Source organism: Eleutherodactylus coqui, chromosome 6, assembly GCF_035609145.1.
Source record: "Eleutherodactylus coqui strain aEleCoq1 chromosome 6, aEleCoq1.hap1, whole genome shotgun sequence".
NCBI classification, from domain to species: domain Eukaryota; kingdom Metazoa; phylum Chordata; class Amphibia; order Anura; family Eleutherodactylidae; genus Eleutherodactylus; species Eleutherodactylus coqui.
This window is the reverse complement of record NC_089842.1, coordinates 221,959,032-222,031,120: the sequence shown is the minus strand read 5'-3', so window position 1 is coordinate 222,031,120 and position 72,089 is coordinate 221,959,032. Positions and strand designations below refer to the sequence as shown.

Sequence of the window (72,089 nt, the reverse complement as noted above, 5' to 3'; positions counted from 1 at the left end):
CTCCCCCTAGCAATATAGGAAGGGGGTGACTGAGCAGAGAGTTCCTGGAGAGACTCCTCATCCTAGGCCGGGTCCTGGGCTCTGCCGCCTCGTCTAGCTGGAGGATGGGCCCTGCGCACACGCGGCGCAGTCTGTCCCTCTTCTTCACTTGTCACCGGTGCTCCACTCAACACCCCGGCTACCTGCTACTGTAACCAACCGGGGGGGATTGTTCCGCCGCAGCATCGTCTGCATCTCCTCCACACGCGGCATCCCAGTAAGCACTCCGACACTCGCACACCGCTCCAGCTGTCACCACACACTCCGCGCCTATGCTCTCTTTACTATATTCCTCCCTGCACACTCTGGCTGTCAGAAATCTCTTTACTCCTAACTCTCCACATTATGCTCTTCTCTGTCTTTTTCAAAGATGGCGCTCCCACTTTTAACCCCTTCTATCCTCTCACCCCATCAGGTCTCTGCCAATTACATTTGAACGACCTTCTACCCATTCCCACTATCTAATTACATTACCTACATGTAAATTAACCCCCTCTTGCCTTCTTCTGCTCACTGAAGACCTTGTCATGCAGGGCCTCCCCTTATGGGTCCTTCTGGAAGACCCCCCGCTACGGCCCTGTGCTTTAGGGAGGTGTGAGGTTCATGTCACCTCATGTCTAGAGGTCTCCAGGGGTCACAGAGGGGGACACAGTATGAGGTGGAGGTGATGTTCTGGCTGCCCGCTATATAATAGAAGTACATGGCATAGACTCAGGGTTTTTAAGGAGGTGTGAGGTTTGTGTTGCCTCATGTATAGAGGTTTTTGGGGGGTACAGGGAGGACACAGTATGAGGTGAAGTAATGTTCTGGCTTCCCACTTTATGATAGAAGTACATGGAATCTTATGCTCTATTTTAATATCCAAATATATACCTGAAATGAAAACACGTAGACGCCAGCCTGGAGCTGAAAGGCCGCGGAATTTATTTTAAACGGGGTTACCTTATAAATATTAATAACTCGAAAACCCAACATAATATAACACGTAGGCTGAGTCCTACCTACTCAAGTCTACACCAATAACCAATCTGTAATCCATTCCCACCAGGCCATGACAGAGCTATGGCATGGCTCCCGCCAACACAGCCGCAGCCCATTCAATCATCTACTGCAATCCCATATTAAAAATGACCAAAGCAATGTCTGAAAAATGTACCCGATCCAGTTCTGTACAGCCAACCCAAACCCTTCCAGCTCAGCGTGCCGAAACCGAAAAACCCTGAGCGACAATAACCATTTTCCTAGCACTTTGCTCAATCTTTTCCATCTTTTATTCAAAAATAAAACTTTGGAAACACCCAAACCAACTGGGGTACAAATTCAGAAAATACTCAAATCATGTCAGGAAAAATGGCTTTAACCCTCTACAATTCCCTTCTGATTTCGCACAACAGTTCAATCGTTTTAATTTTGCTAATGTCATTCCCCCCCCAAATGAAACCCAAGGATTAGAGATGAGCGAGCGTACTCGTTTTGAGTAATTACTCAATCGAGCACTGCGATTTTCGAGTACTTCCGTACTCGGGTGAAAAGATTCGGGGGACGGCGTGGCGGAACAGGGGGGAGCCCTCTCTCTCTCCCTCTCCCCCCCCCATTCCCCGCTGCAACCCCCCGCTCCCCCACGGCGCCCCCTGAATCTTTTCGCCCGAGTACGGAAGTACTTGAAAATCGCGGCGCTCGGGCGAAAAAGGGGCGTGGCCGAGTACGTTCACTCATCTCTACCAAGGATGCTTGGCTCAGGAAGACTCAGCAAGAACCACTTCATCCCTCTGACTCTGTACCAAAAGCCTCAAAAACTGATACATCCAGCCCCAAATCATCCGAGTATCAATGATCCACTGCTCTTTGCTGAGCCCAGTGAATTAAAGAAGTGTCCAATGATCCACAAAACCCTTTGTTGATGACCTAAAAGAAGACAAAAATCACACAGCAATGTTATTTGCGCCAATTCCAGCACCGGGGATAGGTTACCATTAACATTACACAAAAAAGTCTGGCTCCAAACCCCTTTTTTTAACGTATCTGTTTTAGTGCGCCTCAGGAAAATGTTATGCTATTCTCATGCACAGACACATCGGAGAATAAGAGGTGAGCAAATCGCTCTGAACTGAGCCAAACACGGTCAACGCTCCAAAATACACTAATGAAAAGGCAGACAACATAACCCGAGCAACGAACCGCACACTGACACCAGCCTGTTCAAGAAGCCAAACGTGATAGCAGACCCTTCAGCCTTGGGAAAAGCAACCGCTTTGTATTCTTGGAACCATAGTCTAATTTGCTGAAAAGAATTCATCGGTGACACCCCTAGCCATTTCTGAAAATAATATCCCTGCCATTAATTTCATGATAGACTAGTAAGGCAAAACTGCTTGAACCCTAGAAACTAAAAGAAATCACCACATTCCCATCCTCTGAATGCTTATCCATTTGGAGCTTACCCCGTGGTTCAGCCGGCCAGGGACCACTCCAGAATACCCCTAATCTTGCTTACAAGAAAAAGAAAAGAACAAATAAACCGTAAATAATTTTAATTGGTATGCCAAAAAACTAAATCTGCTTGTGAAGCGGAACTACCATTAACCCCTTCATAACGCGGCCCCTTTTTCTTTTTCCTTTTTCGTTTTTTATTCCCCCTTAAAAAAAAAATCGTAACTCCTTTATTTATCCATCGCCGTTGCTGTAGGAGGACTTGTTTTTTTGCGAGACGAGTTGTATTTTTCAATGGTGCTATTTACTGTACCGTATTATGTACTGAGGAACTTGTAAAGAATTCTAAGTGGAGTAAAATGGAAAAAAAAAACGACATTCCGCCATCTTCGGTGTGTCTTGTTTCTACGGCACACAAACTGCAACAAAAGTGACATTATAACTTTATTCTATGGGTCGGTACGATTACTACGATACCAAACTTGTATAGTTTTGTTTTTTGTTTGTTTTTTTTACTGTACTACAATTTTTTTTTTTCAAAGACATTTAATTTTTGTCAATTATTTTCTGCGGTCATCTTGTGCGCGCAATAACTTTTTTATTTTTCCATCGACGTGGCTGATCAAGGGCTCATTTTTTCCGGGATGCCCTGTAGTTTCCGTTAGTACCAATTCGGAATACATACGCCTTTTTGATTGCTTTTTATTGCGTTTTTTCTGGGAGACTGGGTGACTGAAAAAGTGCATTTCTGGCTGTCCTAATTTTTTTTTCGGACGACGTTCACTGTGCGGGGCAAATAATGCGCTACTTTGATAGATCGGACTTTTACGGACGTGGCGATACCAAATATGTTTTTTAATTATAGATATTGTAAAAAGGGGGTGATTTAAACTTGTATTACTTTTTTTCTTTTTTTACAATTCATAAAACTTTATTGATCTTTTTTTACTTTTCATTTAAGCCCCCCGGGGGACTACAACATGCGATGCTTTGATCGCTCCTGCATTCTGACAGGTAGCCTATCAAGCCACCCCACGGGGATGGCTTGATAGGCAGTCTGCTAAGGCAGCGCTGAGGCCTTTCAGAAGGCCCCCAGCTGCCATGACACCTGCACGGCTCCCCTGATCTCACCATGGGGGGGGGGGGCGTACGGGACCCCCAAACATCGTTCAGGGAATTTAAATGCCGCTGTCAGAATTGACTGGCATTTAAAGGGTTATTAGCCGCAATCGGCCGATTGCAACTCTAGCCCGTGGGTGTCAGCTGTAATAAACAGCTGACCCCCATGCTGTATCAAGAGAGTTCGCCCCGCGACCTCTCTTCATACATACCCCGACGCTCCAGGACGTACCCTTACGTCCTTGGGCGTGAAGGGGTTAAACTCTAGCAAAACTGCATCAATGTGAGCAGAACATTCTTCTTAATTGACTAGTAATTATTAGGACATTATAGTAGCAGTGTTTCTGTTGGCACATCACACTCACAGTAGCTTGATTACCACAAAAGACAAACACAGCTTGGCTCCTCCCACAGCAGTGACATCAGCACAGCTCCATCAGCCCACCGGATCTCTGTGGTGGTGGTAGGTCAATGTGTTCTGACAGGACTGCTGAGTTGTGTAAGAAATTATAGTACCAGTGTTTCTGGTGGCACAATGCACCACACAGTTGTGCTACATGGTACATGCATTATGATCCCCACACATCACACACACAGCAGCTTGATTCCCAAACATCACACACACAGCTTGGCTCCTCCCACAGCAGTGACATCACCACAGGTCATTTAGCCCAGTGCTCCCCAACTCCAGTCCTCAGGGACCGCCAACAGGTCATGTTTTCAGGATTTCCTCAGTGTTACACAGGTGATGTCATTATTTTCAGTGCCTCAGACATTGCCACAGGTGTTCTTACCATAGGATATCCTGAAAACATGACCTGTTGGTGGTCCCTGAGGACTGGAGTTGGGGACCCCTGATTTAGCCCACTTGATCTCTGTGGTGGAGATAAGTCAATGTGTTCTGTCAGGACCGCTGAGTTGTGTCTTCTGAGATAATAACGGCTTAGTTGTATTCTCATTTTGTTATTTTTGCCCTCCCCTTCCAAGAGCCCTAACTGTGGTTGTTCTTCTGTCGGTCAAACTCTGTGTTTTATATATGTTTTAAGACCTTCAATGAGTCACCAGGGGGCGGAGTGATGACTTTACCAGGGCTGGAGCATAAGAATCACTCACACACATACAGACAAGTGGTCGTTAGTAGTTTGACAGTCAACATGCTTATTAAGAGAGTGAAGACCTCTTGTGACTCTAATATCTTCTGGAAAGAAAAAGAAAAAAAAATAAAATTACCGATCCGGATCACACAAGAAGATACAACTATCAATTATAATACCCAAGAATGCTAATCCGGTGCATTGAAAAATGTTTCCCATGACCCAGGGGGATACCAAAAGAATTCCATTGTTGAACAAAAACCTTTTCACTGCCTTACAATTAGCTTCATCAGGAGGACCAACAAATAAAAAGTCATCCAAATAATGCATTACTCCCCTTTTTTCTATAAAATCCTCTTCTAACTACCCACTGAGAAAAAACCATGGATGAAGGAAGCCATGTCCATCGCCATCCTTGAACTGCAAACCAAAGAATTGAAGACAAACTGACAGGCAACTCAGGTTCAACCTCAACCTTCAGAGAACATTGCCTTGGGTACGATACATGATAAATCACTGAAAGGAGATGGACTCCTTCTTTGGTATCGCCCCTAAGGCCTCATGTCCACGGGAAAAATCAGGCCCGCTGCGAATTCTCCATGCAGAATCCCGCAGCGGGTCCCTCCTTTCCCGGGGACATGAGGCTGAAAAGATTAAACTCACCTGCTCCGGACGATGCGGTTCTTCCCTTCTTCGCGGCCGGATCTTCTTTCTTCGGCCTGGTGGATGTTCTCGGCACGCCGCCTGCGTGCCGCGTGCATGCGCCGGGCACGTCCGCTGGGCCGAAGAAAGAAGATCCGGCTGCGAAGAAGGGAAGAACCGCATCGTCCGGAGCAGGTGAATTTTAATTCTGGTACGGGTCTCCCGCGGATCCGGGCGGCTTCCATAGGCTTCAATAGAAGCCTGCGGGAGCCGTCCCCGTGGGATACCTGCACGAAAATGGAGCATGTCGGGTTTTTTTCCCGCACGCGAATCCGCGCCTGAAGGGAAAAATGACAACCCCCCCCCCCCCCCCCCCCCGCTGTCATTCATAGTCTGGGGAGCCATAGGATCGCCATTGGGTTTCTACCTGATTGCGTTCAGGCTCAATAATCGCAATTTAAAGAAGACTTGGAAACAAATAAGAGAGTGAAGTGGTTTAGGGATGCTAATGATGCCACTGGTCATGTGTTTAATTGGCACCCTGCTCGACCATCTGATCAGGAATCACGTTCTAATAAACCGACGGAGGAAGAGGAAACAACGGACCCGATACAGGAGTGGCTTTACATCTGATGGCTCCAACTCAAATTCAGTTGATGACCTATCTAGGGACTCATCCATTAACAGTTCTTTTTAGGTAAAACATATATGATGGGAAGAGATATGAGAGACCCCTCAGGAGGAGAGGCGGGACCAAGCACAACAAGACCCGTAAGAGATGGCAGCAGTATGAGAACCAGATCAGGAAATCGGCACCCTCCTCCGAAATTCAGAAGAGGACTACATCTAACGAGGACTTGGTGGTAAACATATCATCTAAAATATTGACTGCTTCTGAAGTATCGGTGTTATCCAGGGGACTTTCTTTTTGTCCGCAAACTAATATTAATTGGTTTCAGGTTGATTTGGAGAGATTTTTTTAGGCAATTGCGCCTTAACCCCTTGAGTGGCGGGTTTCCTACCACCCTGTCGTGCCCACCAGGGCAGGTTTTTTAAAATGGTCTAATCATTGAATTTCAACTAATTTTGCAGTTGCGTCTCAAGAGCCATAACTTTTTCATTTTTCCATTGACATGGCCATATAAGGGCTTGTTTTTTGCGGGACAAGTTGTGATTTGTTTAAACGGGGGGAGGAAAAAAAGAAATGGGGGGAAAAAGAAAAAAAGGGGCCATGTCATTAAGGGGTTAAATAATGTATTCACTTCCTTTTCTGGGTCATTACGACTCACGGATACCACATGTGTGATTGTATTTTTGATTTTTACAAAGTAAAGAAAGACAACTGTTTTTATTATTTTTTTTTTATAATTTTTTAACTTTTTTTTTTTTTTTATTCTAATTTTTTGTCTCTTTAGGGGACTTCCACAGGGACCCATCAGGACCCCCTGATCACATTCCGGGGGTCCAATGGTGACAGCCCTTTACATGCGGCAGTGACAGCCCTTTACATGCTGCAGTCACATAGACTGCCGCATGTAAAGGGTTAACACAGCAGAGATCGGAGGTTTTCTCTGATCTCTGCTGTAAGAGCAGGTTCCTAGCTGTCCTCTGACAGCCAAGCACCAAGCTCTCCCTGCCACAGAGACCATCGGCATGCTTCTGACAAGCCGATGGTCTCTATGGCAACCTGTAAACAAAGCAGGAGATTGCCGGCACATCTGCAATATCTTCTGCTGGTTTTTCAAAGTCCTGCACTGGTTCTCTGTGGGTCTGTGCAGGCAGAGCACGATGTGACAGCTTGTGGCATTGTGCTCTGCAGCTCCCATAGTGATACATAGCCCGGAAATGTTCCGGGCTATGTTGCTATGAGCAGTGGAGCTCGTCCCGGAAAATTTCCGGGCGTGCCACTCAAGGGGTTAAGTCCTATTTTTCTACACAGGTGTCTACTGATGCTGCTGTTGCGCAGTCCAACCCCCGTGGGGACTTTTTCCTGGTGGGTGTTGGACTGCGCAACAGGAGCAATTTTCAACCCCCGAATACCAACTCTGCTATTGACACCTATGTCAAATTGGTTAAAGATGAGGTCAACCAATTAAAACGTCATGTAGTGAATAATGTGGGCAGAAAGGGAATCAACTTGTCTAGGAATGGTAGATCTACTTTGAAGGCACTAGCAGAAGATCATAGTATTGTTATAAAACCAGCCGACAAAGGCGGAGCAATAGGGATGATGGATATGGATAAATATCGTACAGAAGTTAGTGACACTGAGGTATATGAGCCACTCACTAAATATCCCACTGACACTTACCATACTGAACGGAGAATTATGGTCAATGATGCGCTTATTGATGGCATTATTGATAATGGCTTGGCGTGATATTTAATGATTGATTTTCCCAGAATTCCTACCATGTATATGCTCCCAAAGATACATAAAGATTAGAGATGAGCGAGCACGCTCGGATACAGCAGTTACTCGAGCGAGCATCGCTCTTCTCAAGTAACTGCTTACTGGTCCGAGCGTGCTCAGGGGGGCGGGGTGAGTGGCGGGCAGCGGGGGGTGGAGATAGCGTCTTTTCTGATCTGTTATTATATGGACTGAATAGGTCTCATATTTTTATGTGGATTTTATGTTTGATATGTTGATTTGTTATTTTGCAGGTGACTTTCTAAGGAGATCATTACCACATCTGGATGCCGTCTCTGCTGGATATACCTTGGAATTTTTTTTTGACACTAGTTGCTATGGGGTGTATATGACTTTTTATGTTGATTAATAAAATTGGTTTTTGTGTATTTTTACATGTCTCCTTTGCAATGGAATAGGTGTTGACTAGAGATGAGCGAGCCTACTCGGCCACGCCCCTTTTTCGCCCGAGCGCCGCGATTTTCGAGTACTTCCGTACTCGGGCAAAAAGATTCAGGGGGCGCCGTGGGTGAGTCGGGGGTTGCAGCGGGGAGTGGGGGGGGAGAGGGAGAGAGAGAGGGCTCCCCCCTGTTCCCCGCTGCTACCCCCCGCTCCGCCACGCCTCCCCCGGCGCCCCCCGAATCTTTTCACCTGGAAGTACTCGAAAATGGCGGTGCTCGATCGAGTAATTACTCGAAACGAGTAGGTTCGCTTATCTCTAGTGTTGACTTAATTATGCAGATATCAGTGATTTAATAAAATGGACTATGTTTTCTCTCGGGGTGACAGTTAATATTAGCTATGCATAGATATCAAATTTGGTTGGTTATGGGTTAATTTTATGCATTTGGGTGTTGACGTGTTATTGCATTACCAGTACTTAGTGTGGCAGATTGGATTTGGATGTATTATGGTCAATCTAGTGATCTAATTTATGTATTTACTGTCACATTGGACATTCTGTACTTTATGCGTCATTCACTCTATGTATACAGTTGATATTACTTATCAGTCGTCTATGTGATGCTCTTATGTTCTCTTTATGGTATGACATATTATACCTTTATAAGGGGGATCAATGTTTGATGCCATGGTTGTTTTGATTCCATATTGCATGAATTCATACATGCATTTTGTTTTGATGGCAATATAGCGGGTTTACCATGATGGCATAAGAGTAATATACACGCGTGCTTGTCTTTGGCATATGTCACTCACGTGATCTGGCTTCTGCCGATCATGGGGTTTAGTGTCACTTATATTATCAATTTGGATGGTTGATGACCTTATTAGTAGACGGGTGTCTTCCATTCAGCTTTATGGTGAGTCCACATACATGCGCACCAACAGACCCCATGCAGCGCTCAGCGGTACCACCAACAGACCCCATGCAGCGCTCAGCGGTACCACCAACAGACCCCATGCAGCGCTCAGCGGTACCACCAACAGACCCCATGCAGCGCTCAGCGGTACCACCAACAGACCCCATGCAGCGCTCAGCGGTACCACCAACAGACCCCATGCAGCGCTCAGCGGTACCACCAACAGACCCCATGCAGCGCTCAGCGGTACCACCAACAGACCCCATGCAGCGCTCAGCGGTACCACCAACAGACCCCATGCAGCGCTCAGCGGTACCACCAACAGACCCCATGCAGCGCTCAGGGGTACCACCAACAGACTCCATGCAGCGCTCAGCGGTGAAACCAACAGACTCCATGCAGCGCTCAGCGGTAAAACCAACAGACTCCATGCAGCGCTCAGCGGTACCACCAACCGACTCCATGCAGCGCTCAGCGGTAAAACCAAAAGACTCCATGCAGCACTCAGCAGTACCATCAACAGACTCTATGCAGCACTCAGTGGTACCACCAGAGTGCCCTCAGAAGTGCCACCAACACTCAAGCAATGAGAGTTTGTTGGTGGTACCGCTGAGCGCTGCATGGGGTCTGTTGGTGGTACCACTGAGCGCTGCATGAGGTCTGTTGGTGGTACCGCTGAGCGCTGCATGGAGTCTGTTGTTGGTACCGCTGAACGCTGCATGGGGTCTGTTGGTTTTACCGCTAAGTGCTGCATGGGGTCTGTTGGTGGTACCGCTGAGCATTGCATGGAGTCTGTTGGTGGTATAGAGAGGAGCTAGGCCACGACAAAAAAAAAAAAAAAAAAAATTTGATATCTGATATGCTGCGTCCCGGGAATCCGTGCCACAGCTCCTGCTAATGCCAGCTTTGCCACAACGAATTGTCCGCCCCATGTGCACGAGATTTTTGACAAATCTCGTCCACATGGCTGGCTAATCCCGGGATTAGCAGGCGGATTTGCCGCAGGAAAATTCCGCAGGAAAATTCCACGGCAAATCCACCCTGTGTGAACCCAGCCTTACTAGTATACAGGATAACTCCTTCTATACACCAGTGCCAGTAACCAGGGGTACCACCTGGTTACCGGGGGCTCACCATCTTGTAGAGCTTCACCTGTACCCTGCACCTGCAGCAGCACAGGACTTGGTGTTGGCATCTGGTGGGCACTGTTCCCGCTGCCACATCTCAGTCGCCTCTGACCAGATGAAGGTAAAAGGTGTCTCTCTCCTTCCACGTTCGCTTCGCTGGCGGTTTTCTACTGGCGAATCCTCCTCAAATACAAGTGTTCAAAAGATGTCCTCTGCCAGTTGGGCGCTCCTCCTGGCCTGCGCTTCTGACAGGTCCGAAAGCTGAAGCGCAGGGGATTCCAGACATCTGTGAAGCTATTCCTCACCGTCCGCTTCATCCGCTCCGATGATCAGCTGCTGCAGAAGGTCCTCCATCTTCACAGAGAGTCTGGGGCTGTGACAGGAATTGTGCGAGGAAAACTAGTGAGGAAGATCCAGCAGCCACACTAGTAGATGTCCACCAACTGGAGGAGGTGGTGCCAGTGCAAAGCCACACAGCAGGAACCATGACCCTTCGGTTCCCACTAGAGTCCATAATAGAGCAAGGAAGTGGCAGCATCAATGGTGGAGTGCAAGTAAAAGAGTCTCCTTCTTCTTCATGATATAGAGGAGTTGTGGAAAAACTCCCACCAATCAGCTCTTCTTGCTAGGTCCCCAGCTGCACAGAAGGAACCCTCAGGCTTCTTCCCGCCATTTTCTTCAGACCAATCACCATCAATCCTAGGGCTCGAACATTTCCCCGGCAACCTGCAGCACCTTCCAGCCCGCTCACATCTATTAACCCCTTCCCTTCTCATGACATAAGGGTATGTCATGGCAGGGTGGTACTTCCCGCAACATGACGTACTCTTACGTCATGGGGATAGCACGAGATTATAAACGATCTCGCGCTATCCGGCAGCGGGAGCCGGCTGTCACTGATAGCTGGCCTCCCGCTGCAACAGCGGGGGTGCATCGGAGATGCGACCCCCGCTGTTATCCCCTTCCCTGCCGCAATCTATGTAGATCGCGGCAGGAAAAGGGTTCACAAAGGGAGCGCGCTCCCTCTGTGACGTCAGCCGGCTCTCGCAATGTAATCGCAGAGAGCCCGGCTGGTTGCCATGGTAACAGGACGCCACCTATAGGCATCCTGTATTACCACTGCCTATGATCGCTGTAATAGGCAATAAGGCGTTGCGGGAGAGAAGTCCTGCAATGCCTTATTATAGCGATCATCGGTGCTACAGTATAAGTCCCCCAGTGGGACACAAATGGTATAAAAAAAAATATCAAAATAATGTACAAAAAATAAAAAAGGAAAAAAAATGTAAAAGACACCTTTTTAATGCTTTTTCTCAAATTAACATAAAAAAATAAATCAAGAAATCCCACATAATTGGTATCATCGTGTCTGTAAAGGCACATACAATAAGTTGAACATGCTTTTTATCCTGCATGGCAAAAAGTGTAAAAAAAAAACGACAAAAAACTGAGGCAAAATGCTAATTGCCTCCCAAAAAACACAATGAGGGTGCATTCAGACAACCGTATATCGGCCGGGTTTTCACGGCCAGCCGATATACGGCATCTCTCTCTGCAGGGGGAGGAGGCTGGAAGAGCCAGGAGCAGTGCTCTGAGCTCTCGCCCCCTCTCTGCCTCCTCTCCACCCCCTGCACTATTTTCAATGAGGAGAGGTGGGATGAGGGCGGAGCTCATCCCAGGACTTAGTCCCACCCCCGTTCCACCTCCTCTCATTGCAAATAGTGCAGAGGGGTGGAGGGGGTGGAGAGGAGGCAGAGAGGAGGCGGGGGCTCAGAGCACTGCTCCCGGCTCTTCCAGCCTCCTCCCCCTGCAGAGAGAGACGTTATATATTGGTTGGGCGTGAAAACCCAGCCGATATACGGTCGTCTGAATGCACCCTAAAAGTGATCAAAAAAGCCGTATGCACCCCAAAATGGTACAAATAAAAACTACAGCTCTCATAGAGTTCTGTCCATGGAAAAATAAAAAAGTTATAGGACTTTGAATGCAGTGATTTAGAAAAAAAGGGTTTTTATTGCAGAAAAGAATTTTGTTATCATTGTAATCGTACCGGCCCGCAGAAAAAAAATGGATTGTGTCATTTATGCTGCAGAATTACCACTTTAAAACAAAAAAAATCTATGGCAGAATTGATGCGTTTTCTCTCCCTGCGATCATAAAAAAAACTAAATAAAGTTTTACAATGTAGTCTATGTACCCAAAATGGCACCAATAAAAACTACAGTTCACCACGCAAAAAACAAGCCCTTATACGGCCGCATCGACAGAGAAATAAAAAAGTTATGGCTTTTGAAAAATAGAGATTAAAATCCGCCAAAAATCGTTTGGTCCAAAATTGGCCATGTCCTTAAGGGGTTAAATACCTCCCTTATAAGCCAATACTCTAATAATTAACGCCCAAAAGACCTTTTAAAACCACGATTCCATGAGGCCTGTCCCTAATTGGCCTTCGGCCGTACATGGGATAGACTCGGGGTCTTTAGGGCGGTGTGAGGTTTGTGTTACCCCATGTATAGAGGTCTCCCGGGGGCACAGAGCGGGGCACAGTATGAGGTGGAGGGGAGGGGTTTTCTGATGATCTATAATTCGGTTATAAACATCCAGTCAGTGGGGTCTGGCTGCTGCTCCGCTTTTTGAAGGGTCTGCGGCCTCCTACTCCTTCCGTGTTGTTACATGACCTTTCTGCAGCTGAGTCTCAGTCACATGACAGTCCTTAAACTATAACCCGCACGTTCCGCTCCGCCATGTACGGCCCTCGGCTAAGTTACACTAATGGGGGAGACTGTAGGTAGCCCTCCACCGCTCTTACTGACTGATGACCTGCACTTATATTTAAAGTCCTAGAAACTCCTTTTTTGGTTACAGCTGCATCATTTATATTACACATCTGTGTCTGACCTATAGACGTACCACACATCAGTATGTCACCTATAGATGCATCATATGTCAGTGTCTAACGTATAGACGTACCACACATCAGTATGTCACCTATAGATATATCATACATCAGTGTCTGACCTATAGATATACCAAGCATCAATTTGTCACTCATAGATTTATCACACATCAGTATGTCACCTATAGATGCATCACACGTCAGTGTCTGACCTATAGATGTATCACACATCCGGTTGTCACCTATAGATATATCATACATCGGTGTCTGACCTATAGGCGTACCAAACATCAATTTATCACTTACAGATTAATCACACATCAGTATGTCGTATATAGACACAGCACGCATCATTGTGTCACCTATAGACGTATCACACAACAGTCTGTCACCTGTAGACGTATCACACAACAGTCTGTCACCTGTAGACGTATCACACATCCGTGTCTGGCCTATAGATGTATCACACATCAGCATTTCACTTATAGCTGTACCGCACATCAGTTTGTCACCTATAGATGTATCATATATCAGTGTCTGACCTAGAGACATACCAAACATCAATTTGTCACTTATAGATGTATCACACATCAGTATGTCACCTATTGATGCATCATACGTCAGTGTCTGACCTATAGATGTATCACACATCAGTTTGTCACCTATAGATGTATCATACATCAGTGTCTGACCTATAGACGTACCAAACATCAATTTGTCACTTACAGATTTATCAAACATCAGTATGTCATATATAGACAGAGCACGCATCAGTATGTCACCTATAGATGTATCACACAACAGTATGTCACCTGTAGACGTATCACACTTCAGTGTCTGGCCTATAGACGTACCAAACATCAATGTGTCACTTATAGATTTGTCACACATCAGTATGTCACCTATAGATGCATCACACGGCAGTGTCTGACCTATAGATGTATCAAACATCAGTTTGTCACCTATAGATGTATCATACATCGGTGTCTGACCTATAGACGTAGCAAACATCAATTTGTCACTTACAGATTTATCACACATCAGTAAGTCGTATATAGACACAGCACACATCAGTATGTCACCTATAGACGTATCAAACAACAGTATGTCACCTGTAGATGTATCACACAACAGTATGTCACCTGTAGACGTATCACTCATCAGTATGTCACCTATAGATGTTTCACACATCAGTTTCTGGCCTATAGATGTATCACACATCAGCATTTCACCTATAGCTGTATCACACATCAGTTTGTTACCCATAGATGTATCATACATCAGTGTCTGACCTATAGACGTACCAAACATCAATTTGTCACTTACAGATTTATCACACATTAGTATGTCACCTATAGATGCATCATACGTCAGTGTCTGTTCTATAGATGTATCAGATATTAGTTTGTCACCTATAGATGCACCACACATCAGTATGTCACCTATAGATGCATCACACGTCAGTGTCTGACCTATAGATGTATCACACATCCGCTTGTCACCTATAGACATATCACACATCAGTGTCTGACCTATAGACGTACCAAACATCAATTTGTCACTTACAGATTTATCACACATCAGTATGTCATATATGGACACAGCACGCATCAGTATGTCACCTATAGACGTATCAAACAACAGTATGTCACCTGTAGAAGTATCACACATCAGTATGTCACCTGTAGACGTATCTCACAACAGTATGTCACCTATAGATGTATCACACATAAGTGTCTGGCCTATAGATGTATCATACATCAGCATTTCACCTATAGCTGTACCACACATCAGTTTCTCACCTATAGACAGGTCACACATCAGCATGTCGTCTATAGACATGTCACACATCAGTATGTCACCTATAGATACACATCAGCACGTCATACACAGATATACATTATACACAATGGCGTATCACTCATCCACATATTACATCAGAGTAGGACTTGTCGACAATTAATATGTGCTTATACTATATGTGCAATATACGTCTCTCTAGTCTTCACCTCCCTGTAATTATAACCAATAACATGGCAGCGTCCTCCTTTGCGACAAGACAGTGTGCCTGTGTAGCGTCTGTCCCGCCTTCCATTGTGGGCGGGATTACGTTCATGTGATTGACAACAAGCCGACCAATCCCAGGCGAGGCTGTCCGGCTGTCTTGGTTACCAGCTGCGGCCTGGTTGCCGGTGGCTAGTGAGTGCGCACATGGCGGGGCAGAGCGGAGAGGTGGTGACCCTGCAGCTCGGAGACTATGCCAATTATGTGGGGGCACACTGGTGGAACCTGCAGGTGAGGAGGGGGTGTCAGGCCTGTGAGGGTGGTATCAGCAGTGTGCGTGGAGGGTTGTCAGGGGGGTATCAGCAGTGCGTGTGGAGGGTTGTCAGAGGGGTATCAGCAGTGTGCGTGGAAGGTTGTCAGGGGGGTATCAGCAGTGCGCGTGGAGGGTTGTCAGGGGGGATATCAGCAGTGCGCGTGGAGGGTTGTCAGGGGGGATATCAGCAGTGCGCGTGGAGGGTTGTCAGGGGGATATCAGCAGTGCGCGTGGAGGGTTGTCAGGGGGGATATCAGCAGTGCGCGTGGAGGGTTGTCAGGGGGATATCAGCAGTGCGCGTGGAGGGTTGTCAGGGGGGATATCAGCAGTGCGCGTGGAGGGTTGTCAGGGGGGATATCAGCAGTGCGCGTGGAGGGTTGTCGGGGGATATCAGCAGTGTGCGTGGAGGGTTGTCAGGGGGGTATCAGCAGTGCGTGTGGAGGGTTGTCAGAGGGGTATCAGCAGTGTGCGTGGAGGGTTGTCAGGGGGGTATCAGCAGTGTGTGTGGAGGGTTGTCAGAGGGGTATCAGCAGTGTGCGTGGAAGGTTGTCAGGGGGGTATCAGCAGTGCGCGTGGAGGGTTGTCGGGGGATATCAGCAGTGCGTGTGGAGGGTTGTCAGAGGGGTATCAGCAGTGTGCGTGGAAGGTTGTCGGGGGTATCAGCAGTGCGCGTGGAGGGTTGTCAGGGGGGATATCAGCAGTGCGCGTGGAGGGGTGTCAGGGGGGATATCAGCAGTGCGCGTGGAGGGTTGTCAGAGGGGTATCAGCAGTGTGCGTGGAGGGTTGTCAGGGGGGTATCAGCAGTGCGTGTGGAAGGTTGTCAGGGGGGTATCAGCAGTGCGCGTGGAGGGTTGTCGGGGGATATCAGCAGTGCGCGTGGAGGGTTGTCAGGGGGGATATCAGCAGTGCGCGTGGAGGGTTGTCGGGGGATATCAGCAGTGCGCGTGGAGGGTTGTCGGGGATATCAGCAGTGCGCGTGGAGGGTTGTCAGGGGGATAGCAGTGCGCGTGGAGGGTTGTCAGGGGGGATATCAGCAGTGCGCGTGGAGGGTTGTCGGGGGATATCAGCAGTGCGCGTGGAGGGTTGTCAGGGGGGATATCAGCAGTGCGCGTGGAGGGTTGTCAGGGGGGATATCAGCAGTGCGCGTGGAGGGTTGTCAGGGGGGATATCAGCAGTGCGCGTGGAGGGTTGTCAGGGGGGATATCAGCAGTGCGCGTGGAGGGTTGTCAGGGGGGATATCAGCAGTGCGCGTGGAGGGTTGTCAGGGGGGATATCAGCAGTGCGCGTGGAGGGTTGTCAGGGGGGATATCAGCAGTGCGCGTGGAGGGTTGTCGGGGGATATCAGCAGTGCGCGTGGAGGGTTGTCGGGGGATATCAGCAGTGCGCGTGGAGGGTTGTCGGGGGGGATATCAGTAGTGCGCGTGGAAGGTTGTCGGGGGGAGGATATCAGCAGTGCGCGTGGGGGGTTGTCGGGGGGAGGATATCAGCAGTGCGCGTGGGGGGTTGTCGGGGGGAGGATATCAGCAGTGCGCGTGGGGGGTTGTCGGGGGGGGGGGATATCAGCAGTGCGCGTGGGGGGTTGTCGGGGGGGGGATATCAGCAGTGCGCGTGGGGGGTTGTCGGGGGGAGGATATCAGCAGTGCGCGTGGGGGGTTGTCGGGGGGAGGATATCAGCAGTGCGCGTGGGGGGTTGTCGGGGGGAGGATATCAGCAGTGCGCGTGGGGGGTTGTCGGGGGGAGGATATCAGCAGTGCGCGTGGGGGGTTGTCGGGGGGAGGATATCAGCAGTGCGCGTGGGGGGTTGTCGGGGGGAGGATATCAGCAGTGCGCGTGGGGGGTTGTCGGGGGGAGGATATCAGCAGTGCGCGTGGGGGGTTGTCGGGGGGAGGATATCAGCAGTGCGCGTGGGGGGTTGTCGGGGGGAGGATATCAGCAGTGCGCGTGGGGGGTTGTCGGGGGGAGGATATCAGCAGTGCGCGTGGGGGGTTGTCGGGGGGAGGATATCAGCAGTGCGCGTGGGGGGTTGTCGGGGGGAGGATATCAGCAGTGCGCGTGGGGGGTTGTCGGGGGGAGGATATCAGCAGTGCGCGTGGGGGGTTGTCGGGGGGAGGATATCAGCAGTGCGCGTGGGGGGTTGTCGGGGGGAGGATATCAGCAGTGCGCGTGGGGGGTTGTCGGGGGGAGGATATCAGCAGTGCGCGTGGGGGGTTGTCGGGGGGAGGATATCAGCAGTGCGCGTGGGGGGTTGTCGGGGGGAGGATATCAGCAGTGCGCGTGGGGGGTTGTCGGGGGGAGGATATCAGCAGTGCGCGTGGGGGGTTGTCGGGGGGAGGATATCAGCAGTGCGCGTGGGGGGTTGTCGGGGGGAGGATATCAGCAGTGCGCGTGGGGGGTTGTCGGGGGGAGGATATCAGCAGTGCGCGTGGGGGGTTGTCGGGGGGAGGATATCAGCAGTGCGCGTGGGGGGTTGTCGGGGGGAGGATATCAGCAGTGCGCGTGGGGGGTTGTCGGGGGGGATATCAGCAGTGCGCGTGGGGGGTTGTCGGGGGGGATATCAGCAGTGCGCGTGGGGGGTTGTCGGGGGGGGGGGGATATCAGCAGTGCGCGTGGGGGGTTGTCGGGGGGGGGGATATCAGCAGTGCGCGTGGGGGGTTGTCGGGGGGGGGGGATATCAGCAGTGCGCGTGGGGGGTTGTCGGGGGGGGGGATATCAGCAGTGCGCGTGGGGGGTTGTCGGGGGGGGATATCAGCAGTGCGCGTGGGGGGTTGTCGGGGGGGGATATCAGCAGTGCGCGTGGGGGGTTGTCGGGGGGGGGATATCAGCAGTGCGCGTGGGGGGTTGTCGGGGGGGGATATCAGCAGTGCGCGTGGGGGGTTGTCGGGGGGGGGGGATATCAGCAGTGCGCGTGGGGGGTTGTCGGGGGGGGGGGATATCAGCAGTGCGCGTGGGGGGTTGTCGGGGGGGGATATCAGCAGTGCGCGTGGAGGGTTGTCGGGGGGGGGGATATCAGCAGTGCGCGTGGAGGGTTGTCGGGGGGGGGGATATCAGCAGTGCGCGGGGGGAGGGGGGATATGAGCAGTGTATATAGAGAGTTGCTAGGGTGTGTGTGTGTGTGTGTGTGTTTGTCAGGAGGGGGTATAAGCAGATGAACTCTTTCTTCATCAGATGGCCAAGCTCTCCACACAGCATTACATAGTGATTATGGGAGATTTTATCCATCCAGACATTTGTTGGGAATCTACCCTTTAGGATAAAAAGGGGAGGAAGACCTGAGAAAACTCAGATATCAAGGTTGGGTTTCAGAAAGGCAGATTTTAATGAACTCAGAAAGAGGATAGAAAGAATCCAATGGCTGGATGTTCTTAAAGGGGTTGTCTCGCGCCGAAACGTTTTTTTTTTTTTTCCGGATAGGCCCTCCGTTTGGCGCAGGACAACCCCAATGGATGTGTTAAAAAAAAAAAAAAACATATTCCTTACCCGAATCCCCGCTCTGCGACGTCTTCCTTCTTCCTACTTCTTCCTTCACCAAGATGGCCGCCGGGATCTTCACCCACGATGCACCGCGGGTCCTTTCCCATGGTGCACCGTGGGCTCTGTGCGGTCCATTGCCGATTCCAGCCTCCTGATTGGCTGGAATCGGCACACGTGACGGGGCGGAGCTACGATGACCAGCTCTCCGGCACGAGCAGCCCCATTCACCAGGAAGAAGACCGCACAGCGCAAGCGCGTCTAAAAACGCCAGAAGAAAGCGAAATTAGACGGCACCATGGAGACGGGGACGCTAGCAACGGAGCAGGTAAGTGAATAACTTCTGTATGGCTCATAATTAATGCACAATGTACATTACAAAGCGCATTAATATGGCCATACAGAAGTGTATAACCCCACTTGCTTTCGTGAGACAACCCCTTTAAGGACAGAAATGTCCAATAAGGTTGGGAAATATTGCAAAAAGAGATTCTCAAAGCACAATCGTTAACAATCCCTAAAAGAAGGAAGAATGGGAGGCGTTTAAAGAAACCAGTATGGATGAACACAGAACTTGCACACGTTACAAACTAAGAAAAATATGTTTATCAAATGGAAAGAAGAGGGAATATCTAAAGAAGAACATAATGGGGTCTGCAGAAACTGTACGACAAGTGTCAGAAAAGCTAAAGCTGATAATGAATTGAGGCTTGTAAGAGAGCCCAATAGCAAAAAAAAAAATTGGGGGGGGGATGTCAAAAGCAAAAGAAAAGTCAAAGATGCTATTGGATGCTTACAAGATGAAAATCATGCATTGGTTAAGAATGATGTTGGGAAGACCGAACTTTTAAATTCCTATTTTGTATCTGTTTTCTCTCAGAAAGTAGATGGAACATCAACTGACCTTCCCCGTGCTATTGGGGGGATAAAAGAATGCAGACTACCTATAAGCAGAGGAATGGTGAGGGAGCACATAGCTAACTTAACCCTTTAAGGACCAAGCTGTTTTGTACTTTCAGGACCAGACACTTTTTAGGGCTTTTAACCATGTGTACTGCCGTATTTTGTTTCCTTTAGCTACCAAAATTATTTTTACTGCGTTTTTTTTTCTGTGACATATAGGGAGCTTTTTTTAAAATATCTTTTTCACTGACTTTTTGTTTTTGTTTTTTAGTTTTATTGGGGGTAAAGTGCGAAAAAAAAATAAATTTTTTTTTTAACATAGTTATTTTTTTTTATTTAGTATATTTATGCAAAATAATGTAGGGAAAGGGTTCCTTTATTTGTTTCGGACGGTTTGATATATAATATGTATGGTTTTGGTCTACAGGGCGCATACGGTGACGGTTTTGTGTTATTTTCTTTCTTATGTATATATTGTTGTTTTGTTCTGTTATTTTGTTTTACCGATGTATGTAATTATGTTTTTCTTTTTTGTTTGTTTTTTTTACTATCTATGTCACCTAATGACGTCATATAAGACCTCTGGGGGACATTCTTTGTTTTTTTTTTCTTTGACACTTTCCCACTGTAAGTGGGGCATCCATAGGAGCTCCAGTTACAGGGGAAAGCAACCCCTATAGTGACATTAGTCACTGGCAGAGCTGGCCAGGGGCTAGTTTGACCCTGCAGCTCTGCTGTAGCAGGGAACACCGGCAATCACATGCCCTTTCCCCGGGCTCCCGGAGGAAAAATTACACTGTTCTTTCACTTTCTAGTACACAGTGCTTATTGAGCACTGTGTACTTGGGAAAGCAGAAGGCAGAAAGGGGTTAAATACCCCCTACTGCCTTCTCCTCTGGGTTATCAGCTGTCACTTAAAGCTGATGAACTGTTCCTGCTCTGATTAATTGCAGAGCCAGGAGGCTTAAAGCACCGCCGTAATTTAACTATTGGCGGTGCTTTAAGCCCAGGACCCGTATATTTACCGCGCCTGGTCCTTAATGGGTTAAATGAATTCAAGTCTCAAGGTCCATATGAATTACATCATAGGATAATTAAGGAAGCAGCGGAGGTCATGGCTGAACCATTCACCATAATCTTTCAAAATTCCTGGAAAACAGGAGAAGTCCCAGAAGATTGGAAAAGGGCAAATGTTGTCCCTATCTTCAAGAAAGGGAAGAAGGTGGATCCAGGAAACTGCAGGCCTGTGAGCCTGACTTCTATACCGGGAAAGAGCTTTGAACAAATTATTGAACAGCATGTATGCAAGTACTTGGATAAAAATGGAGTAATTAACCAGAGCCAGCATGGGTTTGTAACAAACAAGTCATGCCGGAGAAAACTAATTAAACTAATTTCCTTCTATGACAGTATCACTGGGACACGGGGGAGAGGCAGCAACGTGTGTGTGTGGGGTCGTCTGGAGGTGGTAGCTGTGTGCGTGGGGGGGGGGGGGGGGGGAGATAGTGTAGGTGTGTGTGTAGGTGTTAGCAGTGGGGAGATACCAGCAGAGTGTGTGTGTGGTTGGTTGTCGAAGGGGAGGGGGTCAGTTGTAGGGGGGTTTGGTGGTGGGGGTCAGTTATTTGGTTGTTGCCATGTGGCAATGATGACACGATGGCTCATGTGATGCCATTTATATTGCAGAAGGCTGAGTTTTCCCAGAGCCTGGATAGTGAGTTTTGCAGTGACGTCCTCTTCCGTCGAGGAGTGACACTGCAGGGGGCTGAAACCTGTACCCCACGTCTCATAGCCCTCGACCTGAGAGGTAAGTGTGCGTCCAGGTCACATGCACCACTCACAGCTGATGTAACCGGCCCTGAATCTTTGGTTTCTAAACATGGCGGCGAAGTTGCCAGCAGCCCCCCTCCTCGTGTGTTCTATCACCGCATCCCCCTCTTTGTGTGTGGTACATGTTAGCGCAGCCCCCTCCTCGCGTGTGTTATGTCACCGCAGCCCCCTCCTCGCGTGTGTTATGTCACCGCAGCCCCCTCCTCGCGTGTGTTATGTCACCGCAGCCCCCTCCTCGCGTGTGTTATGTCACCGCAGCCCCCTCCTCGCGTGTGTTATGTCACCGCAGCCCCCTCCTCGCGTGTGTTATGTCACCGCAGCCCCCTCCTCGCGCGTGTGTTATGTCACCGCAGCCCCCTCCTCGCGCGTGTGTTATGTCACCGCAGCCCCCTCCTCGCGCGTGTGTTGTCACCGCAGCCCCCTCCTCGCGCGTGTTATGTCACCGCAGCCCCCTCCTCGCGCGTGTGTTATGTCACCGCAGCCCCCTCCTCGCGCGTGTGTTATGTCACCGCAGCCCCCTCCTCGCGCGTGTGTTATGTCACCGCAGCCCCCTGCTCGCGTGTGTTATGTCACCGCAGCCCCCTGCTCGCGTGTGTTATGTCACCGCAGCCCCCTCCTCGCGTGTGTTATGTCACCGCAGCCCCCTCCTCGCGTCTGTCTGAGTGGTGAGGAGAGGGCACTTTTCTTGTAGGTTGCCGACACCCCTCTTCGGGGGCTAATTACTCCCTTTCTGTCTTGTAGAGCACGTATGTTCTGTGAGAGAAGGCGGTGCGTTATACGAGGACGGAGACGAGAGACAGTGTGCGCCCGCCTGGTGAGATCCTATGTGCCCGCTTCTATGCCAACCACACAACTCATCCCCAGAGTACCTGCAGCCGGGGGAACATGGCTTCAGCCCTCCTCCATTGCCTGATCCTGTAACCCCCTTAATAATAATAACTTTACAGCTCCTCCCCCTTTTTCATTGCCATTATATGGCGCTGTGTGATTCTACCTTTTCGATCTGCTGTGTTTTCAGGAGAGGGGAGGTGAGTGTACACACAGAGGACAGCAGCACCCAGCAGGTACGTGGGGGGGGAGGGGCTGCATTGCAGACTTGTCCTGGTTGTATAATGAAGGGGAAGGGGAGGTACAGGTCACTCCTGAGTGTGACTTGAATTTCTGTGTATGTTGTCAGGAAGAAGCCGGGATCCCAGCAGGTGTCCATGATGGAGGTGAGTAGAGAGGGAGGAGCTGTGTTTTCTCACCAGTGAGCGAAGCCTCCTTTATACGTTTATTTCCCAGTATTCCTTTTGCAGAGGAGGGCCGGTTAGCAATTGGGGAGGAGGAAGCCAATGTAAGGACGGGAGGTTAGCGATTAAGGAGGGAGCCCATATAAGGACTGTAGGTTAGCAATTGAGGAGGGAGAGGTCCACATAAGGACGGGAGGTTAGCGATTGAGGAGGGAGGGGTCCACATAAGGACGGGAGATTAGCGATTGAGGAGGGAGGGGTCCACATAAGGACGGGAGGTTAGCGATTGAGGAGGGAGCGGTCCACATAAGGACGGGAGGTTAGCGATTGAGGAGGGAGGGGTCCACATAAGGACGGGAGGTTAGCGATTGAGGAGGGAGCGGTCCACATAAGGACGGGAGGTTAGCGATTGAGGAGGGAGCGGTCCACATAAGGACGGGAGGTTAGCGATTGAGGAGGGAGCTGTCCACATAAGGACGGGAGGTTAGCGATTGAGGAGGGAGCTGTCCACATAAGGACGGGAGGTTAGCGATTGAGGAGGGAGCTGTCCACATAAGGACGGGAGGTTAGCGATTGAGGAGGGAGCTGTCCACATAAGGACGGGAGGTTAGCGATTGAGGAGGGAGCTGTCCACATAAGGACGGGAGGTTAGCGATTGAGGAGGGAGCTGTCCACATAAGGACGGGAGGTTAGCGATTGAGGAGGGAGCTGTCCACATAAGGACGGGAGGTTAGCGATTGAGGAGGGAGCTGTCCACATAAGGACGGGAGGTTAGCGATTGAGGAGGGAGCTGTCCACATAAGGACGGGAGGTTAGCGATTGAGGAGGGAGCTGTCCACATAAGGACGGGAGGTTAGCGATTGAGGAGGGAGCTGTCCACATAAGGACGGGAGGTTAGCGATTGAGGAGGGAGCTGTCCACATAAGGACGGGAGGTTAGCGATTGAGGAGGGAGCTGTCCACATAAGGACGGGAGGTTAGCGATTGAGGAGGGAGCTGTCCACATAAGGACGGGAGGTTAGCGATTGAGGAGGGAGCTGTCCACATAAGGACGGGAGGTTAGCGATTGAGGAGGGAGCTGTCCACATAAGGACGGGAGGTTAGCGATTGAGGAGGGAGCTGTCCACATAAGGACGGGAGGTTAGCGATTGAGGAGGGAGCTGTCCACATAAGGACGGGAGGTTAGCGATTGAGGAGGGAGAGGTCCACATAAGGACGGGAGGTTAGCGATTGAGGAGGGAGGGGTCCACATAAGGACGGGAGGTTAGCGATTGAGGAGGGAGGGGTCCACATAAGGACGGGAGGTTAGCGATTGAGGAGGGAGGGGTCCACATAAGGACGGGAGGTTAGCGATTGAGGAGGGAGCTGTCCACATAAGGACGGGAGGTTAGCGATTGAGGAGGGAGCTGTCCACATAAGGACGGGAGGTTAGCGATTGAGGAGGGAGCTGTCCACATAAGGACGGGAGGTTAGCGATTGAGGAGGGAGCTGTCCACATAAGGACGGGAGGTTAGCGATTGAGGAGGGAGCTGTCCACATAAGGACGGGAGGTTAGCGATTGAGGAGGGAGCTGTCCACATAAGGACGGGAGGTTAGCGATTGAGGAGGGAGCTGTCCACATAAGGACGGGAGGTTAGCGATTGAGGAGGGAGGGGTCCACATCAGGACGGGAGGTTAGCGATTGAGGAGGGAGGGGTCCACATCAGGACGGGAGGTTAGCGATTGAGGAGGGAGGGGTCCACATCAGGACGGGAGGTTAGCGATTGAGGAGGGAGGGGTCCACATCAGGACGGGAGGTTAGCGATTGAGGAGGGAGGGGTCCACATAAGGACGGGAGGTTAGCGATTGAGGAGGGAGGGGTCCACATAAGGACGGGAGGTTAGCGATTGAGGAGGGAGGGGTCCACATAAGGACGGGAGGTTAGCGATTGAGGAGGGAGGGGTCCACATAAGGACGGGAGGTTAGCGATTGAGGAGGGAGGGGTCCACATAAGGACGGGAGGTTAGCGATTGAGGAGGGAGGGGTCCACATAAGGACGGGAGGTTAGCGATTGAGGAGGGAGGGGTCCACATAAGGACGGGAGGTTAGCGATTGAGGAGGGAGGGGTCCACATAAGGACGGGAGGTTAGCGATTGAGGAGGGAGGGGTCCACATAAGGACGGGAGGTTAGCGATTGAGGAGGGAGGGGTCCACATAAGGACGGGAGGTTAGCGATTGAGGAGGGAGGGGTCCACATAAGGACGGGAGGTTAGCGATTGAGGAGGGAGGGGTCCACATAAGGACGGGAGGTTAGCGATTGAGGAGGGAGGGGTCCACATAAGGACGGGAGGTTAGCGATTGAGGAGGGAGCTGTCCACATAAGGACGGGAGGTTAGCGATTGAGGAGGGAGCTGTCCACATAAGGACGGGAGGTTAGCGATTGAGGAGGGAGCTGTCCACATAAGGACGGGAGGTTAGCGATTGAGGAGGGAGCTGTCCACATAAGGACGGGAGGTTAGCGATTGAGGAGGGAGCTGTCCACATAAGGACGGGAGGTTAGCGATTGAGGAGGGAGGGAGCCCACATAAGGACTGTAGGTTAGCGATTGAGGAGGTAGGAGTCCACATAAGGACGGGAGGTTAGCGATTGAGGAGGGAGCGGTCCACATAAGGACGGAAGGTTAACGATTGAGGAGGGAGGGGTCCACATAAGGACGGAAGGTTAGCGATTGAGGAGGGAGCTGTCCACATAAGGACGGAAGGTTAGCGATTGAGGAGGGAGCTGTCCACATAAGGACGGGAGGTTAGCGATTGAGGAGGGAGCTGTCCACATAAGGACGGGAGGTTAGCGATTGAGGAGGGAGCTGTCCACATAAGGACGGGAGGTTAGCGATTGAGGAGGGAGGAGTCCACATAAGGACGGGAGGTTAGCGATTGAAGAGGGAGGAGTCCACATAAGGACGAGAGGTTAGCGATTGAGGAGGGAGGAGTCCACATAAGGACGGGAGGTTAGCGATTGAGGAGGGAGGAGTCCACATAAGGACGGGAGGTTAGCGATTGAGGAGGGAGGAGTCCACATAAGGACGAGAGGTTAGCGATTGAGGAGGGAGGAGTCCACATAAGGACGAGAGGTTAGCGATTGAGGAGGGAGGAGTCCACATAAGGACGAGAGGTTAGCGATTGAGGAGGGAGGAGTCCACATAAGGACGAGAGGTTAGCGAGTGAGGAGGGAGGAGTCCACATAAGGACGAGAGGTTAGCGAGTGAGGAGGGAGGAGTCCACATAAGGACGAGAGGTTAGCGATTGAGGAGGGAGGAGTCCACATAAGGACGAGAGGTTAGCGATTGAGGAGGGAGGAGTCCACATAAGGACGAGAGGTTAGCGATTGAGGAGGGAGGAGTCCACATAAGGACGAGAGGTTAGCGATTGAGGAGGGAGGAGTCCACATAAGGACGAGAGGTTAGCGATTGAGGAGGGAGGAGTCCACATAAGGACGAGAGGTTAGAGATTGAGGAGGGAGGAGTCCACATAAGGACGAGAGGTTAGCGATTGAGGAGGGAGGAGTCCACATAAGGACGGGAGGTTACCGATTGAGGAGCCCACATAATGACGGGAAGTTAGCGATTAGAGGAGTCCACCCAAGGGCGGGCGATTAGAGGAGCCCACCCAAGGGCAGGGGGCGGGCGATTAGAGTAGCCCACCCAAGGGCGGGCGATTGGGGAGGGGGCAGTCTATGCAAGGGCGGGGGGCGGGCGATTGGGGAGGGGGCAGTCTATGGAAGGTCGGGGGGTTAGCGATTGAGGAGAGGGGAGTTCATGTAAGGACGAGAGGTTAGCAAGTGGGGAGGAGAGAGTCCATGTAAGGACGGGAAGATAGTGATTGGGGAGGGGGAATTCATATAAGGATGGGAGGTTAGCAATTTAGAAGGAAGAAGTCCATATAAGGACGGTAGGTTAGTGATTGGGGAGTCCATATAAGAACAGGAGGCTAGAGATTGGGGAGTCCATATAAGGATGGGAGATTAGCAATGGAGCAGGGGGGAGTCCATATACAGACAGGAGGTTAGCGATTGGAGAGGGGGGGGGGGGGGGAAGAGTCCAAAAAAGGATGGGAAGTTAGTGATTGGTGAGGGTCTATATATGGAAAGGAGGTTAGCGATTGAGGATGGGGTCTATGTAAGAACGGGAGGTTAGCGATTAGGGGGTCCATGTAAGGACGGGAGGTTAGCGATTGGGGAGGGAAAGTCCATATAAGACGGGAGGTTAGCGTTTGGTGGGGGGGAAGGGGGAATCCATTTGAGTATGGAGGTTAGCGAATGGGGCTGTAGATGAGGCTGAAGATTAGCAATGGGTAGGGTTGTATTGCTGCTCTCTATGCTTCTTCTATCACCAGGGTTGTCCCGGACAGTGCCCTCACCGTGCCTCGCCCAGAAGACCAATTGGGTTTGGTCAGATGTTTTACAGACACAACTTCACCCTAAATCTCTTTGTGTTGTGGATGGTCAGCACCGTGGTGGGTAAGTGCAAGGAGGGGACGAAGGTGAGGGTGGGGGGAGGGGCAGCATGTGTCTGATCAGATGCCCATGTGGTAGGGATGTGGACGGACTGCAGTCATTCAGCCAGGGGGAAGCCACGTTCAGGAGTCAACTTGAAGAGATTGAAGACAGACTGCACTTCTTCACTGAGGAGTGTGACTACTTACAGGTGAAGGGTGGGTGGGGTGTGGCTACCTACAGGTGAAGGGTGGGTGGGGTGTGGCTACCTACAGGTGAAGGGTGGGTGGGGTGTGGCTACCTACAGGTGAAGGGTGTGACTTTAAGGGTGCTATTTATAAGGGAGGCCAATGCATAGTCCTTCTTAGAGGGTGGGGTGGACTATATGGGTAGTGGCTGAATCTCCATGCTTGCTGTTTCTAGGGCTTCCAGCTGCTCTGTGATGTACACAATGGCTTCTCTGGCGTTGGGGCCCGGATGGTGGAGCTGTTACATGATGAGTATCCGGGCCGGGGGATTCTCAGCTTTGGCACATATCCTGTACCATCAGGCAGAAAGGTGAGGGGATGGGGGTAGAATTAGTGTGTGGCCCCCTTTGCCATGATCCAGCATCTGGTCTCTTCTTCTAGGACCCCTGCAAGGCCCTGTACCAGCTGATGAACTGTGTCCTGGCCCTTGGGCCATTCAGCAGCTACAGCTCACTGTTCTGCCCGCTGTCTGTAATGTCCAGCCTGGGTCGGAGACCAGGAACCCCCACAGTGTTCCCACAGCTGCTGTACGATGTGAGTGACATATGTACAAGTGTGTGACCCCGCTCAGGTGTGGGGGCCCTCTTTCACTGTGTTCGGCCCTGTATCTTCCAGGCCAGTGTGCAGTATCACAGCAGTGCGGTTCTGGCGGTGGTGCTGAATACTCTGACTGTTCCTTATCGGATGTCGTCCTCTGGTCTCTCCATGTCACATCAGGCGGAGACGCTGACGTTTGGCGGGAGGAAGGTGGGTTCCCGGGGGTGGTGACTCCTGTAGCTGCTCCATGCTGTGTGGCTCATGACTTCTTCTTCTGTCAGGTACTCGCTGCAGCTTGTGCAGTGCCATTTCCGTTGTCGTCGCCCATGTCTCTGTCAGATGCTTTGCTTCCTCATCGTAGTGCGGCCCCTTGGCGCTCTGTGTCAGCATGTGGAGGAGGTGCTGCCATCTTCTCCCAGTCGGTAGTCCTGAGAGGACTCCCAGAGATGCATCACAACAGGTGACCTTCCCCTTATGTACAAATGGCTACCTGCAGACTTATTCCCCCCCCCACCCAGATATCTTATTTTTTGTCTACTCTGTAGCCTCTTGCCTGGGCGATGGCCGCCATCTCCTCTGCACACACATGAGAGCGAACAACAAGTCCTGCAGGAGTACCTACGCACCCTATACCCAGGGACCCTCAGGTACACACGGTTGGGGACTGGATGCCATACTGCCATTGTGACTGATGAGGGGGCACTTACTTATTATACAGTAGATTTGGGGATGTTGTAAAACTTCAGGCCATATTTATACAATCGTATGTCAAGCCTTTTACACTGCTGTCTCCACCTATTCTAAAATGGGTGGAGCTAGTCAAAAAAAAGAGGCATGGCCAACAGCCAAGGGTTCTGTTTACAGGGAGCAGAAATGTAAGATTACTAGAGATGAGCGAGCGTACTCGGAAAAGCACTACTCGCTCGAGTAATTTGCTTTATCCGAGTATCGCTGTGCTCGTCCCTGAAGATTCAGGTGCCGGCACGGAGCGGGGAGCTGCAGGGGAGATCTTTCTCTCCCTCTCGCTCTCCCCTGCGACTCACCTGTCAGCCGCAGCGGCACCCGAATCTTCAGACCCGAGCACAGCGATACTCGGATAAAGCACATTACTCGAGCGAGTAGTGCTTTTCCGAGTACGCTCGCTCATCTCTAAAGATTACCCTTCCTCTCCTTTGTGGCAGGTTGGAGCTGCAGTAGCAGCGTAAGTAAATATACCGCAGTACCCACGACTCCAGATAGCGGTCCTTATTTCCATCCTAGGATCACAGTGGCTTTTTTTCCCCCCTCTTTCCTCTAGTATGACCCATGTGTTGAGGGCCCCCTGCACACTGGGACCCACGTTCCCTCAATTCTTTTCTCCATATGTGACCAAGGACGGCTTTACGACAGAGGAGCCCCAGGCCGCACCACCAGGTGAGGACCTCCAGCGTATAGGTGGGGTGGGGGGGTTGCGACATACTGAAGAGCTGTAGCCTGGCCGCAGCTCCAGGTGAGGACCCCTACGTGGGACGGGGACATACTAAGGAGTAGCCCACAGTTGATAAGTTAGTGCATCTATTAGAGTGACAACATTTAGACCCAATCCTGCTGCAGCGTAAGGTTTTACCCAACCCATCCTCTTCCTGTAAGCTGCGCCCCTTGTACAAAGCGCTCGCCATCCTGAGCTGCAACATGAACAGGATTGTTTAATTTTATTAAAACAAATTATCCCTTATGTTCCCCCTCCCCCACTTATGTACAGAAAGTGCACTGTGCGCACCCCAGGACCACACAGACATGGAAAGGGCAGGGGGTGCGTCCTGTCCAGTAATGACCCATTGTCCTTCAGTTGTAGGTCACATACCAGTGCTTGGGGCTCTGCAAACGACTAGCGCCCTGGAGCACATGCTCTGCGGTCTTTGTGACGAGCTCAGTATGGCAGTTGTACGGCGATGGATGAACTTCTCTACCGCTGCCATGGAGCAAGACGACTTCCGCGAGGCTGTGGACGATGTGCGAAACCTGGCCCACCATTACAGGGCAAGAGAGGGCAACGAGATGGAGGACAGCGATTGAGTGCTAGTCTTCCTCCTCTTCCGACATGTTGTCTGTTCCCTCCTCTTCATCATCCGAACTCGTAACAGATCCTGTCTGGAAAAGGCTAATAAGCTCACGGAAGCGCTGTGACACCTGGGGGAAGGAGACAAGCGTGAGGATGGCGCCTCTTACAGTGGAAAGGATTATATATATTTTTTTACTTTGTTTCTGTTTATACATGTTGTCTAATAAAACAAGCAGCGTAAAAGAGATTAAAAAGCTTTATCTGCCATTAACCCCTCAATGCCGCGCCCCCCTTTTTTTTCTCAATTTTTTCCTTTATTTATCCATCGACGTCGCTGTATGAAGGCCTGTTTGCGGGACGAGTTGTAGTTTTCGATGGTGCTATTTAATGTACTGAAAAACTTGTAAAGAATTCTAAGTGAAGTAAAATGGGGAAAAAAAACGACATTCTACCATCTTTCAGTGCATCTTGTTTCTACGGCGCACAAACTGCAACAAAAGCGACATGATAACTTTATTCTATGGGTCGGTACGATTACTACGATACCAAACTTGCATAGTTGTTTTTTTTTACTGTACTATTTTTTTCACAGACACTTCACTTTTTTCAATTATTTTCTGCGGTCATTTTGTGCACATAACTTTATTTTTCCGTCGGCGTGGCTGATTGGTGGCTCATTTTTTGCGGGATGTCCTGTATTTTCCGTTAGTACCAATTCGGAATATATACGACTTTTTGATCGCTTTTTATTGCGTTTTTTTCTGGGTGACAGTGACTGCATTTCTGGCGTTCTTTATTTTTTTTCAGACGACGTTCACTGTGCGGGGTAAATAATGTGCCACTTTGATCGCACTTATGCGGTGATACCAGATATGTATTTTTATTTTATGATTTAGATTTTTTAATTACAGATATGGCAAAACGGTGGGTGGGGGGGGGATTTAAACTTATTACTTTTTTTTTCTTTTTACAATTAAAAAAACTACAATATCTGATGATTTGATCGCTCCCGCGACCTCTCTGCATACATACCCCGACCCTCCAGGATCTAAATGTACGTGCTGGAGCAGGAAGGGGGTTAAACCAACCCATGCAGAAAACGTATGAGTGTACAGGCCAGAAACTTTCTGACCATTAAAGGGGTTGTCCTGCGCCGAAACTGTTTTTTTGTTTTTTTTCCCCCCCCCGTTCGGCGCGAGACAACCCCGATGCAGGGGTTAAACAAGAACACCGGACAGTGCTTACCTGAATCCCCGCGCTCCGATGACTTCTTACTTACCTGCTGAAGATGGCCGCCGGGATCTTCTCCCGCGGTGGACCGCAGGGCTTCTGTGCGGTCCATTGCCGATTCCAGCCTCCTGATTGGCTGGAATCGGCACGTGACGGGGCGGAGCTACAAGGAGCCGCTCTCCGGCACGAGCAGCCCCATTCAGAAAAGAAGAAGACCCGGACTGCGCAAGCGCGTCTAATCTGGCGATTAGACGCTGAAAATTAGACGGCTCCATGGAAACGAGGACGCCAGCAACGGAGCAGGTAAGTGAAAAATTTCTGATAACTTCTGTATGGCTCATAATTAATGCACAATGTACATTACAAAGTGCATTAATATGGCCATACAGAAGTGTATAGACCCACTTTGTTTCACGTGACAACCCCTTTAAGGGGTTAAAAAGGGCCAGTTATGACAGTGTGTAATATACTATGGAGATCAGCACCAATTCTGTAAATTTACAAGAGGCTCTGCCAGTCTCAGAGTGGCGGGAACATCGATCGGGGCAGTGGGCCACGTGCGATCAGCCCCCACCAATATAAAGGAGTTAGCAGAGGCATGGATCATCCACTGATTATATACTGGATTATGCACAGGACAGGGGGCGGAGCAATGCCACGGATTAGTGCAGGGAGTTTTGCACTCACAACCATGTACGATTTCAGCATTAAGACAAAATTCTGAAGTTTGGAACACAGAAATGGTAGATTAATCGGCCCGACCTAGCTGTACAGGGCGTCAGGTGGCAGACTCACCTCAGAGGGGCTCTTGTTCTCAAGCTGCGCTGAAATGGCTCTGAACGTGTCGTCGTGCGCCCCTCGCTCCTGGCACATGGTGAGGAGCACACGGTCAGCTTCCCTGCACAAACAGAAGATAAGTCACTTCCTCCGCTGTGGGTATCTGCCCCCTCCTTGTATGTTCTGAAATACTTCTCTCATAGCACAGTATTCTGCTGGGCTACTAGAGCAAATGCCACACCTACCTGGTCCACACCACAACCTTCTCCCCACTGGAGCTGACTTTGATGTTCTTGGCACACATGGTCAGTGTGTGCTCCTCCCGTGCAGCAGCTTGCAGGATGGAGGGATCCTCAGGGGTGAGACTTAGGCATAGAGTTGGGGATGTTATGGGCAGAGAACATGGAGGAGACCTTGTTCCTGGAGCATCGGCCTTTGAGGGTCCATGGCAGCACTGCACCTTCTCAACCACCACAGACTTTACAGAATGAGGTCTCCTGCCTCCCCGGGACGAGGCAGTCCTGACCTGGTGTCTCACTTTGGCTGCTCTCTGTCCCGACATGCTACTCTCCAGCGCCAAGACTGCTCTGCTACTTGAAGGACCCCGGGCGGCTGCACCTGGTCTGTCATCAGAGGATGCGCTCTTAGGAAATTGCAACCTGTCCCCTGTATCAGACAGACAACATTTTACTAATGCACCCAGAAACCAGCCAGCCCCTCCCACTTATAGGAACTGGCTAAACCTTCCATTTCTACATTATCCAGCCCACCTGTGTCTTTCATTGTGGAAGCCCCGACATCAGTGGATCTCTGGAACCGACTGTCACAACCCTAAACATAAAATAAGGAGAGTGAGCGAGGTGCAAGGTACACGGCCCCAAATGAGAATCCCGCACAGCACTCACCTTATTAGTGCACGGAGCGCACATCCTCCGCTTACAGCGCTTCATCCTTTGCTCTGTAGCCACCTCATGGCAAGAACACAAACACTCCTTCCCACCATCCGGCCAGTCAGCATCCTGTAAACACCGCAAGACTGTAAGGGACCACAAGAACAGCAGACCAGCACGAAGAAAGAAGACTTCTGGCTCTTACCTTATCTGGCCCATGACTGGCATCCTTCCTCCGCTTACTCCTGGGAGGGGCAGCAACTTTATTCTGCTCCTCCTCCTCCTCCACCTCTGGTATCGCCACTTCTTCAAACCCATCAAACTTGGGGAGCAATAAGTCACAAATGTCTGCTGTCCTCATTGGTATCTACTTCCTCCTTCCACCCAGATCTGTCCTCCTTGGTCCCCACCATGTCCTCCCACCCCAGCTCCGTCCTCCTTGGTGCCCCTGTATCCTCCCGCCCCAGCTCCGTGCTCATTGGTCCCCACTGTGTCCTCCCTCCCCAGCTCCACCATCACTGGTTCCTGCCTCGCCCCCGAGAACACACATACATCTATGACGTGACTCCCCTGGAACTTTGTCATGCACTCACTGTGTATTCTTTGTCCTCTGTCCAGTTCATTACTTCAAAGTCCTCCATGCGGCTTGTGGGGGGCCTCAGCTGGTCGAAAAAGAGGGAGAACTCCTCCTGCAGGTGCGTGTGCCCCTTCAGCAGCTGCCACATCTGAGTTTTGAGCTGCAGCAAAACAAATTCTGGCATTAACATGGTGCCTGGAAGCAGGAGCGCCGGTGGAGAGGGAGAACATACCTTGCCAATCTCCTGCAGGGGGCACTCCGCACAGCTTTGCAGCAGTTTGATAATCTTCTGATGCTGTGCCGGGTTCTCCTGGAAACATATCTCCAGCTGCCGAAGGAACCTGCGACTTTTATCGAAGGCTTGCTGCTCCTCAAACTGGAGGAAAATCATGGGTTACAAGTCAAGTTACCCTAATCCCTACATCCTTTCAGGATCTGCACCCCATGGTTACTGACCAGTCCACACTCCAGGGCTTGTTCTGGCAGCAAAAAAGCAGCAAAATCCTTGAGGAGCTGGGGCCAGTCGTGCAGGAGCAGCCGCAGCCTCTCATACAAATGTACGGCAGTCTTTCCGTCTCCCATGGTCTCAAATTCATAGATAAGATTGAGGAATTGCTGGTAAATGCTGGGGGTGGAGTGCAGCGCCTCCCGCACCTGAGGGGACAGGTGGTTATAGGACATCGTATGTTACAGGCACCACCTGTGGCACAGACCACTCACCCTGTTCAGGTAGGACTGTGCAAACGCCATGTCTTTCTGCTCCCTAAGCGGGTCCTTCGTCAGGATCTTCTCATCGTACAAAAGAAGCAGTTTGGAGGCGTCCTTGCTGGCTCGTGTGCGACCCCTTTTGGCCCTGGCACGGTATGAGCTCTGCCCTTTGTTGCCCCCACGCCGCCGCTCTGCTGAATCAACAATAACCAGCATCTCATCACACATTGGGGGAAAATGAAAAGAAAGCCCACAGCAGCATATAGATGCAGTAAAAAATGTCAGACCTTTATTCCTCCATTCAAAAATAGTTGCCATACAGATGGTTGCTACGTTTCGACCTTTCAGTCAGGTATTTTTCAAGGTCGAAACGTAGCAACCATCTGTATGGCAACTATTTTTGAATGGAGGAATAAAGGTCTGAAAATTTTTTGCTGCATCTATATGCTGCTGCGGGCTTTCTTTTCATTTCCGGTTTTGGAGCTTCAAGTCCAGGCTCCTATTTTTCTGTGGCTCTGTATACCTATGGAGGTCCTACCCTCGTTGGGGCAAGATGCTGAAGGGGCGGGCACAGTACCTACCTGTTGGAGCCATGCTGGCTTCCACTGGGGCTGGTGACGGGGCATGGTGATGGCTGCTCAGCAGCTTCTCGTCTCCAGCTTCATCCGTCATTACCTCTGGCTTCTGAGACAATCCACCCACACCCTCCTCCTCCTCTTCCTCAGGTTCAGTGTTGTCCTCCTGGGAGTTATCCTCAGAGTCTCCCTCCTGACTCAGACGTCTCTCTGAAGCCAGCCACGTCAGCTTCTCCATGGTTTCCTAGCAGCAGAGAGCAGTGTCAGCACCTGAACCCCCCGAAGCGGTAAGACCACTGGTAACATGCACCCCGTTATCTCACCTGCAGCTCGGGCACTGACAGTACTGACTCCTCCGAGGACATCTCATCCTCATCCTGGGTCAGGTCATCAAAATCTTCATCCTCTTCCTCCTCCGGGACGTCTTTGTCGTTGCCCAAGTCTTGGCCATCCACAGGGCTGGAAGCATCTCGCTGGGGCCCTGCGGGGCTGTTGATCTCCATGTCACCATCTATGGAAGTGTTTTTCGGGGAATCCCCTGCACCCTCTGCACTTTGTGTCTCATTTACCTCCTTCACTTCTCCAGAATCTTCAGCCTTGGAATCTGGAGAAGACGCAGCTAAACTCTGGTGGGGAACAGACGGTGCACTCTGAGGGGTGAGGTTAGGCTCCTCCTTACATGGGGTCACAGAGTCTATGCCATCACTGGATTGGCCCCTCCCCTCTAGTGGCATCTCCTCTGCTTCAGCTGAGCTCCCCTCTTCTTCCACCTTTATAGTGATGGACACGCACTCCCACTCATCATCTTCACTCTTCTGGCTGCTGGGACACGATGGCTGGGTGCAGGGAGGCGCGATGGCCTTCTGACTCATCGGTACGTGGGGTGAATTAATAACAGCTGTCACGGGCGCTGCACTTCCGGCACCGAGTGGCTGGAGGACGCCACACGCTGTACCCAGAGTCACCAGTTTTAAAGCACCATGTGGTACAGCAAGGACGATGGGAGCCGACTGAAGGATGGGAGCGGCCCTTCCCTCCAGGGTCTTGGCCTCAGCCAGTCTTTTGGGCAGAACACAAACAAGGGATTTCCTGGCCCTCTGAGCAGCTGCGAGGGGCACCACTTGTGGCTGGGGAGCAGCAGATATCTTATGAGAGAAGGCAGAAACACATGGTGTTGTATGGGCCTTACGCCCTAGCGGCACGCTGAGTGGCTGCATGTTGACGATTCCTTGCATGGCCGTAGCAGGATGAATCAGGGGTGGAACCTGCCCTACGATCCTTATGGGAATGTTTGGTGGAGTTGGAGGCTTGGTAACTTGTTTTGGTACAGGGTTGGGCCAAATCAAAAGCGGCTTTAGTGCTGTTCTTCTCTGACGCCATAGTTTCCTGTAGAAGCGTTTAGGAAGGGGTTTGAGGGTAAGTGAGACTCCGGGTGGGGGGATGAGGGGGTATGTGGAATCACCAGATTTCTTCATTTCTGCTTCGATGCTGCTGAGGCTGGCCTGTGGGGAAAGACCAACGTCACCATCAGCTGCATTAATACAGCACAGAACACACAGCCCGGCCACCTACCTTGATCCAGAACGGGAGCCTGCGTTTCTCCCTCTCCACTGGAGGGCGGGAATCTTGGGGCAGGACATCCTCACAGCATCTGCTCAACACTGGTAACATCTTCGTTTTCTTATAAAACTGTTAAAGAAAGAATCTGGAGTATGAAGAGCATGAGCTGCGGAACAACTCCTCCATCCCCCCCAACTCCAATGGGAAAGTACCTTGATGATATTGTCCAGTGCCTTCTTCATGGTGAGGTTCTTGATCCGCACGGTTAGTTGCTGCGCCGTTTTGGCGGTTACTAAGTATTTGCTGATCAGCTGCTTGGAGTATTCGATGCCTTCAAAATGCTTCAATCCTAAAGCAAGTAAACTAAAAAACAAGGGAATGAGATACTGACCACACAACAGGCGAGGGGGGCTAGCAACACCGCAGGCACTTACTTGTCCTCAGCCTTGGTGAAGAACACTCTGTCCTGAGGTCCTCTGGGCTTCATGGCACACACGGGCAGCAGCTCAGGATACATGAAGACGGAGCGTGTGGCCAGGATCCAGGCTGTGTGTTTTGGCAGGTTGAGGATGTCATTTGCTGCAGGGAAAAAATCCTGACCAGTTAGCAGCCATATTCAGACAGGTAGCGCACCACTAAATGCAGATAAGCAGAGCTCTTAACCCCTTAGTGACGGCACCATAGTGTTTTTACATCCTGCCGTTGCAGGACGTGTATGGAGGGAGATCGCGCTGTGACCTCCGTCCATACATTGCGAGTGTCAGCTGTTTCTTACAGCCGACACCTGCGGTCAACATCCCCGACAAGCCCCGCAGCTGATTACCCTGTCATTTCTGACAGTGGCATTTAAATTCCCCGAACAATGTTCAGGGGTCCCGTACGGCAACCCCTTGCGATAAGATCGCAGGGAGCCGTGCGGGTGTCTGAAAGGCCCCCGGGGTGTCTTGGCAGTATGTGGGGTGGCTTGATAGGCTGCCTGTCAGATTGCAGTATCATGTAATGCTGTGGCATTTCATTACACTGCAGGAGTGATCAAAGCATCTCATGTTGTGGTCCACTAGGAGGACTAAAAGAAAATGTAAAAATAAGAACAAATAACGTTTTACTAATTATTTAAAAAAAAGAAAACACTTTTGCCATATTTGCAATAAAAGAATACATATTTGATATTGCCCCGTCCGTAGAAGTCCAATTAAAGTAATGCATTATTTACCGCGTACAATGAACGTAGTCCAGAAAAAATAAAATAATGCCAAAAATGCGCTTTTTATGGGTTAAGAGTGCCTCAACTTAGAAGCTTTTTGACTTGAATTCTCTCCCGAATTTTTGCTTGGGCTTAAGAGCAAAAACGTGGGTTAAGAGCCTTGCTCTCAATGGGGCCGCTGCTGCTGTGGCCCCATTAAGAGCAATTGCCTGCTGGCAACCCCTGCAGTAATTTTTGGGGAAGGGCTTTAAATATAAGCCCTTCCCTGAAAAATCATCCCTAGCTGTAGTAAAAAAAAATATATACTCACCTGTCCGCTGCTGCCGGGGCTCAGGCATGTCTAGCTGATGCTTGTTCTCCCTGCATTTTTAATCCCCGCCTGCTGAAAAGTTTCTTAGCAGTGCAGGGAGAACAAGTGGCGGCTAGACGTGCCTGAGCCCCGGCAGACAGGAGAGTATATATATATATATATATATATATATATATATATATATATATATATATATATATATATATATATATATATATTTTTTTTTTTTTACTGCAGCTAGGGATGATATCAGGGAAGGGCTTATATTTAAAGCCCTTCCCCAAAAATCACTGCAGGGGTGCCGGTGTACTATTGCTATCAATGGGGCAATGCCATCCCCATTGAAAACAGTGGGAGAGCTTCACAATCCGGAATGGATTAATGGCTTTTCTATTCATTTCAATGTGCAAACTGGTTTTGAAATAAGAGTGTTTTGGGTTAAGAGCTCAATCACGGAACAAATTAAATGCTTAACCCAAAGCACCACTATATATTTATTTGTATTTTGCACAGAGAAATAAGTCTTTGATCCCCTACCAACCATTAAGAGTTCAGGCTCCTCCAGACTAGTTAGACGCTCCTAATCAACTCGTTACCTGCATTAAAGACAGCTGACTTAAATGGTCACCTGTATAAAAGACTCCTGTCCACAGACTCAATTAATCAGTCAGACTCTAACCTCTACAACATGGGCAAAACCAAAGAGCTTTCTAAGGTTGTCAGAGACAAGATCATAGACCTGCGCAAGGCTGGAATGGGCTACAAAGCCATAAGTAAGACGCTGGGTGAGAAGGTGCAATAGTAAGAAAATGGAAGACCTACAAGATCACTGTCAATCGGCATCGATCTAGGGCTCCATGCAAAATCTCACCTCGTGGGGTATCCTGGATCATGAGGATGGTGAGATATCAGCCTAAAACTACATGGTTGGAACTTGTTAATGATCTCAAGGCAGCTGGGACCACAGTCACCAAGAAAACCATTGGCAAAACATTACGCTGTAATAGATTAAAACCCTGCAGTGCCCGCAAGGTCCCCCGGCTCAAGAAGTCACATGTTCCGCCCGTCTGAAGTTTGGATGATTCTGAGAGTGATTGGGAGAAGGCGCTGTGGTCAGATGAGACAAAAATTGAGCTCTTTGGCATTAACTCAACTCGCCGTGTTTGGAGGAAGAGAAATGCTGCTTATGACCCAAAGAACACCGTCCCCCCTGTCAAGCATGGAGGTGGAAACATTATGTTTTAGAGGTGTTTCTCTGCTAAGGGCACAGAACTATTTCACCGCATCAATAGGAGAATGAATGGAGCCATGTACCGTAAAATCCTGAGTGCCAACCTCCTTTTCTCCACCAGGACATTAATAATGGGTCGTGGCTGGGTCTTCCAGCACGACAATGACCCAAAACATACAGCCAAGGCAACAAAGCAGTGGCTCAAAAAGAAGCACATTAAGATCATGGAGTGGCCTAGCCAGTCTCCAGACCTTAATCCCATAGAAAACATATGAAGGGAGCTGAAGATCAGAGTTGCTGAGCGACAGCCTCGAAATCTTAATGATTTAGAGATGATCTGCAAAGAGAAGTGGGCCAAAATTCCTTCTGATGTGCGCAACCCTCATCATCAACTGCAAAAACCGTCTGACTGCTGTGACTGGCTACAAGGGTTTTGCCACCAAGTATTAAGTCTTTGTTTGCCAGAGGGAGAAAATGCCTATTTCTTTGTGGAAAATGCAAATAAATAGATATAACTTAAAAATGTGATTTTTCTGGATTTTTTGGGGATATTCTATCGCTCACTGTTGAAATTAACCAATCCTAAAAATTATAGACTGTTCTTGTCTTTGACTTATTTCCTTCACTGTAAATGCTGAAGAACTGACACACTGGAGCGGAAGTGAAACTATCACTGTAAAATGAGGAGACAGGGCACGCTACACAACAGGTCCCCTGGTAACAGAACAGTGGTCACCCCATACAGCCCCTTCCTACCGTTCTTCTTCGCTGGTTTAGGGGGCTCAATGTCTTCTACGTCTATACTTTTAACCATGGGAATGAGCTGCAGAGCCTCCTTCAGGTTGCAGGTCTGGAACATGCTCAGGAAGTTGGGGTTTACCAGTCGGTGGGTCAGGGCCGAGCTTTCTGCAAAGGTGGAGAGTTCAGCCTGAAAGAGAGAGATCCATCAAAAGCCTCTACACATGGAACCCCGATTGCCATACAGCCTCACACTCCTCTTTAGTCATAGCCCTGCCCACTATCCAGCCTCAGACCCTCCCCTGCCCCATCATCTCCCCACCCACTATCCCGCCACAGACCTTTTTTGTGATGCTCACCAGGTACATGTGTGCAGTATCAGCCTCTGCATGAAGTTTGGGGTTCCTGAAGCTCAGGATGTGGAGTTGGGTCAGGAGCTGGACGTGCTGAGGTATACGGAGAACACAATGTGGTGGATTTACTATCTGGTCTAATAAATGACAGAAAGTCTAAAAAGCTCACCAAGTTTATACAAACTGCTCCTGGCAGATGACGCATTTGGTGCATCTTTATATCGCCTGTTAGTTGGTGTATATTGTATTTCAGAGCAGGCTTCTTTCATGGTAAGCCACGCCCCTAGTCAGGCAGTATCAAAATTACCAAGATTTCGGCACTCGGTGAAAGGATTCCCCAATCCAATAGAATAGAAGATTTCCAGCACTGTTATTCGTGGCCCTTATTACGAGTAACATCTGCGTTTCACTGTCAGGTGATCCACAGACTATGCTACAAAACCTGGACGCCACTTATTTGGCGCATTTAACTTAGTAAAGCCCAATTCCAAAGAAATTGGGATGTTGTGTAAAATGTAAAGAAAAAAAAAGATGCAATGATTTGAAAATCTCATTTCAGAAGGGGAGGGAGACTGTCCTCCATTTAGAAATTGCTGGCAGCAACACAGTTGCAGCGGGGCCGTGTCTACCATTGTGTGGCATCCCCTCTTCTGGGGAGTGAGGGGACCAATTACTGCAGTTTTGGGAGAGGAATGCTGTCCCATTCTTGTCTGATGGAGGATTCTAGCTGCTCCACAGTCCTCGGTCGTCTCTGCCGGATTTTCTGTTCCATAATGCACCAAATGTTTCCTATTGGTGGAAGGTCCGGACTGCAGACGCCCGGTTCACCCCTGGACTCTTCTTCTGGAAGCCACGCTGTTGTGATGGATGCAGTATGTGCTGGAAGGTCTGGGGACTGTAGGTGGACGGTTCACCACCGGACTCTTCTTCTGGAAGCCACGCTGTTGTGATGGATACAGTATGTGGTGGAAGGTCTGGGGACTGTAGGTGGACGGTTCACTCCAGGACTCTTCTTCTGGAAGTCATGCTGTTGTGATGGATGCAGTATGCGGTGGAAAATCTGGACTGCAGGCGGCCGGTTCACCACCGGACTCTTCTTCTGGAAGCCATGCTGTAGTGATGGATGTTATATTGGTGGAAGGTCTAGACTGCAGGCGGCTGGTTCATCCTGGACTCTTCTTCTGTGAAGTCATGCTGTTATGACGGATGCAGTATATGGTGGAAGGTCTGGACTGCAGGCGGACGGTTCACCCCCGGACTCTTCTTCTGGAAGCCATACTGTTCTGACACATGGCATAAACATATTTAAGGTCCCACCTTCAGTGTTGATCTTCTGCTCTCTTATCCCTCTGTGCAGATATACTCACAAGTCTTTTTTTCTGTCATCCGGTCAAGGTAGCTGTCTGTATATGAAAAAAATCCAATTCGGGAACTAGAAGCTTTTGTGAGAAACTTCTGCTTTTATTACATATTGTGCTCAAGCACAGGATGACATCAGAGAAGGCGTTTCAGTTCTACACGAACCTTGTTCATGCGTTCTCTGATGTCATCCTGTGTTTGAGCGCGATATGTAATAAAAGCAGATGTTTCTCACAAAAAGTCTTTTGGGTTCCCGAATTGGATTTTTTTCGTATACAGACAGCTACCTTGACCGGATGACAGAAAAAAAGACTTGCGAGTATATCTGCACAGAGGGGTAAGAGAGCAGAAGATCAACACTGAAGGTGGGACCTTAAATATTTTTATGCCATGTGTCAGAACAGTATGGCTTCCAGAAGAAGAGTCTGGGGGTGAACCGTCCGCCTGCAGTCCAGACCTTCCACCATATACTGCATCCGTCATAACAGCATGACTTCACAGAAGAAGAGTCCGGGATGAACCGTCCGCCTGCAGTCTAGACCTTCCACCAATATAACATCCATCACTACAGCATGGCTTCCAGAAGAAGAGTCCGGTGGTGAACCGGCCGCCTGCAGTCCAGATTTTCCACCACATGAGCTTTGGCCCAGAGAAGACGCATTTCTAAAGTGTGTTGGTATACGGTTTCTTCTCTGCATGATACAGCTGTAAGTTGTATTTGTGGATTGTATATTCACAGACAATGACTTCTGAAGTATTCCTGAGCCCATGCAGGGATTACATTACAGAATCATGCCTGTTTATAATGCAGCGACGCCTGAGGGCCTGTAGATCTCCAGCACCCAATACTGAGCATCGGCCTTGTCCACATAAATCTCTCCAGATTCTCGGACTATTGATGATATTATGTGCTGTTGATGGGGGGATATTCAAAGTCTTGACAATTTTATGTTAAACAATTTTCTGAAATCGTTGCACAATTTTTAGACTCGGTTTTTCACAGATTGGTGATCTCCGACCATCTTTACGAGACTCGGCCTCTCTAACATACTCTTTTTATATCCAGTCATGTGACGTAGTAGAAAATTGACCCTCCAGCTGTTTTTCATTCGATCCACTACTATTCCAGCATTTTGCTAACTCTGTCCCAACTTTTGTGAGATATGTTGCTGCCATCAATTTTTAAAGTAGTTAATTTTTTAAGAATGAAATGGAAAAGTTTTCCCACCCCTCTGATATCTTCTATTGTGAATAAAATATGGTTATATGACATTTCCAAATCATTGCATTGCCATTTTTCTTAACATTTCTTTACATGTTACACAGTTTTGGAATTGGGATTGTAAATCTCCCATTAAATCATAATTGGCGGGCTGCACCTGAGTCATGTGACCAGCTGTACTCACCTGCTGCATCTGCTGTTGGAGCCGCCTCCTCTGTGCAGCATCCAGACCCATGACGGGCGGCAGCTTGGGGACCGATTGGTACGTGGCAGGCTGCATTTCTCTAGCCGGATATTTCTCCTCTTCCGTTTTCATCAATAAGGATTTCCTCAGGCGTAAATATTCAAGCTGTGCCCGGACTGTACGATGCTGCTCCGTCAGGAGGGGCTCCTCTAACCTACAAGGGAAGCAAAGTCCAGGTGGTCAGTGCCACAATGTGGAGGGTTAGGGTGGTGGCTATAATGTGGGGGCAGCAGCGGTCAACCCCCACTCAGCACAACTCATGTGAAGGCGAGGGGCCGTCACCCCAACCTTCATTTACCTCCTTTCCCAAACAGTTGCAGGCGTTCTGTGGCTGCTCTGCCCCGTAGAGAGGAGGTGGTCACCCATTAGAGGCCGCCACCAACCCCTTACCTGATGGCCTGTGGGGTGTTGAAGTTGGGCAGCGGCTCCACATTACTGTCCTCATCATCCGCTCCCTCATCTTCCGGGTGGGAGATCCCCATTTCATCCTGAAACTGAAGAGAAACTGTCAGTGAGCCGCCGATCAGTCACATATCAGAAGGGTCAGTGTTGGAGATGCTATTACTCACCGTCTCAAACAGCTCCTCCATCAACTCATTCACTTCTTTCTCTACCAATTAAACACAACAGAAGGTGAAGCCGTGGCCCTCATTGAATTTCCCCCTCACCCCTATCACTCTCCCTCCCAAGCTCACATACTTGTGATCCTCACGGCCCTGTCATTCCGCAGGTCCTCGGTGTCCGGCTCATCCCAGTCCTCCAGGATGTTGTATTCTGGATCATCATCATCGTCGTCTGAAATGAGAGAATGGTGGCACAAAAGGTCTGAGTAATGCCTCGGAGCAATTTAAGGGTTAATTGTACTGGTTCTGACCTATCAGAAATGTTCCAGAATCTCTGTATAAAACCAAAAGCAGCTAAAAACAGTTGGCGTCTATAACCACATGGCGGTACACAAAGAGGGTGGAGCTGAGCTGACTGAAGCAGTGTTCACTGCCATGACATCGTTATACCTGAGGGGAGCAGACTACCCCCAAAACCAGCTGATCCCCACATATATCCCTCTGACAAGGAGTGTAATATAAATGTATTTGCCCTCCTGAGGAAGGGGAGATTGATGTAACCTCTCCCAAACATGTAGACCTTTTGTATTATATTCGCTTCTGAGTACATTTTCCCTTTGCTGCGGATCCCTATATATATATGACTGAATGCAGACTGGGACTGGAAGGGGGGGGGGGGGTGTTTCTGGTTTTGGGGGGGCAGTCGGTGACTAACCATTTATGTGTTCCCGGATCCTCTTATTAGCTAGCTATCCTTGGTAGGAGGATGGTATGCTCCATCTTTACCCTGGGGAATACATGGAATAGAGCGTGGATGTACAGGAGGACCGCATTGGGTCTGGTCTATGGCATGCCCATCACTCCTTACACTCACTACTTTATTCCTGCAGTCCCGCACGGGGCCACAGCTGACGGAGGCCCACACACTCACCATCGTTTCCCACGTCATCCTGCATTAAACTGCACAGCCAATTCTTCCAGTCATCATCATCGGCAGTGTTGCCCTCATACATGTCAGGAGTGATATCTGGCGCCCGGAGCTCCGCCTCCAGCTTACCAATGGGCACATTCTTCAGGGGGCGCTTAGAACGTGTGCGAAAAGCGATGAGGCTCTCATGCAGGGACTACAAAGAGGAAAAGCATTGATTACACTGCAGTCTCATTTGTGAGGGGCAGAGCTTACCCGAGGCAATACCAGAGGGGTGGAGCTCACCTGGAAGGAGTCCATAGCAACTGGATGACTGTCCAGCTCCTCCTCCACAGCATGCAGCTTCTCCATGAAGGCACGATCCTGGATGTCTCTTACTCTGGGGGGTGGGGGAGGTCCCATGGAGACAGACTCCACACTGATTTGTCTCCTTGGTAACCCCTGCTGAGAGACGTCACTCATTTATGGGGGTGACCCTCCTGAGCCCCCCGCGCCCCTCCACAAGCCCCAACCACAATACCTGTGGGCCTTCCATGGACACGTCCTCCTGCATCTCACACAAATGGTGGCCTCTCGTGCGCTTCTGACCCCGAGGGGAGGACGCCGTGCTCTCCACATCACTCTCCAGCACACTCTGCAGACGGTCATGAGATAGCGTCAACACCCAGCAGAACACCCCCCCGCGCTTGGAAGGCACCCCATCCACTCACCTCCTCAGCAGTTTCATCTTCCTCCTCTTCCTCTGGCTGATACTCCTCATCAGAGGAGTCCTCTTCTTCCAGGGGAATGTCAACAAACTGAAAGATGGGAAGCAGTGAGAAAGTGGGACCCAGGTACCCGCTCTACACCAGCTGCTGCCACAACCCCCATCGTGTACCGCCCAGAGTGCCCTGCACTCCTCTCCTTGGGCGAATCCCACTCTTCCTCTGGGCACTTATCTCACCTGCTGTTTGCTGCTTTTCTTGATAGGAGACAGGTTCCATGAGGGGATGACCTGAGGGTGAGAGGGGTACAGTCAACGGGCGCAGCTTCCACCCCCCAGCACAGTCAGAAGGCGTAATTTTGCCCCAGTCAGCAGGCACACCCCTCGCTCAGGTACTCACCACGCCTTTCTCCACTACCTCTTTAAGCTTTGACCGGGTCATTTTGGGCTCCTGAAAGACAGAATGTGAGATGACACCAGGGAGTGCACTCTACAAAGGCACCCACAGATAGCTCTACTGCTCCCTGCTACGGCAGGCAAAGGATTTAGGACAGGAGATGGCGTGTCGCCCCCATGTCATCTGTTTTTATCACGTATGTCTGGGGCTGAGAAACATCCCCAGACATACGTGACCCCCACTCCCCCCCCCCCCCCACCTCGTCAGCTACGGGGCACCCCCCTCCCACGTCAGCTGTTACTTACAAAGGGCGGCAGACCTTCAGTCTCTGCGATGGCAGCTTTCATCATGGCCACGACGTGCTCGTTGGTGATCACCTCCTGCAACGTCAGGAACAAGTTACACGTGTACTACAATACCCAACCTCCACCAAGCATGCCCCAGGCCACTTACATGGAGGATATTGCGGACGTTGACAGCGGTCAGATTGTGCTGCTTGGCGCCATCCTCCAGGGCTCGATCCAGATCCTGATCTAAATCGCAGGTCACCACCTCCTCCGCCTTGTGGTCTCGATTCCTCTTACCCAGAAGTCTCTTTTTTCTTCTCCTATTCTGGTTGTCATCCAAATCATTGTCATCTGAAATCAGAGGACCCCCTGTAAGGCTCAAGAGGGGAATGAGATCCAGCCCTATGCAACTACCCTGGTGGAATGAGAACTAGAAGGCCTCCATACACTCCCACCCAAGGGGAGGGAGAAGCAGCGACGGGCCCCCACCCAAGGGGAGGGAGAAGCAGCGACGGGCCCCCACCCACCCACCCAAGGGGAGGGAGAAGCAGCGACGGGCCCCCACCCAAGGGGGAGGGAGAAGCAGCGACGGGCCCCCACCCAAGGGGGAGGGAGAAGCAGCGACGGGCCCCCACCCAAGGGGGAGGGAGAAGCAGCGACGGGCCCCCACCCAAGGGGGAGGGAGAAGCAGCGACGGGCCCCCACCCAAGGGGGAGGGAGAAGCAGCGACGGGCCCCCACCCAAGGGGGAGGGAGAAGCAGCGACGGGCCCCCACCCAAGGGGGAGGGAGAAGCAGCGACGGGCCCCCACCCAAGGGGGAGGGAGAAGCAGCGACGGGCCCCCACCCAAGGGGGAGGGAGAAGCAGCGACGGGCCCCCACCCCAGGGGGAGGGAGAAGCAGCGACGGGCCCCCACCCCAGGGGGAGGGAGAAGCAGCGACGGGCCCCCACCCCAGGGGGAGGGAGAAGCAGCGACGGGCCCCCACCCCAGGGGGAGGGAGAAGCAGCGACGGGCCCCCACCCCAGGGGGAGGGAGAAGCAGCGACGGGCCCCCACCCCAGGGGGAGGGAGAAGCAGCGACGGGCCCCCACCCCAGGGGGAGGGAGAAGCAGCGACAGGCCCCCACCCCAGGGGGAGGGAGAAGCAGCAACGGGCCCCCACCCCAGGGGGAGGGAGAAGCAGCAACGGGCCCCCACCCCAGGGGGAGGGAGAAGCAGCGACGGGCCCCCACCCCAGGGGGAGGGAGAAGCAGCGACGGACCCCCACCCCAGGGGAGGGAGATGCAGCGACGGACCCCCACCCCAGGGGAGGGAGAAGCAGCGACGGGCCTCCATACAGCTATCCAAAGGGCAGGGAGAAGCAACTCCAGGCCCCCACAACCCCACCTCCATAACAAGTGTTAGACTGGGTTCTCACAGGGCGGTATCCCGCCGGAAATCTCACGGTTTGGTCGCAATGAAAAAACAACGTGAGATTTCCACCAGGAAAGCACAGTTTTTTTAAAACCCACAGCACTTAGCCGTGGGTTTTGAAGCAACTTGGGCACATGCTTTTCTGTTCCGACCGGCACTCCCATAGAGAGCATCGTGGCCGCAACGGCAAAAAAAAAGACACGTTACGGACAAGGAATCTGCACCGCCGCGACGGACTGGCCGTCCCGTGTTGACAAAATTTTTGACAAATCTCGCCCACATGGCTGGCTAAACCTGGGATTAGCGACCGCAGGCAGATTTGCCATAGTGAAATTCCGGATGGAATTTCTGCAGCAAATCCGCCTTGTGTGAACACAGCCTTAATGTGATGTAGAGCGGCCACTTACCTAAAGGGATGACGAGTCCTACATCGTCTTCCTCCGCAGGAGTGTGTGGGCAAACGTCTCGGTTTGTCCCCATCCCATGGTGGACCCGTCCACCTAACAAAGGAACAGAGAGAATAAAGACCGGACTACTAATAGTGACATGTCCGAAGCAGGGGGCTCGCTGCAGCACCGCGCACACTCACCCGTCTCATGTCTCTCGGGTTCCAGCTCAGAAGCGCTCGTCCTATTGGCATCTGACATCAGACTGACCCTGGCTTCATTGGCGTCTGTAGACCCCATGCTGGAGTCCAGGCTCTGCACACACAGGGATCCTGAGGACGGCGCTGCACCCACAGCACACATTCTGGGGTCACTCTGCATTTCATTTGAGAGATCAGAGGGTCTCCGAACAGAGTCCAAGGGGACAGCATCAAGGACAGGCTGTGGGGTGTCATGAGGGCACTGGGGTTCAGTATTATTGGGGGGCTGTGGTGAGTCATCAGGACACTGCGGTGTAAGGGTGGTCTCCTCCATTTCAGAGAGTCTTCTGGTAGGCTCAGCTGAAGGTCTGTCCAAAGTGCAGTGGGCTCACAGCGTGGGGGTACTCGGACGTGTAGCAGCTCTCAGGTGACCCCACAGGTGAGCGCTCGGATCAGCCCTGGGTGGTCTCTCCAGCAGCATCTGAAAACCAAAGAGACAGCATGAGTCCTACAAGGACCCCCGCACACCCCGCAGCCCCTTACACACGCCCCGGCTTTGCTAGTGTTACTTCACTCAGACATTTTCATCTGACTGGTGTGAGGAGCGCAGTGTGGGGCCTCCTTACATCTTCTAAGGGTCTGAGGTCAGGACTGGGACCTTCACACAGGTACGACGGGCAATTAAAGATTTGTCCTGACCCACTTTTATGGAGGGAGAGTGGAGCGAGCAGGTATGTAGGACGCGGGCAGCGGGTAGTTACTTAGGACATGGGGGGAAGCAGTGGGTACATATGTAGGACACGGACAGGTATGTAGGACGTAGGGGTCAGCGGGTGGGTATGTAGGACGTGAGTAGGTATGTAGGATGTGGGGGTAGCAGGTAGGTATGTGGTACATGGGCAGCGGGGGAGAGCAGGTGAGTATGTAAGACGCGGTAGGGACAGCGGGTGGGTATGTAAGACGTGGGGGCAGTGGGTAGGTATGTAGGATGCAGGGGGGGTGGCAGGTAGGTATGTGGGACAGGGGCAGCAGGTGGGTATGTAGGATGCAGGGGGGTGGCAGGTAGGTATGTGTGACAGGGGCAGCAGGTGGGTATGTAGGATGCAGGGGGGGGGTGGCAGGTAGGTATGTAAGGCATGGGCAGCAGGTGGGTATGTAGGACGTGAGTAGGTATGTAGGATGTGGGGGTAGCAGGTAGGTATGTGGGGCATGGGCAGCGGGGGAGAGCAGGTGAGTATGTAAGACGCAGTGGGGACAGCGGGTGGGTATGTGGGGCACGGGGGAAGTAGGTGGGTTTGTACACACCGGTGCCACTCGCTTTTCCCGCTAGGCTCCGGCCGCCATCTTATTAACAGGATACAAATACGGCACAGACTACGCCCCTAATCCCGCGCCTGCGCACTGCATGGAACTTGACATCACGAGAGTTGGTGCAGGACTGCCCGAGCGTTGTGACGTCATTTCCACGTAGGCGGAGCTTCGTCGCGCCTAGTTGGTTTTCCTCGCAGCACTAGATGTTGATAGGAGTCGCTTCGTAACTCCTAGTTAGTCCGCCTGCGGACGACCGGGTCGGATCCGGCTGCGTGGCTTCTCGCAGAGGGACCCGACCCGAGCGCCTGCTGAAAACAGCGCGGGCACTCACCCGCGGCCCCGGCTGTTTGATGTGCCGGCGCATGCGCAGACCGGAGCAGGCGGCCGGGGAAAGAGATTTCTGTGCGGGGTTCTGCTCTCTGCGAACCCCGCACAGAAATAGGACATGCCGCGCGAGCAAATCGCGGCCGTTTGCCTAGGATTGCGTTTGTTAACGCCATCCTATGGCAGCTTCCACAGGTGGAAATTCCGCGGGAAACCCGACGCGTAATTTCCGCCAGTGGACGCTGCCATAGGATGGCGTTAGCAAACGCAATGCTAGGCAAACGGCCGCGATTTGCTCGCGCGGCAAACAAATTGCAGCATTCTCAAATCTCACTCCCTGGCCGCTGGCACCAGCAGCCGGCACATCAAACAGCCGGAGCCGCGGAAGCGGGTGAGTACGCGCTGCTCTCTGCAGACGCTCGGGACGGGTCCCGCTGCAAGAATTCTCGCAGCTGTACCTGAACCGCGCCCCTGCAGAGAGCAGCGCCTCACTCACCTGCTCCAGCGGCCCCGGATCTTTCATGTGTCGGCAGCCAGCGCATGCGCAGATCGGAGCCGGCGGCCGGGGAGTGATTTGCCGCGATTTGTTTTCTGTGCGGGATCTCGCGCAGACAAATTGCGGCCGTCTGCATAGGATTGCGTATTGTAATGCAATCCTATGCAGGCGTGTACGGGCAGAAATTCTGCGGGGAATCCCGCCGAGGAATTTCCGCCTGTGTGCAGGCGGCCTAAAGGGCGTCACTTTTTAATGGCAGGAACGCACGTGCGCATGCACAACTCCTCTTGGCACTACGGAGCGTATGAAGCGGGCCCTAGCGGGGAGAATACCGCTAGCGGAGCCGAAAGCCCTGCAGTCTGAAGAAGCTCAGCAGAGGTGTAACCTGAAGCTCCTGGGCCCCCATGCAAAACCTGTAACCGGGCCCCCAACTTTAATGCATTATTCATAGTACTGGGCTCCCTATATCGAGAAGAGAGGCCTCATGGGCCCCTAAGTCACTGCATCTCTTAGGCCTCATGTCCACGGGGAAAATCAGGCCCGCCGCGGATTCTTCATGCAGAATCCCGTAGCGGGTCCCTCCTTTTCCGTGGACATGAGGCCTAAAAATAAGACTTACCTGTCCGGACGCTGCGGACCTTCCCTCCGTGGTGGCCGGATCTTCTTCGGCCCGGCAGCGTCCTGCGCGCATGCGCCGTGCACTTTTTTTTTTTTGTGAACTCCTGCGCTGGAGAGCAGGAATTCAGCTTCCATAGGCTTCAATAGAAGCCTGCGGGAGCCCCGCACTAAAATGAAGCATGCTGCAGGTGGTTTCCTGCACACGCAATCCGCGGCTCAGGCGAAAATGACATCCGCAGGTATTTAATTACATGCGGGTGTCCGATGCATCCCTATGGGGCGCGGATCACGCGTGCGGGTGATCCGCTGCGGATCTGTCTCCGTGGACATGAGGCCTTAGGGTGCCTTTCCGCTTGCATTTTTTTTATCGTTGCGGTATCGCTGCGTTTTTCTTTAATGCGATTGTTAACTTACGATTTTTGTGTGATGCGCTTTTAACATTAGAAAGTCGTATTGACAATCGCATTAAAGAAAAACGCAGCGATATCGCAGCATTTAAAAAGACGCAAGTGGAAAGGCACCCTTAGGGCGGACACCCACTGGCGTTTTATTCTCTCTTGTGCTGCGAGACCAAGTGAAAACACTCACCTCGCGGTAAAAACGCTGGAATATCGCCAGTGTTTTCAATGGGGCCAGCAGCAGCAGCGCTAGCCCCATTGAAAACATAGGGAGAATACCACGGACTTCTGTCACAGCTGTGGCAGAGGATTCCTTCATCCCCTTGGTCCCCGTGGGAATGAAGGAAACTCCTGCCACAGTTGTGGCAGAAGGCCACGGTATTCTCCCTATGTTTTAAATGGGGGTAGCGCTGCTGCCTCTGGCCCCATTGAAAACACTGGCGATATTCCAGCGTTTTTCTTGCACTCCGAGGCGAGTGTTTTCACTTTGTCTCGCAGCGCAAGAGAGAATAAAACGCCAGTGGGGGTCTACCCTTATACTTACGCCAGTGCGTGGCGGCACGTCGGGGCTTAACAAGCCGCAGATCTACTTGTTCCGCGGCTCAGCATACTGCCCGCGCTATTGTCATGTTTGGCATGAGACCCCTGCAGACGCTGGCGGGACAACCCTATTGATTCATCGGTTTCGTTGCCACTTGCGGGATTCTCGCTTTCCGCTTTTATATTCACAGCCCGCCATAGCGAGAAATTCAAACCATAAAAAAAAAGAACTTTTCATTGGTTAATGCACAAATATACTGCGTTTTGGGGGCGTCGTTGTGCCTGTGCTCGTCTGTGTAAGCCTCTGCGTTGCGTTCACACATGGAGGTTGTTGCGGTTCTTCCGCAATTTAAACCTACATCAGAATAACGCACGTGGCTTCGACAACACACGATTCTGGTTGCACAAGAACTACATTTAAGCACCGCGTGTGACTGCGGCCTGAACATGTATTGTCACAGGCTCCACCCACATGACTCCTGGCTCCCCTGCTGTGAAGGCGCCCTCAGGGAACGTTCTCGTGGTGGGAACACTGTGGATGGTCAGCATTTCCACATAAAGAAAACACATCAACATCCACGGCATCCGACCCAGTTGTGTCCACAGCACCGCCTGGCAATACAAATGAAAAGAGGGAATATCTAAAGAAGAATATAATACGGTCTGCAGAACCTGTAGGACAAGTGTCAGAAAAGGTAATAATGAATTGAGGCTTGCAACAGAGGCCAAAAGCAATAAAAAGGATTTTGGGGGTATGTCATAAGCAAAAGAAAAGTCAAAGATGCTATTGGATGCTTACAGGATGAAAATGGTGAATTGGATAAGAATGATGTTGAGAAGGCTGAACTTTTAAATTTCTATTTTGCATCTGTTTTCTCTCAGAAAGTAGATGTAACATCAACTGATCTTCCCTGTGCTATTGGGGGAATAAAACAATGCAGGCTATCTATAAGCAGAGAGATGGTGAGGGAACACTTAGCTAACTTACATGAATTCAAGTCTCAGGGTCCAGATGAATTACATCCTAGGATACTAAAGAAAGCAGCAGAGGTATTTGCTGAACCACTCGCCATAATCTTTGAAAATTCCTGAAGAACAGGAGAAGTCCCAGAAGATTGGAAAAGGGCAAATGTCCCTATCTTCAAAAAGGGGAGAAGGTGGATCCAGGAAACTGTAGGCCTGTGAGCCTGACTTCTATACCGGAAAGATCTTTGAACAAATTATTAAACAGCATGTATGCAAGTACTTGGATAAAAATGGAATAATTAACCAGAGCCAGCATGGGTTTGTAACAAACAAGTCATGCCAGACGAATCTAATTTCCTTCTATGACAGAATCACTGACTGGGTTGATCATGGAAATGCCGTGGATATAATATACCTTGACCTTAGTAAAGCATTTGACAAAGTATCTCATACCATACTTATTGAAAATATGACCAGGTATGGGATTGACGAGGCAGCTGTTGAGTGGATTCAAAACTGGCTGAGTGATCGTACTCAACGAGTGGTCATAAATGGCTGCAGATTCAAGTGGAAGAATGTATCAAGTGGGGTACTACAAGGCTCTGTCCTTGGCCAAGTGTTCAAAATTTTTTATGAATGATCAGGAGGAGGGAATTGATGGGAAACTGATCAAATTTGCAAACGACACAAAGCTAGGAGGGATAGGTAAACTCCCTCCCTTTGCTCTCCTCTCCCCATGCAGGCTCCCCTCTGCTCTCCACCCTGCTGGCTCTTTGCATTGGAAGGGGGCGGAGCTAAGACCCATCCCGCCTCCTTCCATTGCTGGCTGTGAACAAGGGTCAGGATGAGGGGGGAGCTAAGCTGTGTCCCCCTCCTTCCCATTGCAAAGAATGACTGGGGAGGTGAGCCTGCGATGCCGAGGGACGGGAAAGGGGCGACGGCATGGTAGTCTCAGCGTATATACGCTGGAACCCATGCCGTCTAAACTGGGCGCACAAACGTTTGATTTGTGCACTCTTTCACCAGTTTTATGTCCCCCAACGTAGCGTGTGTCGGAAAACGGCGGCCAATATAAACTGGGGGGAAAGAAGCCTGAGGGTGATCAACGAGTGGAACAGGTCACCACTGGAGGTGGTGAGTTCTTCAGTGGCAGTGTTCAAACAAAGGCTGGACTAATATCTGTCTGGGATGATTTAGTGAATCCTGCACTGAGCAGGGGGTTGGACCAGATGACCCTGGAGGTCCCTTCCAACTCTACCAGTCTATGATTCTACAGCGTCCTCCTGGCAGTGCAGTACCCTGCTGGCAGTACAGTACAGCCTGGCAGTACAGTATCCCGCTTTGCAGTACAGTGTCCACCTGGCAGTATAGCGCTCCACCTAGCAGTACAGCACCCTCCTGGCAGTACATTACCCCCTGGCAGTATGGCAACCTCTGGTAGTACAGAAGCTCTAGTGACGAGTGACAAGCTCAGGTGACTTGGACGAGGCACCAGCAGACCAATGCTGCAGATTTTCAAGCGTTTTGTTATGCTGAAATTCTGCAGCATTTCCGCCGCTCGTGAACATTCCCGGGGACTCGGGGGATTCTCAAGCACAACTTGCATCGAACTCCCCGTCCGTGTGCTGAACGCCGCACAGTCACATGTCCTCATGCAAAAATCGAACATGCAATCCTTTTTACGCAAAATGTTTGGCCGAGTAAATAAAAATCAAATGAATGGCGGCTATTTCCTCCAATCTTTGGAATGATTTTTTGGTCAAAAAACTTGGAATGCGTGCGCCTCAGGCTGCGATTACACGCTTTCTAAAGTTGCGTCGCACGAAAACCGAAGGCTCCATAGGGAAACCTGGGCTACAAAACAATGCAAACCGCGACAATAAAGAGCACGCCGTGATAGCATGAGAGAAAACAACACTAATGTGAAGGAACCCATTGGAAAGCATAGGTTTCACATACCTGCGTCTTTTCACGCTATCGCATCGAGGCAAAGTCACGCGATTTAGTCGGCCTGCGAGGTGCACACAATGCGATGTTTACCCATTGAAAACAATGAAAAACACTCCGCTTTTAGCCTCAGAAGGGCAAAAGTAATGCGATGTTGGTTTATCCCAAAAATGTCTCACATCCGCAGGGACATCGCACTTTGGCGCGGTCGATATCGAAACAAGTTTCACAGCTCGATATCGCACTCACCGGGGTGAAAATAGCCTTAGACCAGTATAGATGATGTGACTGCTGTATGTAGGTACAGGTCCAGACCACTATAGGTGATAGGACATGGCTTTAGTATATAGATACAGGAGCGGACCACTATAGATGATGGGATATGGCTGGAGTATATAGATACAGGAGCGGACCACTATAGGTGATAGGACATGGCTTTAGTATATAGATACAGGAGCGGACCACTATAGATGATGGGATATGGCTGGAGTATATAGATACAGGAGCGGACCACTATAGGTGATAGGACATGGCTTTAGTATATAGATACAGGAGCAGACCATTATAGGTGATAGGACATGGCTTTAGTATATAGATACAGGAGCGGACCACTATAGGTGATAGGACATGGCTTTTGTATATAGATACAGGAGCGGACCACTATAGATGATGGGACATGGCTTTAGTATATAGATACAGGACCTGAACACTATCCATGATGTGACATGGCCTGCAGTATGTAGGTACACGACAGGACCAGTATAGATAATGGGACATGGCTGCAGGATATAGATACAGGACTGGACTACTATAGATGATGGGACATGGCTGCAGTATATAGATACAGGACCGGAAAACTATAGATGATATGACATGGCTGCAGTATATAGATACAGGAGCGTTACACTTTAGATGATAGGACATTGCTGTAGTAGATAGATACAGGGTAAGACCACTATAGATGGTGGAACATAGCTGTGGTATATAGATACAGGACCGGATCACAAGAGATAAAGGGACATCGCTGCAGTATATAGATAACAGTCTGGACCGCTATAGATGATAGTACATGGGTGCAGTATACAGATACAAGACTACACCACAAAAGATAATGGGACATGGCTGCAGTATATAGAGACAGCGTAAGACCATTATAGATGATGGGACATGGCTGCAGTACATGGATACAGCACCTGACTACTATAGATGCTGGGACATGGCTGCAGTATATAGATACAGGTATGGACCACTATAGATGATGGGATATGGCTGCAGGATATAGATACAGGACCGGAAAACTATAGATGATATGACATGGCTGCAGGATATAGATACAGGACCGTTACACTTTAGATGATAGGACATTGCTGTAGTATATAGATACAGGGTAAGACCCCTATAGATGGTGGAACATAGCTGTGGTATAAAGATACAGGACTTGACCACTATGGATGATAGGTCATGGCTGCAGTATATAGATACAGGACATAACACTATACATGATGGTACATGGCTGCAGTATATAGATTCAGGGCCAGACCAGTATAGATGATGTGACATGGTTTTAGTATATAGATACCTGACAAGACCACTATAGATGATGGCACATGGCTGCACTATATAGATACGGGACTATACCACTATAGCTGATGGGATATGGCTGCAGTATATAGATACAGGACCGGAACACTATAGATGATGGGCCATTGCTGCAGTATATAAAAACAGGGTACGACCACAATAAATGATGGGACATGGCTACAGTATACAGTGGGGAAAAAAAGTATTTAGTCAGATACCAATTGTACAAGTTCTCCCACTTAAAAAGATGAGAGGCCTGTAATTGACATCATAGGTAGACCTCAACTATGAGAGACAACATGAGAAAAGACATCCAGAAAATCACATTGTCTGATTTGTAAAGAATTTATTTGCAAATTATGGTGGAAAATAGGTATTTGGTCAATAACAAAAGTTCATCTCAATACTTTGTTATATATCCTTTATTGGCAATGACAGAGGTCAAAAATTTTCTGTAAGTCCTCACAAGGTTGGCACACACTGTGGCTGGTATATTGGCCCATTCCTCCATGCAGATCTCCTCAAGAGCAGTGATGTTTTGGGGCTGTCGCTGGGCAACACGGACTTTCAACTCCCTCCAAAGGTTTTCTATAGGGTTCTATATGGCTAGGCCACTCCAGGACCTCGAAATGCTTCTTACGAAGCCACTCCTTCATTGCCCTGGCGGTGTGCTTGGGATCATTGTCATGCTGAAAGACCTATCCACGTTTCATCTTCAGTGCCCTTGCTGATGGAAGGAGGTTTGCACTCAAAATCTCACGATACATGGCCCCATTCATTCTTTCATGTATACTGATCAGTCGTCCTGGTCCCTTTACAGAGAAACAGCCCCAAAGCATGATGTTGGCACCCCCATGCTTCACAGTAGGTATGGTGTTCTTTGGATGCAACTCAGCATTCTTTCTTCTCCAAACACGACGAGTTGTGTTTCAGCCAAACAGTTCTACTTTGGTTTCATCTGACCATATGACATTCTCCCAATACTCTTCTGGATCATCCAAACTTCAGTCGGCCTCGGACATGTACTGGCTTAAGCGGGGGGACACGTCTGGCACTGCAGGATCTGAGTCCATGGCGGCGTAGTGTGTTACTGATGGTAGCCTTTGTTACGTTGGTCCCAGCTCTCTGCAGGCCATTCACTAGGTTCCCCCGTGTGGTTCTGGGATTTTTTCTCACCATTCTTGTGATCATTTTGACCCCACGGGGTGAGATCTTGCGTGGAGCCCCAGATCAGGGAGATTATTATCAGTGGTCTTATATCTCTTCCATTTTCTAATTATTGCTCCCACAGTTGATGTCTTCACACCAAGCTGCTTGCCTATTGCAGATTCAGTCTTCGCAGTCTGGTGCAGGGCTACAATTTAGTTTCTGGCGTCCTTTGACAGCTCTTTGGTCTTCACCATAGTGGAGTTTGGAGTGTCACTGCTTGTGGACAGGTGTCTTTTATACTGATAACAAGTTCCAACAGGTGCCCTTGCTACAGGTAATGAGCGGAGGACAGAGGAGCCTCTTAAAGAAGAAGGTACAGGTCTGTAAGACCCAGAAATCTTGCTTGTTTGTAGGTGACCAAATACTTATTTTCCACCATAATTTGCAAAAAAAATCGTTAAAACTCAGACAATGTGATTTTCTGGATGTGTTTTTTCATGTTGTCTCTCATAGTTGAGGTCTACCTATGATGTCAATTACAGGTCTCTCTCATCTTTTTAAGTGGGAGAACTTGAAAAATTGGTATCTGACTAAATACTCCCCCCCCCCCACTGTATATATACAGGACTTGACCACTATAGATGATAGGTCATGGCTGCAGTGTATAGATACAGGACTGGACCACTATAGATGATAGGACATGGCTGCAGTGTATACAGTGTAAGACCACTATAGATGATGAGACAAAGCTGCAGTACATTGGTACAAGGCCAGACTACTAAAGATGATGGGACATGGCTGCAGTATATAGATACAGGACCAGACTACTATAGATGATGGGACATGGCTGCAGTATATAGATACAGGACCAGACTACTATAGATGATGGGACATGGCTACAGTATATAGATACAGGACTACACCACTATAAATGATGGGACATGGCAGCTGTATATAGATACAGGACCAGACTACTATAGATGATGGGACATGGCTACAGTATATAGATACAGGACTACACCACTATAAATGATGGGACATGGCAGCTGCATATAGATACAGGATTACACCACTATGGATAATGGGACATGGCTGCAGTATATAGATACAGGAGCGGACCACTATGGGTTATGGGACATGGCTGCAGTATATAGATACAGGAGTGGACCACTATAGATGATGGGACATGGCTGGAGTATATAGATACAGGAGCGGACCACTATAGGTTATGGGACATGGTTGCAGTTTATAGACACAGGACAGGAACACCATAGATGATGGGACATTGCCGCAGTATATAGATACAGGACAAGACCAGTATAGATGGTAGGAGATGGCTGCAGTATATAGATACAGGATCAGACCACTATAGATGATGGGACATGGCTGCAGTATATAGATACAGGGTAAGACCACTATAGATGATGGGACATGGCTGCAGTATATATATACAGGGTAAGACCACTATAGATGATGGGACATGGCTGCAGTATATAGATACAGGGTAAGACCACTATAGATGATGGGATATGGCTGCAGTATATAGATACAGGGTAAGAGCACTATAGATGATAGGACATGGCTGCAGTATATAGATACAGGGTAAGACCACTATAAATGATGGGACATGGCTGCAGTATACGAGGGGGTGCTGCTAAGCTTTCTCTTCTTTTTTTGTTTCTATGGTAACGAATGTTACATCACATAAAAGCCTTATGTGTCTAATATATGTTTTCAAAATTTTATGTTTATAGCTTATGGTAACAGTGATCTCGGCACGCGGGAAAACAACATGGCGGAGTCTAAGGCGATATTCACAGCCAATGAGAGCAGAGGAGTGATAAAATTGTTGTTTCTCAAGGAAAGTCCGTGAAGGATATTCATGGTGATATGGCGCAGACATTGGGGGATCAATGCCCTTCATATTCTACAGTTAAGAGCTGGGTTGCAAAATCTAAAACGGGCCACTTCAGCACCAATGATGAGGAACGTCCTGGACGACCGAGAGAGGTTGTTGTTCCGGAGATCGTCGGTGCTGTGCGCAACCTCATACTGGAGAATCGGCCAATTTCAGCTAAAGGAATAGCAGACATCATGGGGATTTCTGGTGACCGTGTTTGTGTCATTATCCATGAACATTTGAACATGAAGAAGCCATCTGCAAAGGGGGTCCCCAAATGTTTGACAACAGATCGGTGCATTTGTCAGCGTTTCTGGACTGATAAGAACTTCCTGGATCGACTGGTCAATATGGATGAGACCTGGATTTATTTGTATGACCCTGAAACCAAGGAGCAGTCAAAAGAGTGGAGGCACAGTGGTTCTCCTCGCCCAAAGAAGTTCAGCCACTAAGGTGATGGCGTCTGTGTTCTGGGATAAGGAGGGCGTGCTGCTAGTGGACTACCTTCAAAATGGTTCCACCATCAATGCAAGGTATTACATTGAACTTTTGGACCAATTGAAGGCAGCTCTGAAGGCCAAGAGGAGCGGCAGGCTGTCCAAAGGAATCTTGTTCCTGCAAGACAACGCCTCAGCTCACACTGCACAAGTGACCACGGCAAAACTGGTGGAGCTAGGCTTCCAGCTGGTTGACCACCCACCTTATTCACCAGATCTCGCTCCCTCCGTCTATCATCTGTTTCCAAACCTGAAGAAACACCTCAAGGGTACCAAATTTCACACTATTTCTGATGCCATGGCTGCTATGGATGACTGGTTTGAGGCACAACCGAAATTCTTCTTTTTGCAAGGCTTACAGAACTTGGAATACCGATGTAAAAAGTGTGTTGGCATCAGTGGAGAGTATGTAGTATAAATGTAAAGTTTCATCTTCCTATCTCGTTTCTGTCTGGGTAAAGCCAAAGACTTATCAGCCGCCCCTCATATAGATACAGAACCAGACTACTATAGATGAATGAACATGGCTGCAGTATATAGATACAGGGTGGAATCATAGAATGGTAGAGTTGTAAGGGACCTCCAGGGTCATCTGGTCCAACCCCCTGCTCAGTGCAGGATTCACTAAATCATCCCAGACAGATATTTGTCCAGCCTTTGTTTGAACACTTCTATTGAAGCAGAACTCACAACCTCCTGTGGTAAGTGTCAGGGTACTGGAAGTCCCTAAAAGCTACCCGCAACCCCTGTCCCTACCTACTTGCCCCCCTGGGCTAGGCCCCAGGGCGACAAGTGGGTGATGGTCCCTATAATCACTAGGGAAGCGGGGACAGGGGGTCAGACTTACAAACAAATACTGAGACAAACAGACACAAAGGCGAGTCAGGAAGTCCGGGCCGGCAACAGGAGAATATGCGGTACCAGGGATCAGGCAAAGTCAGAGTCAGGTCCAAAAGCAGAGGGTCACAACGGGAAATCAGATAAGAATAACGCGGGTGTAGCCTGGAGACAAACATACACTGGCAATGCTGGAGAGAAACAGGCACATTTAAATGCTGTCAGAACTCCCGCCCCAGCAGCTGATTGGGGCGGGGAGCCTGCCAGCAGCCAGACCCAGGCAAAAGGCAGCGAGTGCAGCTCCCAGACATCCAGCAGCAAGTGCAGATGCTGCTAGTCAGGATGTCATGGCAACGTGGTCTGCATCGCCGCATCTCCAGCAACTGACCACCCAGGCGCTGCTACCTGAGCCCAGGAGCACACGCCCAAAGCCAGTGTCCGGGACCCCGACGGCCCGGGGAGGTCAACAAGAGCGGAGCTCCCCTGCGCCGCACCCAATCAGCTCGGGTGATAGGACCGGAGGTGCGGACACGGAGACTCCGAGAGCTGCCGGTCCTAACAGTAACCTGTTCCACTCATTGATCAATCTCACGGACAGAAAGTTTTTTCTAATATCTAATCTGTATCTCCTCCCTTTCAGTTTCATCCCATTGCTTCTCGTCTTTCCTTGTGCAAATGAGAATAGGGCTGATCCCTCTGCACTGTGACAGCCCTTCAGATATTTGTAGACAGCTATTAAGTCTCCTCTCAGCCTTCTTTTTTGCAAGCTAAACATTCCTAGCTCCTTTAACCGTTCCTCATGATTTGCAGATCGCTCACCATCTTAGTATTTCTTCTCTGAACTTGCTCCAGTTTGTCTATGTCTTTTTTAAAGTGGGGTGCCCAGAACTGGACACAGTATTCCAGATGAGGTCTGACTAAGGAAGAGTAGAGTGGAATAAAGCGTGATCTGGACTCTATGCTACTTTTAATACATCCCAGAATTCTGTTTGCCTTTTTTGCTGCTGCATCACATTGTTTACTCATGTTCAGTCTATGATGTATTAGTATACCCAAGTCTTTTTCACATGTGCTGCTGCTTAGCTCAACTCCTCACATTCTGTATGTGCTTTTTTCGCTTTTCTTGCCCAGATGTAGGACTTTGCATTTCTCCTTGTTAAATACCATTCTGTTAGTCACCGCCCGCTGTTCAAGCTTTTCTAGATCATTTTGAATACTCTCTCTTTCCTAGTGTTAGTTATCCCTCCTAACTTTCTGTTATCAGCAAATTTGATCAGTTTCCAATCAATTCCCTTCTCCAGGACAGAGCCTTGTGGTACCCCACTTGATACATTCTCCCACTTGGATCTGCAGCCCTTTATGACCACTATTTGAGTACGATCACTCAGCTAGTTGTGAATCCACCTAACAGTTGCCTTGTCATTCCCATATTTGGTCATTTTTTCAATAAGTATAGTATGAGATACTTTGTCAAATGATATACTAAGGTCAAGATGAACTATATCCACCGCATTTCCCTGATCAACCCAGTCGGTGATTCTGTCATAGAAGAAAATTAGATTTGTCCGGCATGACTTGTTTGTTACAAACCCATGCTGGCTCTGGTTAATTACTCCATTTTCATCCAAGTACTTGCATAAATGCTGTTTAATAATTTGTTCAAAGATCTTTCCCGGTATAGAAGTCAGGCTCACAGGCCTGTAGTTTCCTGGATCCACCTTCTTTCCTTTTTTGAAGATAGGGACATTTGCCCTTTTCCAATCTTCTGGGACTTCTGCTGTTCTCTAGGAATTTTCAAAGATTATGGCGAGTGGTTCAGCAATTATCTCCGCTGCTTCCTTTAGTATCCTAGGATGTAATTCATCTGGACCTTGAGACTGGAATTCATTTAAGATAGCTAAGTGTTCCCTCACCATCTATCTGCCTATAGATAGTCTGCATTATTTTATTCCTTCAATAGCACAGGAAAAATCAGCTGGTGTTACATCTACTTTCTGAGAGAAAACAGATACAAAATAAGAATTTAAAAGTTCGGCCTTCTCAACATCATTCTTAACCAATTCACCATTTTCATATTGTAAGCATCCAATAGCAACTTTGACTTTTCATTTGCTTTTGACGTACCCCTAAAATCCTTTTTTATTGCTTTTGGCCTCTGTTGCAAGCCTCAATTTATTATTAGCTTTACCTTTTCTGACACTTGCCCTACAGTTTCTGCAGATAGCATTATATTTTTTAGATTTTCCCCTATCTTTCCATTTGATAATATTTTTCTTCCTTTTTAACATATATGCAAATTCTGTGTTCATCCATCCTGGTCTCTTTAAATGCTTCCCATTCTTCCTTCTTTTAGGTATTGTGAAAGCTTGTGCTTTGAGAATCTCATTTTGCAATATTTCCCAACCTTCTTGGACATTTCTGTCCTTAGAAAAATCCAGCCATTGGATTCTTCCTACCCTCTTACTAAGTTCATTGAAATCTACCTTGTGGAAATCCAGTAAGCCCATTATAGATGATAGGACATGGCTGCAGTATATAGTTACAGGGTAAGACCACTATAGATAATGGGACATGGCTGCAGTATATAGATACAGGACCGGACCACTATTGATGATGGGACATGGCTGCAGTATATAGATATAGCGTAAGACCACGATAGATGATGGGACATGGCTGCAGTATATAGATACATGGTAAGGCCACTATAGCTGATGGGATGTGGCTGTAGTATATAGATACAGGGTAAGGCCACTATAGCTGATGGGATGTGGCTGCAGTATATAGATACAGGGTAAGACCACTATAGATGATGGGACATTGCTGCAGTATATAGACACAGGACCGGACCACTATAGATGATGGGACATTGCTGCAGTATATACATACAGGACCGGACCATTATAGATGATGGGACATGGCTGCAGTGCATAGATACCGGGTAAGACCAATATAGATGATAGACATGGATGCAGTATATAGATACACGGTAAGATTACTATAGCTGATGGGACATGGCTGCAGTATATAGATACATTACCGGACCACTATAGATGATAGGACATGACCGCAGTAAATAGATAAAGGGTAAGACCACTATAGATGATGGGACATGGCTGCAGTATATAGATACATTACCGGACCACTATAGATGATAGGACATGACCGCAGTATATAGATAAAGGGTAAGACCACTATAGATGATGGGACATGGCTGCAGTATGTAGATACAGGGTAAGACCACTATAAATGATGGGACATGACTGCAGTATATAGATACATTACCGGAGCACGAAAGATGATAGAACATGGCTTTTGTATATGAATACAGGGTAAGACCACTATAGATGATAGGACATGGCTGCAGTATATAGATACAGGAGCGGACCACTATAGATGATAGGATATGTCTGCAGTATATAGATACAGGTCTGGACCACTATAGATGATAGGACATGGCTGCAGTATATAGATACAGGATCGGACCACTATAGATGTGGGGACATAGCTGCAGTATATAGATACAGGAGCGGACTACTATAGATGATGGGACATGGCTGGAGTATATAGATACAGGAGCGGACCAGTGTAGATGATGGGACATGGCTGCAGTATATAGATACAGGAGCGGACCACTATAGATGATAGGATACGTCTGCAGTATATAGATGCAGGTCTGGACCAGTATAGATGTGGGGACATAGCTGCAGTATATAGATACAGGGTAAGACCACTATAGATGATGGGACATGGCTGCAGTATATAGATACATTACCAAACCACTATAGATGATCAGACATGACCGCTGTAAATAGATACAGGGTAAGACCACTAAAGATGATGGGACATGGCTGTACTATATAGCTACAGGACTATATCACTATAGACTATGGGACATTGATGCAGTATATAGATAAAGAGTAAGACCAGTATAGATGATGGGACATGGCTGCACTATATATAGATACAGATCTGGACCACTATAGATGATGGGACATAGCTGCAGTATATAGATAGAGGGCAAGACCACTATAGATAATGGGACATGGCTGCAGTATATAGATACAGGAGCGGACCACTATAGATAATGGGACATGGCTGCAGTATATAGATACAAGACCGGACCACTATAGATGATGGGACATGGCTGCAGTGCATAGATACAGGGTAAGACCACTATAGATGATGGGACTTGATCACAGTTAATAGATACATTACTGGACCACTGTAGATGATAGGACATGGCTGCAGTATATAGATACAGGAGCGGACCATTATAGATGATAGGACATGGCCGCAGTATATAGATACAGGAGCGGACCACTATAGATGATGGGACATGGGTGGAGTATATAGATACAGGAGCGGACCAGTATAGATGATGGGACATGGCTGCAGTATATAGATACATTACCGGACCATTATAGATGATAGGACATGACCGCAGTATATAGATACAGGGTAAGACCACGATAGATGATGTGACATGGCTGCAATATAAAGATACAGGGTAAGGCCACTGTAGCTGATGGGATGCGGCTGCAGTATATAGTAACAGGGTAAGACCACTATAGATCATGGGACATGGCTGCAGTATATACAGTGTAAGACCACTATAGATGATGGGACATGGCTGCAGTATATAGATACAGGAGCGGACCAGTGTAGATGATGGGTCATGGCTGCACTATATTCAGCTACAGGACTACACCATTATAAATGATGGGACATGGCTGCAGTATATAGACACAGGACAAGACCACTATAAATGATAGGACATGACTGCAGTATATAGATACATTACCGGACCATTATAGATGATGGGATCATGGCTGTTGTATTTGAATACAGGGTAAGACCACTATAGATGATGGGACATGGCTGCAGTATATAAATAAAGGGTAAGACTACTATAGATGATAGAACATGGCTGCAGTATATAGATACAGGAGCGGACCACTATAGATGATGGGACATGGCTGGAGTATATAGATACAGGAGCGGACCACTATAGATGATGGGACATGGCTGCAGTATATAGATACAGGAGCGGACCACTATAGATGATGGGATATGACTGGAGTATATAGATACTTTACCGGACCACTATAGATGATGGGACATGGCTGCAGTATATAAATAAAACGTAAGACCACGATAGATGATGGGACATGGCTGCAACATATAGATACAGAGTAAGGCCACTGTAGCTAATGGGATGTGGCTGCAGGATATAGTAACAGGGTAAGACCACTATAGATGATGGGACATGGCTGCAGTATATAGATACAGGAGCGGACCATTATAGATGATAGGACATGGCTGCAGTATATAGATACAGGAGCGGACCACTATAGATGATGGGACATGGCTGCAGTATATAGATACAGGAGCGGACCACTATAGATGATGGGACATGGCTGCAGTATATAGATACAGGAACGGACCACTATAGATGATAGGACATGGCTGCAGTATATAGATACAGGAGCGGACCACTAAAGATGATGGGATATGGCTGGAGTATATAGATACAGGTATGGACCACTATAGATGATAGGATATGGCTGCAGTATATGGATACAGGAGCTGACCACTATAGATCATGGGACATGGCTGAGTTATATAGATACAGGTCTGGACCACTATAGATGATGGGACATGGCTGCAGTATATAGATACAGGAGCGGACCATTATAGATGATAGGACATGGCTGCAGTATATAGATACAGGAGCGGACCACTATAGATGATGGGACATGACTGCAGTATATAGATACAGGAGCGGACCATTATAGATGATAGGACATGGCTGCAGTATATAGATACAGGAGCGGACCACTATAGATGATGGGACATGGCTGCAGAATATAGATACAGGGTAAGACCACTATAGATGATGGGACATGGCTGCAGTATATAGATACAGCGTAAGACCACGATAGCTGATGGGACATGGCTGCAGTATATAGATATATTACCGGACCATTATACATGATAGGACATGACCGCAGTATATAGATACAGGGTAAGACCACTATAGATGATGGGACATGGCTGCAATATATTAATACAGGAGCGGACCACTATAGATGATGGGATATGGCTGGCGTATATAGATACAGGTCTGGACCGCTATAGATGATGGGACATGGCTGCAGTATATAGATACAGGGTAAGACCAGTATAGATGATGGCACATGGCTGCAGTATATAGATACAGGAGCGGACCAGAGTAGATGATGGGACATGGCTGCAGTATATAGATATAGGAGCAGACCATTATAGATGATGGGACATGGCTGCAGTATATAGATACAGGAGCGGACCACTATAGATGATGGGACAAGGCTGCAGTATATAGATACAGGAGCGGACCACTATAGATGATGGGACATGGCCGCAGTATATAGATACAGGAGCGGACCACTATAGATGATAGGACATGGCTGGAGTATATAGATACAGGAGCGGACCATTATAGATGATAGGACATGGCTGCAGTATATAGATACAGGAGCAGACCACTATAGATGATGGGACATGGCTGGAGTATATAGATGCAGAAGCGGACCATTATAGATGATGGGACATGGCTGGAGTATATAGATACAGGAGCGGACCATTATAGATGATAGGAGATGGCTGCAGTATATAGATATAGGAGCAGACCATTATAGATGATAGGACATGGCCGCAGTATATAGATATAGGAGCAGACCATTATAGATGATAGGACATGGCTGCAGTATATGGATACAGGAGCGGACCACTATAGATGATGGGACATGGCTGCAATATATAGATACAGGAGCGGACCACTATAGATGATGGGATATGGCTGGAGTATATAGATACAGGTATGGACCACTATAGATGATAGGATATGGCTGCAGTATATGGATACAGGAGCTGACCACTATAGATCATAGGACATGGCTGAGTTATATAGATACAGGTCTGGACCACTATAGATGATGGGACATGGCTGCAGAATATAGATACAGCGTAAGACCACGATAGCTGATGGGACATGGCTGCAGTATATAGATATATTACCGGACCATTATACATGATAGGACATGACCGCAGTATATAGATACAGGGTAAGACCACTATAGATGATGGCACATGGCTGCAATATATTAATACAGGAGCGGACCACTATAGATGATGGGATATGGCTGGCGTATATAGATACAGGTCTGGACCGCTATAGATGATGGGACATGGCTGCAGTATATAGATACAGGGTAAGACCAGTATAGATGATGGCACATGGCTGCAGTATATAGATACAGGAGCGGACCAGAGTAGATGATGGGACATGGCTGCAGTATATAGATATAGGAGCAGACCATTATAGATGATGGGACATGGCTGCAGTATATAGATACAGGAGCGGACCATTATAGATGATAGGACATGACCGCAGTATATAGATACAGGAGCGGACCACTATAGATGATAGGACATGGCTGGAGTATATAGATACAGGAGCGGACCATTATAGATGATAGGACATGGCTGCAGTATATAGATACAGGAGCAGACCACTATAGATGATGGGACATGGCTGGAGTATATAGATACAGGAGCGGACCATTATAGATGATAGGACATGGCTGCAGTATATAGATATTGGAGCAGACCATTATAGATGATAGGACATGGCCGCAGTATATAGATATAGGAGCAGACCATTATAGATGATAGGACATGGCCGCAGTATATAGATATAGGAGCAGACCATTATAGATGATAGGACATGGCTGCAGTATATAGATACAGGAGCAGACCATTATAGATGATAGGACATGGCTGCAGTATATAGATACAGGAACGGACCACTATAGATGATGGGACATGGCTGCAGTATGTAGATACAGGAGCGGACCAGTGTAGATGATAGGACATGGCTGCAGTATATAGATACAGGAGCGGACCACTATAGATGATGGGACATGGCTGCAGTATATAGATACAGGAGCGGACCACTATAGATGATGGGACATGGCTGCAGTATATAGATACAGGAGCGGACCACTATAGATGATGGGACATGGCTGCAGTATATAGATACAGGGTAAGACCACTATAGATGATAGGACATGGCTGCAGTATATAGATACAGGAGCGGACCAGTGTAGATGATGGGACATGGCTGCGGTATATAGATACAGGAGCGGACCAGTGTAGATGAAGGGACATGGCTGCAGTATATAGATACAGGAGCGGACCAGTGTAGATGATAGGACAAGGCTGCAGTATATAGATACAGGAGCAGACCATTATAGATGATGGGACATGGCTGCAGTATATAGATACAGGAGCGGACCACTATAGATGATAGGACATGGCTGCAGTATATAGATACAGGAGCGGACCACTATAGATGATAGGACATGGCTGCAGTATATAGATACAGGAGCGGACCATTATAGATGATGGGACATGGCTGCAGTATATAGATACAGGAGCGGACCACTATAGATGATAGGACATGGCTGGAGTATATAGATACAGGAGCGGACCACTATAGATGATGGGACATGGCTGCAGTATATAGATACAGGAGCGGACCACTATAGATGATGGGACATGGCTGCAGTATATAGATACAGGAGCGGACCACTATAGATGATAGGACATGGCTGCAGTATGTAGATACAGGAGCGGACCACTATAGATGATGGGACATGGCTGCAGTATATAGATACAGGAGCGGACCACTAAAGATGATGGTACATGGCTGCAGTATATAGATACAGGAGCGGACCACTATGGATGATAGGACATGGCTTCAGTATATAGATACAGGAGCGGACCATTATAGATGATGGGACATGGCTGCACTATATAGATACAGGAGCGGACCATTATAGATGATAGGACATGGCTGCAGTATATAGATACAGGAGCGGACCACTATAGATGATGGGACATGGCTGCAGTATATAGATACAGGAGCGGACCAGTGTAGATGATAGGACATGGCTGCAGTATATAGATACAGGAGCGGACCACTATGGATGATAGGACATGGCTGCAGTATATAGATACAGGAGCGGACCATTATAGATGATCGGACATGGCTGCAGTATATAGATACAGGAGCGGACCATTATAGATGATGGGACATGGCTGCAGTATATAGATACAGGAGCGGACCACTATAGATGATGGGACATGGCTGCAGTATATAGATACAGGAGCGGACCATTATAGATGATAGGACATGGCTGCAGTATATAGATACAGGAGCGGACCACTATAGATGATGGGACATGGCTGCAGTATATAGATACAGGAGCGGAGCAGTGTAGATGATAGGACATGGCTGCAGTATATAGATACAGGAGCGGACCACTATGGATGATAGGACATGGCTGCAGTATATGGATACAGGAGCGGACCATTATAGATGATGGGACATGGCTGCACTATATAGATACAGGAGCGGACCATTATAGATGATAGGACATGGCTGCAGTATATAGATACAGGAGCGGACCACTATAGATGATGGGACATGGCTGCAGTATATAGATACAGGAGCGGACCAGTGTAGATGATAGGACATGGCTGCAGTATATAGATACAGGAGCGGACCACTATAGATGATAGGACATGGCCGCAGTATGTAGATACAGGAGCGGACCACTATAGATGATGGGACATGGCTGCAGTATATAGATACAGGAGCGGACCACTATAGATGATGGGACATGGCTGCAGTATATAGATACAGGGGCGGACCAGTGTAGATGATGGGACATGGCTGCAGTATATAGATACAGGAGCGGACCACTATAGATGATAGGACATGGCTGCAGTATATAGATACAGGAGCGGACCACTATAGATGATGGGACATGGCTGCAGTATATAGATACAGGGGCGGACCACTATAGATGATAGCACATGGCCGCAGTATATAGATATAGGAGCAGACCATTATAGATGATAGGACATGGCCGCAGTATATAGATATAGGAGCAGACCATTATAGATGATAGGACATGGCTGCAGTATATAGATACAGGAGCGGACCACTATAAATGATGGGACATGGCTGCAGTATATAGATACAGGAGCGGACCAGTGTAGATGATAGGACATGGCTGCAGTATATAGATACAGGAGCGGACCACTATAGATGATGGGACATGGCTGCAGTATATAGATACAGGAGCGGACCACTATAGATGATGGGACATGGCTGCAGTATATAGATACAGGAGCGGACCAGTGTAGATGATGGGACATGGCTGCAGTATATAGATATAGGAGCAGACCATTATAGATGATAGGACATGGCCGCAGTATATAGATATAGGAGCAGACCATTATAGATGATAGGACATGGCCGCAGTATATAGATATAGGAGCAGACCATTATAGATGATAGGACATGGCTGCAGTATATAGATACAGGAGCGGACCATTATAGATGATAGGACATGGCCGCAGAATATAGATATAGGAGCAGACCATTATAGATGATGGGACATGGCTGCAGTATATAGATACAGGAGCGGAACATTATAGATGATAGGACATGACCGCAGTATATAGATACAGGAGCAGACCACTATAGATGATGGGACATGGCTGCAGTATATAGATACAGGAGCGGACCAGTGTAGATGATAGGACATGGCTGCAGTATATAGATACAGGAGCGGACCACTATAGATGATGGGACATGGCTGCAGTATATAGATACAGGAGCGGACCACTAAAGATGATGGGACATGGCTGCAGTATATAGATACAGGAGCGGACCACTATAGATGATAGGACATGGCTGGAGTATATAGATACAGGAGCGGACCACTATAGATGATGGGATATGGCTGCAGTATATAGATACAGGAGCGGACCATTATAGATGATGGGACATGGCTGCAGTATATAGATACAGGAGCGGACCATTATAGATGATGGGACATGGCTGCAGTATATAGATACAGGAGCGGACCACTATAGATGATGGGACATGGCTGCAGTATATAGATACAGGAGCGGACCACTATAGATGATGGGACATGGCTGCAGTATATAGATACAGGAGCAGACCACTATAGATGATGGGACATGGCTGCAGTATATAGATACAGGGTAAGACCACTATAGATGATAAGACATGGCTGCAGTATATAGATACAGGAGCGGACCAGTGTAGATGATGGGACATGGCTGCAGTATATAGATACAGGAGCGGACCACTATAGATGATAGGACATGGCTGGAGTATATAGATACAGGAGCGGACCATTATAGATGATAGGACATGGCTGCAGTATATAGATACAGGAGCGGACCATTATAGATGATGGGACATGGCTGCAGTATATAGATACAGGAGCGGACCACTATAGATGATGGGACATGGCTGGAGTATATAGATACAGGAGCGGACCACTATAGATGATGGGACATGGCTGCAGTATATAGATACAGGAGCGGACCACTAAAGATGATGGGACATGGCTGCAGTATATAGATACAGGAGCGGACCACTATGGATGATAGGACATGGCTGCAGTAT

At 49.1% G+C, this 72,089-nt stretch overlaps 2 protein-coding genes across 5 annotated transcripts; one reads left to right on the top strand and one right to left on the bottom strand.

The window, feature by feature from the left end:
* Positions 1 to 15,220: 15,220 nt before the first annotated feature.
* MSTO1 (misato mitochondrial distribution and morphology regulator 1) lies at positions 15,221 to 30,400 on the top strand. Its single transcript, XM_066608900.1, has 14 exons — positions 15,221 to 15,374; positions 21,451 to 21,571; positions 22,336 to 22,408; positions 22,613 to 22,658; positions 22,772 to 22,808; positions 27,196 to 27,319; positions 27,395 to 27,506; positions 27,719 to 27,853; positions 27,925 to 28,077; positions 28,159 to 28,290; positions 28,362 to 28,540; positions 28,626 to 28,727; positions 29,378 to 29,493; positions 29,909 to 30,400. Exons 1-14 carry the CDS (start codon positions 15,291 to 15,293, stop codon positions 30,133 to 30,135), a joined length of 1,641 nt encoding a protein of 546 aa, XP_066464997.1. The 5' UTR covers positions 15,221 to 15,290; the 3' UTR covers positions 30,136 to 30,400.
* LOC136633283 (GON-4-like protein) lies at positions 29,746 to 49,363 on the bottom strand. 4 transcript variants are annotated; one of them, XM_066608896.1, is made up of 32 exons: positions 49,280 to 49,363; positions 47,978 to 48,455; positions 47,796 to 47,888; positions 46,144 to 46,328; positions 45,996 to 46,070; positions 45,694 to 45,744; positions 45,534 to 45,584; positions 45,301 to 45,387; positions 45,111 to 45,224; positions 44,876 to 45,034; positions 44,594 to 44,786; positions 43,799 to 43,894; positions 43,669 to 43,709; positions 43,490 to 43,593; positions 43,040 to 43,253; positions 40,281 to 40,367; positions 39,940 to 40,111; positions 36,873 to 37,017; positions 36,651 to 36,801; positions 36,451 to 36,567; positions 35,202 to 36,380; positions 34,885 to 35,122; positions 34,316 to 34,497; positions 34,052 to 34,249; positions 33,828 to 33,971; positions 33,612 to 33,755; positions 33,224 to 33,340; positions 33,034 to 33,147; positions 32,899 to 32,959; positions 32,374 to 32,794; positions 32,147 to 32,249; positions 29,746 to 30,249 (listed from the first exon to the last, which is right to left on the bottom strand). In XM_066608896.1, exons 2-32 carry the CDS (start codon positions 48,306 to 48,308, stop codon positions 30,139 to 30,141), a joined length of 5,478 nt encoding a protein of 1,825 aa, XP_066464993.1. In that variant the 5' UTR covers positions 48,309 to 48,455; positions 49,280 to 49,363; the 3' UTR covers positions 29,746 to 30,138. The 4 variants fall into 4 exon arrangements, with proteins under 4 accessions (XP_066464993.1, XP_066464995.1, XP_066464994.1 ...); XM_066608898.1 differs by having other exon boundaries at positions 34,316 to 34,494; XM_066608897.1 differs by having other exon boundaries at positions 44,876 to 45,031.
* Positions 49,364 to 72,089: the final 22,726 nt, after the last annotated feature.

Bases quoted from the DNA above. Each gene is read 5' to 3' on its own strand.
- MSTO1 (XM_066608900.1), top strand. From the start codon at position 15,291: ATGGCGGGGCAGAGCGGAGAGGTGGTGACCCTGCAGCTCGGAGACTAT. The intron at 22,659-22,771 runs GTACGTGGGGGG...GTATGTTGTCAG, and splicing joins AGGACAGCAGCACCCAGCAG to GAAGAAGCCGGGATCCCAGC. The intron at 29,494-29,908 runs GTGAGGACCTCC...ATTGTCCTTCAG, and splicing joins GCCCCAGGCCGCACCACCAG to TTGTAGGTCACATACCAGTG.
- LOC136633283 (XM_066608896.1), bottom strand. From the start codon at position 48,308: ATGGAGGAGACCACCCTTACACCGCAGTGTCCTGATGACTCACCACAG. The intron at 36,568-36,650 runs GTACTTTCCCAT...TTTCTTTAACAG, and splicing joins CACTGGACAATATCATCAAG to TTTTATAAGAAAACGAAGAT. The intron at 33,756-33,827 runs GTATGTTCTCCC...GTTTTGCTGCAG, and splicing joins CCCTGCAGGAGATTGGCAAG to CTCAAAACTCAGATGTGGCA.